At 43.7% G+C, this 60,948-nt stretch overlaps 2 protein-coding genes across 2 annotated transcripts; one reads left to right on the top strand and one right to left on the bottom strand.

Moving 5' to 3' along the window:
- Positions 1–342: 342 nt before the first annotated feature.
- Positions 343–11,705, bottom strand: DUSP5 (dual specificity phosphatase 5). The gene is made up of 4 exons (XM_083439517.1): positions 10,990–11,705; positions 5,116–5,258; positions 2,921–3,140; positions 343–1,209 (listed from the first exon to the last, which is right to left on the bottom strand). The coding sequence occupies exons 1-4, from the start codon at positions 11,420–11,422 to the stop codon at positions 782–784; spliced, it is 1,224 nt and encodes a 407-aa protein (XP_083295643.1). The 5' UTR covers positions 11,423–11,705; the 3' UTR covers positions 343–781.
- A 48,777-nt stretch (positions 11,706–60,482) lies between these two features.
- Positions 60,483–60,848, top strand: LOC310677861 (microtubule-associated protein 1 light chain 3 gamma-like; the record flags this gene model as incomplete). Its single annotated transcript, XM_083441043.1, has 1 exon — positions 60,483–60,848. The coding sequence occupies one exon, from the start codon at positions 60,483–60,485 to the stop codon at positions 60,846–60,848; it is 366 nt and encodes a 121-aa protein (XP_083297169.1).
- Between the last annotated feature and the right edge of the window lie 100 nt (positions 60,849–60,948).

Below are 60,948 nucleotides of genomic sequence, written 5' to 3'. Positions count from 1 at the left end.
AGTTGTACAGCAGTAAGCAATGGTCATTGGATGTGGGAAGAAAGAAGTCTTCTGCTTCTACCTTCTAACCCACGTGCAGCCTATGGTGTAGTACATATTAAAAACACACAAAACAGCAAAAAGCAAACATTCAAGTTTCTGCCATCACTGAAATGTCAGTGTTTGCTTCTTTTGTAAATTGTGCTTTTCATTACAGCTCTGCTTTCCTGACACAGCTGTTTATTGCTTACACTTTTAAAACAAGGCTATAATTAAAAGAGAGGGAGGGAGACAGCAACGGAGAAGCAATCAGACCAGACTGACTTTATGCGGCGTTCTCTCTACCCCAGCGTAGTCTGGAAGTATAGTAGTGGGTGCACAAACAGTCCAGAATTTATTCTTAAAAAACCCTTAAACAGTGCACAACTTTTCTTTTTTTTAAAAAAAACACTCCTTCTTTTGAAAGCCTGATCTAGCCAGTGTCCATACACTTATGTTCTCAGCCATAACGAAGGGCATCTACTTCTGGGAAGAGGAAGAATTATCTTCTAGTTCAAAGCACAAGCCTAGGACAATTTGAGCTACAGCAGGAGTTGGCTAGACTCAGCACAAGTTAACAACCTGAAATGGCATAGCTATCCCCCAAACTTAAATGCACTGAACAAAGACTCAATCTCAATGTAAAATGACTTTCCCCCCTTCCAGGTATAGACAGCCCCTCAAGTGTCCAGTTCCAGGTGAAATTCATGAGGTCCTCTGTATTGCATGTAGGTGAAATGTATCATTATACTCTCTACCAGGCTCATGGGACTGTATTGTCTCTTGTTCCCAGGAGGGTCCAGCAGGATGAAGACGCAGCAATATTTAGCTGGTGGACAGGTGAGTGAATGGGCACGGAATTCAAAACTGAGGTAGGAAAAGCAAAACAGGAGCCTTCGAAGCTTTTGCCCAAAGCCAGCTCTTCGGTGAAGAAAGACACAGCGTCCCTTTTGCAAGAGGCAACAGGAGGGCTGGGAGTCGAGGACAATATTTCTGACTCATACTGCAGCAGCTGGCCCATGAAGCCAAAGTTTGGTGAGATCAGACTCCTACGTTGCTTGATGTAATCAAAAGCCTCCTCCAGGCGGAACTTTCTCATTTTCATCAGATACGCCATACAGATAGTGGGAGAGCGGGAAATTCCAGCTTCACAATGCACCAAGATCTTACCCCCTGCCCGTCTGGTGCAATCTAAAGAAAAAGAAGAACAGAAGAGGGTGGTGATGATGCATTGAATATGTTAGCTGTCATATTCAAGTGGATGCCCACAATGGCAGCATAACATTCTGCAAACAGTAGTCCAAAGGAGGTAGTGGGCTGACAGAAGGTGTTCCACAAATGGAATTAATGTCAGAATGGCGGAAGAGAAAATTTCCACTTTATTCACTAACACTGGCTGAAGCATTTAACGCATTTGTTCAAATAACAAAACTCAATAGCTATACGGTAGATTAATCACATTTGGATAAAGTTAAGAGGTTTGCCTTCCCCTCATCTAGCCGAACTATGGCAACAGATGTGTAATAAGGCAAATACTACAATGCCACAAAAGAATTGAATTCACAGTTAGGTTCTTTTCGAAAGCAGCACAGACCAAAAGGTGTGGGCTTCCTGCATGTTCCCTCCCATCTGATGAGGAGATGTGCCTATTTTTCCATTGGGTAAGAGCATGAAATGTACTGCTTCTGTCCCCACCTTTTGTGGGCCTTTTTGGTAGACACTCAGCATGCATTTTGAGCAGGGATGTAAAGTCCCTGGGTTCCTGGGGTTTCTACCACAAAATGCACAATAAAGTAGCCTAACATCTCTAATTATAACCCTTGATAAGTGGCACTTGGATTTAAGTCAGGCTATAAATGGCTGAGGCAGAACCACCATTTTACGCAACGGGAGGCCCCCAAGTTACTCACACAATTCAATTATTGTTATAAGATTAAAAGGAAAATTCTGAAAATAAGCTCCTTGTGCAAAACGCGTTGATTAAAAATAGAACTTGCCCTGTTTGGCTGGCGTGAGAAATATATTACCCACATTTCATCTTACTGCATTCTGCCCTGGGTCACATCCTCAAAGGCATGCCGTAATAATTGAAGTATCCATCTATCTTAACATTTCTTGAATCCTCAAACTTCTCATCTTCAATATGGAGCTACTGTTTCATATATTTTAACATAATCATTATTTTAATGCTTGTTAATGCAATAATGTGTCCTAAACTGCTTCCTGCTACCAAGCTTAGGGTACAGTACCGCATTAACAGACATTAAAATAATAGTACTTGCACTAAATGCAAAGCACTTAACATTTTCAGTAATTCTCACAACAACACTATAAGGTAGGTCAGCTTTGTTAAACCCATACTGAAGTTGGGGTTCACCACCCGTCCCCGCTATGCAGCCTCACTTACAGTACACTTGCATGTTTGCCGGCTGAGAGATGCATCTAGCCCACAGAGGCCTATGCCACAGTAATTTTTCTGTAGTTTATACCTCACCTTTCCTCAGTTAGCTCAAGGCGGGTAGCAAAATGAGTTTAACACAGTGAAATCATTTTTTCCTTCTTCTTTTTTTAAAAGCCTCCCCCCTTATATATATGGGGCTACTGGTCAGGGATGATGGGAATTGTAGTCCAAAAACAGCTGGAGACCAAAGTTTCGGAAACCCTGCTCTACAGCCAGTTATCACGCAAAGCTTCCCTGTAATGAAAAATTTAAACCACCCTACTGAAGGGGCAGGAAGGAGATGCACCTCCTGGTAAGTGAGAGAGCTGCGAAGCCTTATCACAGGCTCTGGAAGGGCTTTTTCCTTAACCCCAACAAAATGTATTTCGGGACATGCGGTTTGGTCTCTGACGGCGGCCTCCATAGAGGTCAGTATTATCTTCAATAGAGAAATACACCTACCAATAAATTCTATTGCTTCCTGGAAGTGTGAGCTGATGTCTGCTGTGTGATTGTCCTCCACTGGAATCCATTTATAGCAGTATTGATCCGTAAAGGGCTCGGAGCTCTTCCTGGAGACGTTCAGGAGTGCTGTAATGTTCAGATTGGCTAGGGACTCGCACTTGGAAGCATGGTAGGCACTGCCAAGGTACAGGAAAGGAAGGATCTCCACTGGGCCACCCTGGAAGGCAAGGAACCGCATATAATTATAGGCTCTCGTTTGCTGTTTTTTCTTCCACACACACACAGAGACGCAGTAGAACACAGACAGCAGGGGCTGAGCTTTGGACAATTTTAGGGTGTTTTCCAGACATCACTGAGATCAGAGCTGTAGCACCCAGACAGGAAGTACTTTGCAAGAGGTGCAGTTCCTGCTGCGGGGGTAGAATTACTGTTGTGGTCTTGGCACAATGAGAGCTTTGCCAGTCCTGCTACTTCCGTACTGGCAGGAACTGCCCCTTATGACCTGTGGGTTGTGAGCAATGCAAAGACTCTGATAGGGAGTCCTGGTCAACCACTTATCCACCCATATAGGCTAACATGGTAGCTCACCAGCAAACCACTTTAATAGAAGACTCCTTACGAAAAATCACCCGATTTGGTTTTTCTCATTCACATTTGCCACGTGTGATATCACGAGCAATTTCACTCGTGGGTTTCCTGATGCCTCCCTCCCCCCATGAAGCACACACCGAAAGGATTTTTACTTGTCCCTTCCGTCACCATGCAGGGGCATGTTTTTTTCCACAGCATCATACTAAAAATGTAGACACAAAGCCTGTTCAGTGTCTCTTGACAGAGCCTGGTAGGCATGATGTACTTTAACCAGAAGCTTCAAAGGTATCTTGACAATGCTATGCACTGTGTGCATTTGTTTTAAAGTTCAGTTTGAAAGAAAAACATGAACACACAACTGGGCTTAGCATGACACTCTTTTCATGCGTGCCTAATTAATAATTGCAGGATGGCAGCTGGCATGTGCCTCCTCTGACTTCAAGCTGTCTTAGCCTCCCAAAGCAGAATCAGCATGGGGCCCTCAGCCCTGCCACGTCAGAAACACAACACTCTCCCCTGCTGCTCTCAGCCACTCAAGTCTTCTCCCCCTTTGTGAATAGAAGGCGATAAACAAGAAAAGAAGCTACATGCTAGAAAACGTCACAGCATTATGTTTAGTGCCCAGAAAACCAAGCCAAGGCACCATTCATATTTCATAAGGTGTCAGAAAACCTCTTTTTAATATATCACCTATGGGAATACAAAGTATGCCATGCGTAACAGATCCCATGTGGGCGAGTGGTTGCGCATGTCAAGGCTAGGACTGGGAAGTCCCGGGTTCATATCAACTCAGCCTTGAAGCTGACTGGAGGTGGCCATGTGTCTGCCACTCTCAGCTAAACAACCCCAAAGGGATGGTGTGGGAATAAAATGGGGAGAAAAACTGTTATAGGAGTTCCTAGGAATAAATGTGGGATAGAAATGTAAATACCACTATTAAGTTCTGCAGAATATAAATACTTAGGTAGAAATATTTTCCATTCCTAGTCTTTCTGAAGAAAATATTTTACCATTTAGAGATGAGAAGGGGAAGAACAGGCCCCAGCAACAGATGCAGGTGGTGGGAGGGAATACTAAGGGAGCACATTGTGTATGTGTGTGTATATATACTTCCAATAAATAGAAGAGCTGGCTTGCAATGGGAGGGAGAAGTAAGGTGATAAATCCCCACTCAGCTTGAAAGGTTGCTGGGTGAACCCTTGGCCATATGCAGTCTCTCAGGCTAAACTACCTTACAGGACTGTTGTGAGGGAGTGAAGCATGTATAGCTCCTTGAAGGAAAGGTGTGAACAGGAAGGTGTCACTATACAGTTCTTAAGAGTTACAAACTCTTTACATATTAGGGAAGAAGAGGAGGGGAAACAATAGGTGGCTTTGACGGCATCTATCTCTCTTAGTTTTAAGGCCACTTGTCTTCAAAAGTGCATCACACTCAGACTTCTTATTTGAAACACGACAAACATGCACGCCGAGTCCTTTTGTCACACTGCCAGACATGAATAAAAGAGTGAACTAGTCAGCTACGAACAGGATGATGACAGGAAGAGCCCCCGAGGAGCCAGAGCGTGGGTGGGATTAGTCATATCTTCCCCTCAACACACCTGATCGTATGCTGGTTTGTGGTGGATGCAGGGCTTCTCGTAGAGGCTGCTGGTGCTTCTCTCCGTTTCAGGTCTCTCTTGGGATATGGGTTTTACATCTATGCAAAACTCAGGATACTGCAAATAAAAGGTTTCGTAGCCACCTGAGGAGAAAGAAGCAAACAAAGAAATGTCAATTAATAGGGCTCAGAAGTGTGTGGGGGGGAATAGTTTAATTGTTCCTGATCGTCAATTAATTTGAGGCTGTGATAGTTCTCACTGCATGATGAACATTTTATGAAAAAGCGGGGAAGTTTTTCCTACCACAGCTAAACAGGGTTCAAAATTAGCAGGGCGCCAGGCGCTTTGTGCCTGAAGATTCTCCATTTGCGAGCATCTACAAAAGTCTGGGTGCCATTCTTTGCACTTGGCTGACCCTCAAGGATTACTGAAATGTATGTGCTTTGAAGGTTCAAACTTTATGTTAAGGAGTTTAGCAATAAAGATACAGTGTTTTGAAAACTGAGATGTGGTACCAATATTTTTATTGTAAATACCAAATTAAACATGTACTGTATTAATAATTTCTGCTAAAAATGTGATACAGTGGTACTTCAGGTTACATACGCTTTAGGTTACAGACTCCGCTAACTCAGAAATAGTGCTTCAGGTTAAGAACTTTGATTCAGGATGAGAACAGAAATCGGGCTCCCGCAGCGTGGCAGCATCGGGAGGCCCCATTAGCTAAAGTGGTGCTTCAGATTAAGAACAGTTTCAGGTTAAGTACGGACCTCTGGAACGAATTAAGTGCTTCACCTGAGGTACCACTTGGGATGTGAACGGGATCTGTTCCGGAGCCCTGTTTGCATCCCGAACAGAACGTAAGATGCGACAGCGCGTACCGCCGTTTCTGTGCATGAGGTCATTTTTACCATCTGCGCATGCGCAAGCGGCAAAACCTGGAAGTAATACGCTCAACCTGAAGCGTATTTATCTTGAGGTATGACTGTATTAACAATGTGTCACTTGCGTATTAATTCATGCTCATGAAAATAATAAATAAAAAGAGTTGCTGACATACACCCCCACTCATGGCGACTAGACAGTCTGTTTCGGCGCCCACAACCCAGATCCCAGGAGCCATTTGGCTCCTAGCTTTTCTATCCCATTTTCTAACACTGCAGCTAAATAGCCACAATCAAAAGAAAAACAGTATCGCAGTTAAAGGTTAGTGAAATCAGCTGACTCTGTTTCAAAGATCAAGATTAACACCAACAATTCTCCATTTACTTCTGAGACATTTATTATCATACAGCTTCATGTTTGTATCCATTTGAGGAAGGGCAAGTTCCGAGAGGCTGTTCTGTACTGATTAATAACTTCCATTCCGTTGTGTTATGGTAAATGAAATGGATCCATTAAGAGCCATAAAACTTAATTAAATCCTATGATGGGATCAGACAACAAAACAGCCCCAGATGAGTGCTCTTTTTTTTTTTTTAACAACTGTGAGATAAATTAGTTAAGTTCTCTGCACAATTGGTGAAAATGAGCGTATCTGTTAAGCTCAGACCTTGGATGAAATTGTGAAGCATGCAAATCAGCTACACCTTGAGCAAACCTGTGCTTTCAAACACAAGTTATACTACATGGATTTCTATGTCTTTTGTTCAGGTCTCTGAAAGGATATGTTTACTTGGGAAACAAAACCCATAACTTGTTTCAGCGAATAACTGTCATGAAAAGTGCTGTACTGCACTGCTACATCTTCTCAAAGATAAATTGCAGCAATGGATAAATTGACGTTCTGAAACTCTACCTAAGGAATCACACCTAGGATCTTACAAGCCTGCATTTTAAACCCTTCTCTCTTAAGATTTCTATTCTGCTACATATTCTATGCCATGTGTAGGCAAACTAAGGCCCAGGGGGATGGATCCGGCCCAATCGCCTTCTAAATCAGAATCATGAGTAGAATGTGTCCTCTTATTTAAAATTCATCTCTGGGTTATTTGTGGGGCCTGCCTGGTGTTTTTACATGAGTAGAATCTGTGATTTTATTTAAAATGCATCTCTGGGTTATTTGCAGGGCATAGGAATTCATTCCCCCCCCCCAATATAGTCTGGCCCCCCACAAGGTCTGAGGGACAGTGGACCGGCCCCCTGCTGAAAAAGTTTGCTGACCTCCTGTAATCTATGTCCTTGAGTAGCTGTATGCTGAAACATTCTTAGAGGGTATTGACAGTGAGGAAATACAGAACTAAGGAACCAGTCCAAAGTCAGTGGAAGTGTGGGCTTCAGTAGATTCCATAGAGCCTCTTTTACAGATTCATTTAATCCAGCCAGAATGCAGAAGCTTAATTATCCTGCATTTAAAATTCCAGTTTACCCTTATTAAAAGCTACTAGCTGAGCCTTAAAAAAAAAATAACAGAGAATGTGTCCCCTTATCAACTAAAGTTCTGAATATTGTTTTAAAAAAAGATTACATTGATCTATCACATATTTGCTGAAGGAGAAAAAAATTATCCTTATCACTCAGCAGAATGGGAGAAGACACAACTATTCTGGAGCAACAGCTCATTTCAGAGTACTGTGGTCACCTGTATGGGTTTTCAACAAGGCCGTGAAAACAGTTATTGTTAGAAGCCAGCTTTTCTCCTTGACCTTGTTCTGAAATATAATGCTATTTCATTCCACATCCTCTTTCTGTAACTCCTGACAGTTTATTTATAGTGATTTTATATGGTGAGCTTTCCTCAATTTTATGCCCATGGATTCACAAACCAAGGGAACCAGCCAAAGGATTTCTCTTGGGTGGCTGGTGCCTTTGCTCAGGAGGCTAATAGAAAACCAGGAGCCTTTGGGGATCAGGAGATTTGCAGGCAGTTCTTAAAGTGAGTCACCTTTTCAAGTCCTCCAGCTCTCTCTCTCACAAGCACAGGCACACACTTCTGCTCCCCCACTGGCTGAACTCTGTTGCTATTATTTCTGCTAATGCTACATTACTCATCTTGTGAGAGGGGTAGGCTTCATTTTCACCACCAATGATTAAAATCCTATGCATTAACAAAGTGGCAGAAGAATCCAGCATTACTTTTATTGACATTTACAGCTGCAGCCTCTCTCATGAAAAATGACTGCTTTATTTTATAGGTGGGGGAAAGAGCCCACACTAGACCCTTTGAGGATGCCCCCTGCCCAAGGCTGACAATTTAAACGATAAAGCCTATCACAAATTTAAACATTGCCACATATGAAATACAATGAATTAACAAGGGCTGGAAGTTTATATAAAAAGGGGGGGGGGGTGCTGAAAAGGATTGTGTCATTCCTCAGTAAAAACAATTCCCTGAAGAGCGAGGCTGCCTTTATGGCGGCTGACAAGAGTTCTGACTCACACCTTTATCTCACTAGGACTGCCTAAGTCCAACCCCAATTGGAAAACTTCGTTCCATTCAACCGTGAATTTTCTCTCTCATGTCACAGTTCAGACAAAACCCTTGGGATAAACCCCGGGACTCTTCTGTTACTTCATAGTGAACATTCAAACGGAACTAAAAATATAGCAAGAGTCTCAAGAGCTTGTGACTCACACAGAATTCGCCAATTTAGCCAGCTTCTGGAAGATGGAAACCTGTGGCAACAGCAGAGCGTTCTATTTAAGGATGTGCAACTTAAGATTGCATTCAGACTACAGGCTCGCTTTTCAAAAAGATAGTTTCCTACTGTGGCAGCACACTCTTAAATGCTCTTCATTTTCGTTTTATAAAATCACTTGCTATCGGCAGGCAGTTTTGGCTGCTTACATGCCATGCCTTTAAAGTATATTCAATGTGTGTTCTTGACTTCAGAATTCTGGGCACTGTAGTTCCCAGCAACCCTTTTAACCAGCTACTGTGCCCATAATTCTTTGGGGAGGGGGGGGAGAATATGCTTTAAAGTTATGGGGTCTACATAGATGGCCTAGAATAAAAGTGGGCTCTTTAAATGTGGATTGGAAGAATTAAAAGGAAATAGCCGCACAGAATTTGCCATACCAGCATGCCTAAGGACTGGATGGCAGGAAGTCTTTGCGGGGGACGGGACTTTGATATGATTGGCATCCAGAAGAATTTAATATTCTGCTGTAGGCAAAGCCACCGAATAACCCAAAGCTGCACCAAGTTGTGAACACTGTCTTAAAATAAAAAAGGTTTCTTATCTTGCAATATGTAGGGGAGGAGGGTGCAATAGAGAGCTGCAGCCAAGCTTCAGGGTGGCAATAAGGAGCTTTGGAAGGGAACGTATTAGCAGCTTCACCTCATGAAGTTTGTGGTGCAAAGGTCACTCCTTGAAAGAAAGCGGTACCACTACCACATTCCTCCACCCCACACCTGCTTAGCTCCATAGATAGGGGCCACAAGACTTCCACAATCTTTCTGTACATCTACGTTCTTTATATATAGGGGTAAGGGCAAATGTGAAGTCCACTTGAATTAGGCACACACTGTACGCAGAAAGTTTGCTTCATGCTCAGTGATAAAAATAGACACTGCCATTTTCACACAAGGAGGATCGAACCTGCAGGCAGTCTGCATAAAAACATGTAGCAACTTTAACAGGACCAGCTCCCATATTAACTCTCGGTCCTATTCTGCTACATACAAAGGGGCAATTGTTTACTTTTCCCACTCTTACAATTTAGGTGGAAAAGAGGTTGGCATCTATGACCGTTGGCATCTGCCTGTCTTGGGAGACACTGGAAGAGTGCGCCTCGGCATCTATATTTCTTTTTAATTTCGTAATTTACAGGAAACTGCCCTTTAGAGGGCACTGCTGAGTTTTTACACTGCTGAACTCCTTTTTATTAAAAGAGCAGGGGCATTATTATGTATTATAAACCTTGGTTTCTACCTCCAACCCATCCCATGTATTAGTATACAGCATTTCCGATAAATTTACTCAAAGATTATAGTATTACTGAGCAGGCCAGGAACACTTTAATAGTGTCCAGCATTTTGGAGTTTGGGATACTTGCCCGTGTCCACAGGGGTAATTTATTCTACAACTCTGAATCCCCCCAATCCCACATTTCTCTTTAGATGAACGTTTGATATTTTAACCCAGTGAGGAAGTCAGGATGCTGACCGCAATTAGTCACGCAAGTTTCCCTTCACTAGACAACTGAACATCATTTCAATGCACCTATTCAATTTTAAGTTGTTTTATTTTCACCACCGGCCGATTTATCTCTTGTCCGTTGATGGGGAAAACTTTGGGGAGACTATGGAAAGGGGGAAATACAAACCATTTCTCTGTCTATATCCACCCAGCAGCAGCAAGCCTCTAGTCATGATTCCCTACGCCGTGCGAGTGCATTCGCACTCTCCAAGACACACGTTGCTTTAGGCGAGGAACCCACTGCCTCCCTCGAGATCTGCAAAAGCTTTGCAGCCCGGCATTCCTTATCCAACATCAGCGTCTCCTCCTCAAACACTAACGGGCGGGGGAGGGGGTCTCCAGGTTCCTGGCATCGGATGCTGAGGGGACGGGCTAATTCGCGTGAAACTATTATTGCATTAAATTAAGTTAAGAAAACAGGCGAGGCGAGCCTAGCAGGACCAGACTTCGGTCGGCGGACGTCCTAACCAAAAGCGCGAGGAGGCAGAGCAACAGAAGGCGGTTGCACCTCTCTGGCTTCCCGATCGCTCCTCTCTTTCCTACCCCGAGATCTCGCCTTCTAGGGCAGGCAGGGGGGTCCGGCTCCTTAGCCGTCGTGCAGGCGAGGGAAATGACTCGCGGAACTCTTTGGCCGGGAGAAGAGGCTCCCGCCAAACTCCGCCACTAAAGCAACCCTCCAAAGCCCCCGCCGCGGCTCCCCGTCCTCGCCTCTCCCCCTCGGGCCGCCCCTCACCTCGCAGGAAGCAGACCCTCGCTCCGGTCTCCGGCAGGCTGGCCAGCAGCGTGTTCAGCACGATCTGCGCCGTGCTCTCCTTCTTCAGCTTCCGCCAGTGCCGGGTGTTTTGATCCAGGACGACCACGGCCGTCAGCAGCCGCCGGGAGGGCACCGCAGCGTCCCCTTCCCTTTCCTCCTCTTCCTCCTCCGGGCAAGCCCCAGGCAGGAGCAGCCGCCCTCGGGCCGCTTCGTCGGGCACCACGAAGTGCAAGGGCACGGGCCGCCCGTGGGCGCGGCGGATCACCACCGAGTTGAGGTTCACGTTCAGCGATCCGCGGAGGCAGGAGGCCGAGTAGGAGAGGTACGGTCTGCAATCCAAGACCAGGCAGCCGGCGGGCTCCTTCCGCAGGAGCTGCTTGAGCTGCCGGGAGTCAAGAGCGGTTACCTTCATCGTCGCCTTCGGCCCCCTATAGTTCCCTTCCCTCGGCGAGGCTCGGGAAAGTAGCGCAGCCAGGCAGCGATTAAACTAAGCGGGTCTGGAAACAGGCACCCCGCCTTTTTTTGCTTTTAAAACGGAGCCGGAGGGGCTGCCAACCCGCTTCCTTTTAATGCCCCTCCTGGCTGCGGCGCGCCCCTCCCAGCCTTTGCATTTCCCTTCGCGTAACTCCGGTCAGGGGATTCCGCTTACAAGAAGAGGCAATTTATCTGAATGAAACGCCGGAGCCGCGCAGCGCTGTCCATATAAGGCGACTGACGTCACAGAAACGTTCCTAAACTGGCACGCCTCTTCTTGCTAAGCCGTGCCCGCTCGCGGAGAGAAAGAGAGAGAGAGAGAGGAGATTCCCTCCCCCAGGAAGAGGGAACGCAGAGGCGATGCTCAGTAAAGCGTTAGTCAGACTTCTTGAAGCAAAGGAAGTTGAAGAACGCCTCAGAAATTCTCTAGTCATCAGAAAGCCCTCCTCACACTCACACTCACTCAATCATCACTTGCTTCCGTCGACTTACTAAGAGAGGGAAGGAAGTGCGATGGTGGCGGTGATGATGGTGGTAGCTGCGGGGAGCAGAGGTGGCTCACTGCTCAAGTTGCAGTGGGCAGGCCCTTAAGCTGCCCAGTGCAGGCCGCAGTTATTAAAATGGCTAAAAGTGGGGATGCAGACGGATGAACAACAGCCCGTGTTGAATTTCTGTCTGTCGCACAGCCGTTAAATGGACAGATGATATATAGGCATGTGCAAAGGGCTTAGCATAGGTTTTGGGGAGGGCTGGTTTTAGCACATCTCATCCCACACAAGACACCTTGGGATGCTACCATTTTAGCAGGGCAGGTTCCAGAGAAGAAGAAGAGCTTGGATTTGATATCCTGCTTTATCACTACCTGACGGAGTCTCAAAGCGGCTAACATTCTCCTTTCCCTTCCTCCCCCACAACAAACACTCTGTGAGGTGAGTGGGGCTGAGAGACTTCAGAGAAGTGTGACTGGCCCAAGGTCACCCAGCAGCTGCATGTGGAGGAGCGGAGACGCGAACCCGGTTCCCCAGATTACGAGACTACCGCTCTTAACCACTACACCACACTGGCTCTCAGAGGCAGCACAGTTTTCTTTGCTCCAGGAGTAGGGTAGATGTGTGGTGGTATGCCTTTCTTGACAGAAACTACATTATTATTATTAGAAAGTATCTGTTTGAAAACGGGAGTAAGCTCACATAAAGTCCTATGTAGAGAAACATTTTATGCGAAAAGGGAAGAAGCAAACTCTCTTAATCACTGTAGTACACAGTTTAGCAATGACTTGAGGATGGTTTTATTACGTACATGTTGTTTACACATTGCTTCATCCAGGCTTGTAAAGAATGTACCATTTTGATTTCATGCAAACCATACGGGCAACTGCTGCTTTGTCATGCACTGATCTCAACTAGTCTTTAGGGCAGACTACCGGAGTTAGGAGACCAGGATGACCATGTTAGGTGGAAAGCACCTGTGTATTTTAAAATCCTTTGATTATCCCTTGGCAGTCTTCTCCCACTTCTCTTAATGTGGATTACCACCATTCACAAGTTCTGCCTTCCTCAACTGAAAAGTCACCATGTACCTTTCCAATTAGTACAGGAAAACATATTCCCTCACTGGCCTGCCTATTCCTGCTGCAGGCCTGCCAGCAGACTCAGATGTAATACAGAGCGTAGCCATACTTCTCTGAATTACCGTACCTGCCCACCCATCCTTGTCTCTGAGGCAAAAATTTAGTCAATTTCACTTCTGCAAGTCAAACTCACTGTCATTTCCCCAGCTCTGTCTCCAACAGTATTTTTGTGAGAAAGAGAAGCCTTTAAGCATCTGTAACGATGACATCTATGGACAGCTTCATGAGAAGGAAGAGTCTAGGGGTAAGTTTCCTGACATTCCTCAGGCATCCTGTGTGTGTGGGTTTTCCATATGTGTTTGGTTGGCCACTAGTTGATGAGAACAAGAGGCTAGATCTGACAGACCTTTGGTCTGATCCAGCAGGGCTGTTCCTATGTTCTTTTGAAAAAATCAAAACTGTACTGTTCATTCCAGTGTATGGCTTTTTAAACAAAACACCTTAGAAAGGTGAGACAGCTAAGGGATAGGTTTCCAGTTTCACGGACATGGTAATAGAACAACCTATCTCACAAGATTGTTGTGAGAATAAAACAAGGAGGAAAAGAACCATGTACTTTACCTTGAGCTCTTTGGAGGGAAAGGTGGAATATAAACAGTGTGTGTGTGTGTGTGTGTGTGTGTGTGTGTGTGTGTGTAAAGAATAAGCATACATCTCAGATGTATTTTCTTTTATTAGAGCAGCATGGGTGTAATATCATTGGGTAAGAAAACCCACTGCCCAGGATGTGGGTTCAGTCATTTTTGTTGATGAGTGTGCTGCATTTATAGTTCATAAAAATATATGAGGAGAGATCCCAATGCATTACAAGGCATTGGGAAGAAGAGTCAGAACTTGAGAAAGACACTCACTCCCTGTACAAATACATTTGAATGCAGAAAGCAAGGAGATTAAAAAATAAAATGATGCTTTCTGACCCCTTTGACTCCTGTCCTTCATAAGTGATCAGCCTCCAGCACTTAAGGAAAAACCTGAACTGTGCATCCCCTCTGTGAGGCCAGCAAGTGCTTCTGCTCCTAGCTCAGCACTTCCGTAGTGGGAGGAGAAGTTAAAAGGTGAAAATATACTCTATCCAAATAGGGATAACAACTCTATGGTGGTGGTAGCGGAGGACTAAGAATGAACTTGAGACAGAAAGCATGTGCTCACAAGTGACACACAAATGCACAAAGACTGAAATATGGTTATAAAACCACCTTCCCCTAGGTCAGTGGAGCTGAATTTTCTCTCCATAGACCACTTGAAAACTGCAGAAGGTCTTGGCAGACCAATTAATGGTTGTTCTGCCTGTTGTAGCAATCGTACTTCCATAGAATTCAAATTGTAATGCAATAAAATACAATAAAAATCAATGAGGAACATTCAATCAGAAATCCACAGACATGCCATGGACCACCTGAATGAAGCTCGTGGACCACTGGTGGCCCATGGACCACAGTTTGGGAACTTCTATCTGTCTTTCACAGGACACAGGCTCAAACGTGCTTTTTAAGTGGCATGTGTGGCTTTGGCCATAGTTTATAAAGAAGAATGTTGGGCAAAGCCCTCTAAAAGAAAGTACCTCCCTTCCCCACTTCTTTTCCTTTCCTTGTTCTTTCGCTTTTCCCATTTCCTGTATGGCAGCCCAGGGAGGTCTTATGTGGATGTCAGCCTGAGTGAGCCCTGACACACAGGATGCCTGAGGAATGTCAGGAAACTTACCCCCAGACTCCTCCTTCTCATGAAGCTGTCCGTAAATGTCATTGTTGCAGATGCTTAAAAGCTTCTCTTTCTCACAAAAATACTGTTGGGGACAGAGCTGGGAAAATTACAGCGAGTTTGACTTTTGTTAAAGATTCCCCCCTTATCATATATCAACAGTCCCTGGAGTAATATGTGAAACAGAGGGAGGAAAGCCAAGGGGAAATCACTCTCCTGATTCAATTTTAGGCAGCCTTTGCTGGTTGCTTTAGCAAGGAAGGGAATACATTTAAGATGGCAACAGGGCCACCATTTACCATCTTCTCCTTTCACATAGAGAAATCCAGGTTTTCTCAGAAGTATGGGCCTATGGCTTTCCTAAATTTGCTTTCCTATATATTTTATTTAGGATATATAGTGTAAAGAGCTTTTTCTACACAGAGTCAGATCAAGGATACACCCAGCCCAGTAGGTCTCACACAAAAAAGTGTCTCTCGGCCCTCTTATCCAAGATCCTATTAACTGGAAATGCCAAGGTTTGCATCTGGGACCTTACAGCACCAACACTGGGCAACAACATTCGCCTAATATTTGTTGTGTCTAGTTAAAGCGTCAAGTTCAGCCTGATCATTTGCTAAAGTTCTCTGTGAGCCACATCCTGGTCTTTTACTCTTCAGCCCAGGGGTGGGGAACGTGTAGCCTTCTGGGTGCTGCTGGACTCCAGCTCTCATCAGCCCCAGCTAGTATGGCTGGAGTTGGGAGGGCAACATCTGGAGGGCAGTTGGTTCCCCAGCCCTGATTTAGCCAGTGCTTTAATGAAACCCGTAACACTATTCCATTATTACCAATGTGCATTTTCCTCCTTAAAGATCTATCTTCTGAAGTCACAAGGTTCTTACAAGTATATATACAATATTAGTCTCCCTTCAAGTGAGGTAACCTTTCTAAGAAACTATGGCAGAAATAACAAACATGGTGCCCTTCAGATGTTTTGGACTTTAACTCACACCATTCCTGATCATTGGCCATGGTGGCTGGGGCTGATGGGAGTTGTTTTCCATAATCTTCAGAGGGATCTATGTTGGCTATTCTTGTACTGTGGACTATTCATACACTATGGGCTGTGTAACAGCTTCAATCCACGTAACTGCTTGGTGACCTGCCCCTATTTCATCAGGGGCAGAGCTCACAGCTACCTCAGAGAGCCACTAGAATGGCTTTTAATAGATGATCATAAGATGAGGAATCATTCTGTCATTAGAGAAGGATGCTTTGGGACTGAGCCCATCAGCTCCCATCTGAAAACCTAGTATCAATATCTAACCTTTGCTACTGTAAAACCCAGTTCCTATGGGCGCCTACACCAGCAGGGTAAACAACAAAAACACCCTGTTCTCATGAAAGCGATTTATTACGTTTTCTAGAAAGCCTGGGGTTAAGCCAACGCATAGGGGCATTAAGGAATGAGGGTCATAACAGATGCTTCCCCTTTGGCGTGACTCATCTGTGCTTGTGTTTCACTTCTAGCAGGTTGCTAAACTGAGAAGTGAAAAAGGAGGTGCTTTTTTTATTATTAAGGGAAAGGCTGTGTAAGAAAAATACCCCAGCTTAGGTAGGAAATTCCCCTTCTTTCTCCTGTCAAACAATATCTCCTCCTTCTTCCCCATTTTGCTGCCGTGGGATTTCTCCCCATGACCGGGCTCCTGGTGATTTTGACACCTGTAAATGGAGAAGAATGTCAGTACCTCTGGCTTTTCCAGTCCTGGGGCTATGACAGAAGGAGAAGGGGCCCCTGTAAAATTATCACAAACAGCTGAACCTTGTCCCACAATGAATCAAGTCATTCAGCCGAGATGTATGTGGGCTTTGGTCACTTGCATGGGCTGCTGGATGACTATGTGTAAATACAATTTATACTCAACAAACAAGCTTAATCCTGAGCATAACTCTTTAAAGCAAGTCTTGTCCAGACTCTTAACACCTGCAAAGAAGGCTTCCTACATATTCCCTAATATCAACCATATTGAGCCCTATGTGTCATGATAGGCCAGGAGTCAGCTTCACCTGCTGAACAGCTGCCTGAAGGTGTGGAAGGTTGACTCCACCTGAAGCTGATCAGCCTTCAAGAACACAGAGGAAAAGGTTCTGATGAGAACCAGCTGGCTTCAGCCTTCCTAAGCACAGCTTCCAGCAACAGTCAGATGCTGATAACAACTCTTGTAGTTCTTTGCCCTATCTTGCTGCTTCCTGCTTGTCTTGACCCTATGATCATTGGTTTCTCTGACCCCTGGACTGTCGGACCACATGGATTGCTGTTCGCTTGACCCTAGGACTGAACCTGACATTGGATGCTGACTCTATGTCCAGGTAAGTACACCTCAGAGACTATTCTGGTTGGCTGGCCTCCTACTCCACTGAGCTCTGCACATAGCTGCTCAGCAATGAAACTACGATACTATGATTGTTAAGGGAGGACCTGGTGGTGCTGGCTGCCTGGCGTTGATATGTGATGGGGCCTTCTTGGTGGTGGTTCCCCATTTGTTGAAATACCTTCCCCTTTGATGTGATCCTGTCTCCACAATATTGTTGTTCAGGGGAGAGTTTTAAAACTTTCTTGTTTACCTAGGCATTTGATGGCTGAAAAGTAGGTTTTCTGGTTATCTAGATAATTATTTGCTACAAGGGATGTGACTGCTTGTGTGTGTGTGCGTGTGTGTGTGTGTGTGTGTGTGTATACACTGTGTATATATATAGTTGCATTATTTTAACTTCTATTATGCCTACTGCCCTGAGCTCCATTGAGACAAAGCGTGGGGTATATATTTAAATTATAATAGTAGTAGTAATGATCTACACAGTAAAGGTTTTCTGTTGCAGGACAAAGAACGCTAATAATAATAATGAAAATTTTATTTATATCCCGCCCTCCCCAGCCGAAGCCGGGCTCAGGGCGGCTAACAACAATAAAACAGTACAAAAGTACAACACAACAACACTCTAAAATCATTCATTATAAAATTAATTCAAATCAAGCCACTGGCAACCATTGGGCCAGAGCTCTGCGAAGATTGCCGAGGGAGGGAGTCAGGCTGTGCCCTGGCCAAAGGCACGTTGCCTTTCCATGTTCTTGCTGCCCTGATTTGGTGTGCATATACATTAGTCAAGAGGGCATTCTTGGTAAACTTAAAATATGCCATCTATGCAAGTGGTTTGTTAACACCAGGGTTATCTTGCAGGTCTTATCACCCAGTGCCTTGAGGGTCATGTATGTGTATAAGATCTACCTTCATCCACAGACTTAATAATACAGGCAACCTTTGTTTTGCATGGGGGTTATGTTCTGGACTCTGTGTGGGTTAGTGAAATGTGTGTAAGTCCACTGCCCCTGGCCCTTTTCATTGTCTTTATGATGTTTTGGTGCTGCTTCTGGGTTCGGCACTGTGTGTGTGTGTGTGTGTGTGTGTGTGTGTGCGCAATTGCATGTCATTCGGACGCACCTAAGTCGGTCTTTGCCTGTATAATATTCTAAAGCAACATCACATATTCATCCAAAACATGCAAATCTCCTAAATGCAACACACATCTTAAGAGCAGAAGGAGGTATGTCATCTGAGCAGTGCCAGAACATTACCTTCTTTTGGATGCTCACCCTCTCTCTCCAGCAAACCTTGACACACAGCATAGAAAATTGGAATTGCTAGCTCTGCCCTGGAGCCCCTTCAGAGAAAGAAAACCCACACACTTATTTCTACATTCAGGCAAGCATTAATCCAATGCCAGGAGGACAATATCCCAAGTACCGTACTGGAAAGGGCAGTAGTCTTGCTGAGGGGAAGTGAAGGGGAGAGATGTGAGTCAGTTCTAGAGGAGTTCAAAGGTCTGCAAGATCAGAGCACATTGCTGTGTCAGATGAGTGAATGCGCTTTATTTCGTGGGACTGCATGACTTTTTCTGTGCCTGGCTGTATGCTTCTTCTGTTCTTGCCAGAAGGAAGAAATAGAATAGACTGCAGTGCAATCAATTCACCTATGTAAGGGAAAGGACAAAATTCACAAGAATGGTGTTGAGTATGAATTGGGATGGGAAACTGTATCCCTCTACACATAGACCCTTTATGGCTGCAGATACCAGGGAAAAGGTTTAGTTAGTTCCACTTTAGTGATGCCCCTTATGTTTGCCCCTTTTGCTTTTGCCTACAGCAGCAAATTGATTTTATGGGAATGGCAGAACACTACGTACGCTGAAGGGTACGGGAGAAAGAGACCTAGAGGAATATGGGAAGAGGGAGGTTGCAGGAGGAACAGAGTCAGAGGCAACACCAGATGGGCATGGTCCAGAAAAGCACCAGAGGCATATTTTTATGAAATGTGGGACTGGAATGACACACCACATGAACAGATAAGGGGTCACCCCAACCTTCCTTCCCACCAGTGAAATCTCATGGGCTTCTCACTCGTATCTAATAATGGCACAGACACTATCCAATAGCTATGCTTGTCTCACAGGAAATGAAGAACAACAGTAGGCTCCTTCGTGACTAATGATCACCCACTAGGCCCTAAAGTAGTAGAGGGATTCCATTGCAGTGCATACAAGAGCCAGGATCTTCAACCAGATTTCCTGGCCCAGTAACTCTCTTTTTCAAAACAATAGTTTTCAAAAGCAGAATTACTAGCTTCATGCACATAGGCCAGAGAATGTTAACTTTTTGGTGATGAAGGAAGGTGCAGTAAACCTTAGAGTCAGTTCTCACAGGAAACTCCAATATAAGTTTCAGAAGAACCCTCTTGGGTGAGCTCAAAGGCCTATCTAATCCAACATCCTGTTTCCCATGGTGACCAGCTAGATGTTGAAGTGAAGCCTATGAGCAGGGCCTGAGGGAAAGAGCCCTCTCCCACTGCTGTTTCCTCTAAAGACTGACATTAAGTGGCATGTCCCCTCTGTTCTTTACAGCCTTCATGACTAGTAGCCTTTGATAGCCTTTATCTTCTGCAGTGAATGCATCTATTCCACCTTTGAAGCCATCTCAGTTGGTGGCTGCCACATCAAGGAGCAGCAATTCTCATATCTTAACAGCTATGCACTGTTTGAATACATACTTCCTTTTTGTCTTCCCCTGATATCGGGCATTGTCAGATGACAACAGATTCTCTAGCGTTATGAGAGATAGAGGGAGGGGAAGGACCCTTATCTGTACCCAGCCCTATTCAGATTCACTTTGTCCAGAGTCCTATTCAGGGATGAAAAGAATGCCCCAGGGGAACAGACGGTGCAGCAGGTGTGGGTGACCACACCCCACCAAGTCACCACCACACACCCTGCCTCGCCTGCTCCGATCTCCCTGCCCTGAATGGGAAGGTCCCACTGCAGGGTGAATTCTAAGCACACCCATCTAAGCGGACTTGGAATCTCTTTTCCAATCTTGCTGGTCAGTGTGGGAAGTGCAGGAATGTAAGGGTGCCACACACAGGGACATTAGGGCTGTGGCTAGGGTGTGGCTCTATATCCTCTTTCCAGTTTGTGTCCTCATGTGTTCTTTTCATTACCTGAATAGGGCTTGAATTGACGGATTGGCAAACTGTTCACTGCAGAGAGACCGTGGGATGCAAGATAAAGCTGACTAGTTCAGGATGTACAAGTTGGCCACTGCTATATTTTACAATAGTAAGCCTACAACATTATGTTGTTTGGGCAGCAGAGAAATGTATTCTTCCTGTTAAGGAAGGAATTGCTATTCCCAAGGTTTTAGGGGGAAATAGAGCCAATATCATAAGGGTGATTCATGGGTGAAGAAGAAAGGCGCGGGGGGGGGGGTATTTCCAGGAGGATGTGAGGATAGGAGGACTTGAATGAAGAAGGGTGCGGTGCCACTAAAGACAGGTGTGAAGTGGACTTAAATATCTTGCGCAGTGGCACTTCTGGAAGGATCTGCCAAAAAAGCAGGGGAATTGAATGATAATACTAAGATAAGAATAGAATTTGGCAAGCAAACGCCTTGTTCATAATAATTCACAAAGTACAAGCTATCAAAACCCGATAAATTCCTCAAAATGAATGTAGCTGTATAACTCATTGCCAAAAACCTCAGAATTTATAGGCCTTGCCCAATACAGTGCCAAAAGCATACTTTGCATTCCAATACAATAGCTCACTTTGTTTAATTGCCCCACACAGGTATGAATCACAGAGAAACCAACCCTCTTAAAAAAAAGAAAAGAATTAATAAAGTACTTGCTGACCTGAAGATCACCTCTTAAGCACAAATTTTTGATAAGACAGGTTTATGGATTTTGCCATAATGTGTTGAGAGTTTGTACTGAATTTACAAGTACAAAGATCTGCTGTTGAGAGGGTTTACGAATCCCACCCATTATAAAATCAGGAGATGCCAAAAGGGAAGGGGGTGTTGGAGTATTTGACCAATATCTCATAACTATATGATAGGTAATAAGAGGCAAGTCCTGGGTCGCTGCAGCTCATCACTCTCAAGGCTATGATGGGCTGATGCTGGATCACATTATGGTTATTAGAAAATTTGTCCTATCATTTAAAAACATCACTCATACATTGGGGATCTTCTACAAATTAAAAAATGGTTTGAAATTTTAAAACCAGTTGATTTTCAGATTACACAAACATTCAGGTTTTGTGAAAAGAAACAAAACCCTGAAAGACTGTTTACATATTAATTAACCTCTTTTCTTTCTTTAGCTACCTATTAACCTTATTTTAAAATCAAGCTTTAAGCTTTAACCCAAGGAAAGTGTACTGCAATTTAGTAAACTGTTCCTCAGTTATTTCAAGGCAAATACCGAAAGCTCTTCCATAGATCAGCCGGTAGCCGGAGATTGCTTTCGTATTTTGAATATTTTTGATGTTGCCCATTAAAGTTTGTAAAGCACAAATTGTAATGTTTCTCCCTGTAGCTACAGCTTGCTGTAAACATCTTTATCAGCAGGAATTCAGTGTCATTTTGGAAGCTTGTAGTGTTTTTCATGGTGATTTTATTTGCACTTTATTGCTACCTCTTTCACTCTTTAGCTAAAGGATGTGGAAATGAGGCATTTTAGAAGTGAGAACGTTCCCAGAGTGAGAACATTTGCTCAATGACAATTATTCTTAAACTGTGGTCTTCAGTGCAATTTCAATTCATTCCCAAGACCACCACGAAAATAATATATGGGCATGTTTTTGGAGCAAATGTTGATGAACAGTGCTCTAAAACTCAGCTCCGTCTGTTCTGTGAGGCGACATCAGTGGATAGGTGCTGCCAGGTTTCCACATTTTCTCTGCCACTGATATGCTTGTCTGAAGAGAAATATAATTGGTCTTTTTTGTGGAAGGTTCAGTTGGCCCTGAAAAGTAGTGTATGTGCAAATCCTAACATGGGTAGGCAAACTAAGGCCCGGGGGCTGGATCCAGCCCAATCACCTTCTAAATCCGGCACGTGGACAGTCCGGGAATTGGCATGTTTTTACATGAGTAGAATGTGTGCTCTTATTTAAAATGCATCTCTGGGTTATTTGTGGGACATAGGAATTCGTTCTCCTTTTTTTTCATAATATAATCCGGTCCCCCACAAGGTCTGAGGGACAGTGGACCGCCCCCCTGCTGAGAAAGTTTGCTGACCCCTGGAGCACTGAACCACATTACCTAACAGAGCTCTTTACCCTTTCACCCAGCATTAGGGATTACCAACTTGCCCTCCCTTTGTTGTTGTTGTTTAGTCATTTAGTCGTGTCCGACTCTTCATGTAAAGGTAAAGGGACCCCTGACTGTTGGGTCCAGTCATGGACGACTCTGGGGTTGTGGTGCTCATCTCACTTTACTGGCCGAGGGAGCCAGCGTACAGCTTCTGGGTCATGTGGCCAGCATGACTAAGCTGCTTCTGGAGAACCAGAGCAGCAGGAGCAGGGACCAAGCAACAGGACCTCACCCTGTCAGTGGGATTCGAACCGCTTGTCTGATTGACAAGCCCTAGGCTCAGTGGTTTAACCCACAACACCACGCACGTCCTCATTACTCTTCTCATCCTCATCCAGCTCTTCATGACCTCCTGGCAAATAGAAGGGAAAGAAATGGAGGCAGTGAGAGATTTTACTTTCTTGGGCTCCATGATCACTGCAGATGGTGACAGCCCTCCCTTAAGGAGTACCAATTACCACTCTCCCATAGCCAGCATATGGCATAAGTCTCGTAGGGAGTTACAAAGTCACTCTCTGGTAACACAGGGATGGTAATGAGGCCTAGCTTGTCTGCTTCTATCCCCTCCTCACAGTGACTCACTTGTAAAACTCACTAGCACCACTACTGGAGTGCAGAATGAATTGAGTTTCAATTCAAATGCCCTTTTTCCATGGCAGCCCAAAGAAGAAAATATGGTAGTTCCAAAAGGCGCTGGTTCTTAAAAAAATAAAAAAGTGATTGTGAGATGAATGTTTGGTATGGGAGTCTATTAAATAAATTGAACAAAAAAGAAGTTAATGAAAATAAAACAGTTTGCAGGGGGGGGGGGGCGTTAAAAATTGCAGTATTCTAAGCAGCAGAGAAGCTGCTTAGAAAAGCTGGCGCTGACTGTGGATAGAGATGTAACTCTTCATCCACCAGTTAAAATGTCATCCTTCTCAACTGACTCTCTCAGCATCATGGAAAGCAATTAATAATTTGGATTGCCATGTATCATTGAAAAAAGCCCTTATATCATGCTACCAAAGCAGTTCAAGTTATCAAGGTGGCTGGTGGGTGCAAGAAATACAGTGTGGGATGGAGATGTGAAGAAATTTTCCATGGCAAATGTTAAATCCTCTGTTCTCACATCCCTGCTGATTTGTGAGCTGCAAGTGTGCAGATTTCCTTTCCAGCAGCCCACGACTTTCTCTCGGAAACCAGCCCAAGAATATGCCTGGATACTAGGAATGTTGTGTTCCCATGTAGACCTACAGACCTGGTATGGAGCAAATATCAACACCCTCTCTTTTCTAGTAAGAGCCTACGTAAGGAAATAGAAGATTACAATGGAGGGGTGAGAGAATTAGGGAATGGAAACTTTGTTGTCAAGAAGCATGATCTCCCCTGAAACAGCTCTTGTTTGGCATAAATGTCACTCTGACATTCCGGGGTGCTGAGGAAACACACAAGCAATTTTTTATTTCATTTTAACAAGTTGCACAAACCATTTTAAGCCAACGTCCTTTGTAGCCCTTCAAAGCTGAAGCCAGAATGGTTGTGTCATCCTTTATCACAGGGTACAATGTTATCTACCAGTCTAGTTCCCAGGGAGAGCTTATTCGGATGTGGCCCTCCCAGTCTGAGACTGATGCAGAGTGTGTTTAGCTCAAGGAATTATTCGCAGAGGAAGTGTCAGATAGGTTTGATCTAGCAGACTCAATTAGCCAATGCTTTGCTCAGGAGTGCGTATGTAAAATCCTCCCAGGGGAAATCTTTCTTTCTTTAACATATTAATAGGACTTCCCCAGAGTTAAGAGCGCTAATGACAGCCTGGAGCTCATCTACATTAGATTGCTTGAAAAAACATTATGTGGGAGGAGGATTCTGTAGGGGTGAGAGTTCAGAAAATAGTAGGAGTGGTGGAAAATGTTCTTAAATGTTTTCTTCAGAGGGAGGAATTGGTTGGTTGCAGGAACCTTCCATTCAGATTTCCCAGGATTTAGACAAAAATGAATAGCAGGAAACAAGCTGTATAAAAAGAATACATACATTCCTTTGAATTGTATGAAGAACATACAGCACAGGCATACATCCGACGGGGGAGCTGCTTGTTCCATTCAAGATAATCTTTCACTGCTGGCAGCCATGATGACTAATAGCTTGATCAAGAGCTACATCAGCACAATAAGTAACTCCTGGATCCAGATCTAAATCCTGCATCTGGCAAGCAAGGCCAACAGCTATCCAGCTCTACCTTGCTTGTCAGACGGACTGATTAGTGCTGTATGAAGGAAATGGACAGTTCTAAGGCTCAAACAGCTTTTAGTATGCCATGTAATGAACTGTCAACTGTGTCCCATTTATCCACCACTGACTGCCACTCAGTCATCTCTTATGCAATACTGTGGTAGCCCAGAGACCTAGCCCTGACTTTACAACTTCCCACCTTGTTATGTTGGAAATACATCCTGGTTTCTTCTGAAGGGAGTACCTACCAGCTTTGTTCTCAGAGGAGAGGTAGTGGTTTTACATCTAGTCTACCTGCAGAGCACACTAGCATAGACTATGGCTGTTAAGGGCAGTGGCTTCAGGTACAATTCATTTCTACCAAAATGACTTCGCCATTCTGTTTCCGATGTTGAGGCTGTATATGCCATTTCTTAGGTAAGCAAAATGCATCACCCACAAACCAGTGGGAAATATCAGCAGGCTTGGGAAGCACCCTAAGGTCGGCAGAAGTCAAAAAGTTGTTAGGGTGATCCCCCCTCCCCCCTAAAAGACCCTCACAGTCCAGTGAGACCTGTTCATGTTCAGTGGCCTGGTTGACTGTTGGGGGAGATGGGGGGGCAGGGCAGGGATGAGGCGGAGTGGCTAGATTTCTGATTAGCAACACTTCACACTGTAACATTTTGTTACAGGTCCCACTTGTATCCAGTATAAGAATAGTGTGCTACTGTAGCCTTTAAAAAAAAAAATTAGAGTATATCTTATAGAAAGCTTAGAATGATTGACATAGGGACTCCCAGGAGTTTTCAATCTAATTGACACCTACTTAATTTCTACAATGCCATAATCACTGGTGATCCTGGCCTTATGATATGTATAGCCCAGTTCTGTGTGTGTTTACATGGAAGTAAATTTCTCTGTATTCAGTGGGGCTTACTCCTAAGTAAGAGTACCTAGAATTCCAGTTTGTTTTCTTTCAACCATGCGGGATAGACCTGCATAGGCTTTTTCCTGAAATTTGGTGCTAACACGGCTCTTGAATATGCAGAAGAATTTTTACAGCATTTGATTCAATCATCTTCAGATGCATGGAATAAGAAATCCAAACACTGGTAACTCAGTCTGGCCCTGGAGTCACCATTGATTGTTAGGTGTCCCTAGATCAAAGGCCTGGAAACGACGCCTTATGAGGAACGGCTAAGGGAGCTGGGCATGTTTAGCCTGGAGAAGAGGAGGTTAAGGGGTGATATGATAGCCATGTTCAAATATATAAAAGGATGTCATATAGAGGAGGGAGAAAGGTTGTTTTCTGCTGCTCCAGAGAAGCGGACACAGAGCAATGGATCCAAACTACAAGAAAGACGATTCCACCTAAACATTAGGAAGAACTTCCTGACAGTAAGAGCTGTTCGACAGTGGAATTTGCTTCCAAGGAGTGTGGTGGAGTCTCCTTCTTTGGAGGTCTTTAAGCAGAGGCTTGACAACCATATGTCAGGAGTGCTCTGATGGTGTTTCCTGCTTGGCAGGGGGTTGGACTCGATGGCCCTTGTGGTCTCTTCCAACTCTATGATTCTAGTTTTGGGTCCCAATTTCCTGTTGCTTGCTTGCTCGAGAATATCACAGCCTCATAGAATGAAATTAATAAAATCTATGTCAAACCACTGCAGTTAACCACTCTGAAAGGCTCAGAACAGGCACTGTATTACTTCGGCATTTGCCCTTCTTTTTCTTCTTCTTCTTCTTCTTCTTCTTCTTCTTCTTCTTCTTCTTCTTCTTCTTCTTCTTCTTCTGATTAGGCAACACTACCATCAGCTAAGAATCATTTCTTGCAGCCAGCATCTTGTCAAGTTTAGGCTACTTAGTGCTGCACCTTTAAGCAGGAAACTACCGTAAATCTCACCCTGCAGAATAAAGCAAAGCACATTTCACCAAGTGTGAGAAAATAATCAAGAGGGAGTAGCCAAACTGGATGTTTGAAAATGAAGCATTACTTGAAATCCCAGTTCTTGGCTGTCCTGACTGTGTTGCTTAATATCTACACACTTTTTTAAAAAGAGACGATCCTCTTCAGGTTTCGTTCTATTCTTTTCTTTTCAGGTTTATATCCTGCCTCTCAGTGCAAAACTTTCTAGGGGCCTAACATAACAAATATGTAAAACAACACATTAAAAATCCAGACAATTAAACAGCAGTGAGACTCTGGTAAAGCGATCAGCTTGGATTCCCTCCAGATTTGAAATGTAGATATTTATCAGTGTTTATTGATAAGCTTTTATCTTTGGTTGCATGTCACCTATTATCATTGTTTGCCCATAAACTACAAAAGCATTCTGAACAAACTGGATTCCAACATCACATATGTGACATATTGTTTTTCTTTGTGCCACACCGGGGCCTGCAGGATATTGCACGATATGCTACGCTGAGAGCCTTGGAAAGGAAGTAGGTAATACAGCATGCCATAATAACTGAGTCTGACCGATGGTGCATCAAGATCAGCTTCCTGTCTCCTGCAGCAGCTAGAATCAGATTATTACAGGAAACGTAGAAGGAGCCACAGGGCAAATGTGGGATAAATGGTTTACTCTGAGATTCCAACAAGCTGTGGCTAAGGGCAGCTTATTCAGTACACTATAGATGTGTGCAATTCTCTGTCAAAAATGTGGTGATGGCTAATACTGCAGATGGTAGCAATACAAATGACTATTAACAAGGGTGATGAAGGCATACATCCTCCTCGAGATGCTTTTTAGCCTAAGGATGCTGGAAGCTTTCAATTAAAACTGGGAGATGACTTGCTCCATTATTGCCCCGTGCTCTTGTACCATTCTGAAGCATCAAGTACCATCAGAAACAATATTCTGGGCCTCAGCCTGACTGAGGAAGGCTACTCCTATGAGCACTGAATGTCTTCTATAGTAGCCATATTTTAGAATTAGACTTGGACGGTGTGGGGACTTGTCCAGGTTTTTCTCATCATGAAAAGGTATCAATAATAATAATAAAAATAAATTTTATTTATATCCCGCCCTCCCCAGCCGAAGCCGGGCTCAGGGCGGCTAACAACACTAAAATAGTGCAACATTATAAAAACATTATAAAAATTAATTAAAATCAAAATTGATGGCAACCATAAACTAAAGTTTTGTAAAGATTGCCAAAGGAGGGAGTCAGGCTGCACCCTGACCAAAGGCCTGGTGGAACAGCTCTGTCTTGCAGGCCCTGCGGAAATATGTCAAGTCCTGCAGGGCCCTTGTCTCTTGTGACAGAGCATTCCACCAGGTTGGAGCTGCAGCCGAAAAAGCCCTGGCTCTAGTTGAGGCCAGCCTAACCTCTCTGTGGCCTGGGACCTTCAAGATGTTTTTATTTGAAGTCCGTAAGTTCCTCTGTGGGGCACTACTGGGGCTACTGTCACATTTGAGTCTAGTATGATTGCCATTTCTAACAGATGAACCTCATTAGCTCTGGTTTCCAAGAAGCTCTGGATTTGGAAGATTGGCATAAGGTTCGTCCACTTGTACGAGCTGCTACACTGCTCTGACAAGAAACCCAATTCTTGCTGCAGATGAATGCCTGTCACTTATGAACATAAGAACTGTCTTGCTGGATCAGCTCAAGGTCTGTCAGTGGAAGCCAGACATGGAGACCTAATGCTGCTTTCATAGTTGATAACCATTGATAGCCTTGGATAAATTCATGGAAGTCTATCTAAGTTAATGGTTATCATCCCATCATCCTGGGCAAGCAGGCAGGTGTCACCCACAGTCTCATGAGTCACTTCAATCATTATTTTCATACACAGATAGCATAACACCCATACAGAATAAAGGAGGCAAACCACACAGAGATTATCGAATGTGACAACAGCACCATTGTCTATTACACTGGATGCAGACATGGTGACAGCACAACCAAACACAGCTTCTCATTGTGTTTTCACATAGTGAAATAGATATTTGTGCAATCACGATGGAACATTTCAATCTTCCAGGAAGCTTTTCTGTTGACCTTAAGGTGTCTATTCTGAAAAGGGAGACTGCAATGTGAAGCTACTGACATAGTTTATTGAGAGGCTCCCTGTGGCCTGAATCCAGACAATGGTTTTTGTTTTAAATCACACTACATTTGTTAATTACCAGTGCCAGGATGTTTCTGTTATCGCCAACCCTGTATTGTGAATGGTCACTGTTAATTCATTTCCCTCCAATGCTACTGTTTACATTTCACCACATACACCCTTTTATATATAATATACCAGCAACTCAGAGGGAGGAATTCAGTGTAGCACTAAGGAAGTTGCTCCATCAGCACAAGTATCTCTGCTTGCCTGGTGAAAAATATCCTGTCTCCTTCCCCCACATGCTGCTTTTGGGATGGAGGGGAAAGGGGGAAGCCTTGATGTGCTAGCGGAAGCCATTGTGTGGCCTTCAGCTATCTTTTATTCAATCATCCCACTGGTTCTGCTAGCTAGGGATGGTGGGAGTTGTAGTCCAACAACAGCTGGGGACCCAAGTTTGAGAAACACTGCTCACACCTGGCCCAGAACAACCCTTGATGCATCTAATGGCGGGTCCAAGGTTGAGGAACCTGTGGCCTTCTAGGTATTGCCAAAGTACAATCCCCACCATCCCTGACCATGGGTCATGCTGGGGTGGATTGGAGTTATAGGGCAACATCTGGAGAGCCACAGCTTCATCACTCCTGACTAATCCACAAAAGCTTATTTCCCCCCTGTAGTTTTTCATTCTTTCTGGGTTTTGAGTTTTAATGCTGTTTTATTATCTGCATTGTGTCTTAGGAAGTCTCAGAATGTAGAGTGGTTTATGGATCCCTACGTACGTAAATAAATAAATGGCAGAATAAATTTGTTGTTCTTAAAGGCGTTACAAGTCTCTCCTGATGTAATTCTCTACCTATGCCTGCTTCAAGGGCTAACTTTGTAGGAAATATATCCTATTTAAAGTGGCACAAACTGGATGATGAATTTATTTGGCCACTTCATAAATCCTGTTCCAAACAGTGAAATCTCAGAGAAAGATCTGCCAGCTACTTTTAGTACAGACATGAGGGATTCTGAGATGCAATTAGTTGCGGCAGAGACACTTATCAGGATCACAGTTAAGTGACCACAGAAGATCAATGGGATAGGAAGCCCATTAGCAAACCAAGATTATGCACAGATATTTATTTGCTGCTAAGTGCAAGCTGCTCTGCCATGGCTCATCTAGCAGCATTAACATGCGAAGTAGCACCAGCAACACAAATTCTCATGTGGGAAGTGTTTGTTTCTATTCTCTTAGTCATGGCAGAAGTGAAGGGGGAAATGGCAGAGCATTCAAATGACTTGCTTATTTGTGAGTAATGCTGCTGTTGAAGTCAAGAAGAAACTCTTTGGGGCACGTCCACACTGACACTCGGGGCCTGCAAAGTTCCCACTTCCACCTTAGCGGAGCAGGAACATGGGATGCTCTTCTTGGCAAGAAGACTCAATGTCACTGCACTGTCAGGCAAGAATGTCCAGTGTGAGGAATTAACCCTTTATTTTTATTTTAAATATATCTTTATTAAAGATTTCTTCTAAAATCTTGTAAAAATACGTGTGTTGTCTCTTTTTTCAAGTTGTGTTTTCTACAGATCAGTTTCATTTGCTGTGAGACATACAGTGTTAGGGGGGAAAGAAGGGGAGGGGGAATGGTGAGTTGGGTGGTTATGTTTCTATTCTCCTATTCAGTGTATGTGTGGGGTTTTGTGTCAGCATTACTTGTATGGGTTCTCTTACTGTTAGCTTGTTGTATTTCCTTGGTGGTGAGAGAGGTTGAGGGTGGCTTAGGGTGTGGTTGGTTGGCTGTACAGTCATACCTCATGTTACATTTGCTTCATGTTACATTTTTTCAGGTTGCGTCCCGTGGCGACCTGGAAGTACCGGAAAGGGTTACTTCCGGGTTTCACTGCTCGTGCATGCGCAGAAGTGCAAAATAACCTTACACACATGCTCAGAAGTGGGGAATCGCAACCCACGCGTGCGCAGATGTGCCGCTGCGGGTTGCGTTCCTTTCATGTTGTGAACGGGCCTCCGGAATGGATTCCATTCGCAACCAGAGGTATCACCATAGTGAGATTTGCTTTTGTGGGTGAGTGGTGTGTGTGTGTGTTTTAATTAGGTTAGCCAGATTGATTTGTATGTTGTTGGCGGATTCTTGTTGGTGTCTTGTTGGGCTATGTATGTGATAAAGTGGAGCCATACTGGGATGAAGGCGTCTTCTTCTTCTATTTGTCAGTTTGTCATGTTGCCCATGTCAGTTGTAGTTTATTGGTTTGTTTTTCTAATAGGGCCGTTTCCCATACTATTTGATACTATTGGTCCATGCTTACTCCTGACAGACCTCTCCAGTGTCTGGCTGTGATGCTTCTGGCTGCTGAGAGTAGGAGGAACTGACTCTTTATTGCCAAAAGTACACTTACAAGTTAGGGGGAGTCATGTCCATCAGTCCTAAGTCTCTCAGTTACTCCTAGCTGTACACCTGATAAGGCAGTCATTGCAACAGAGAGGTCCCTCCCCACCTCGGCTTATGTATCTCCCCCATCCAAGGTGCAGGCAGAGTCTTCATCTGCGTGCAACCTTCTGCTCCTTCCGCTTCAATCCTCTTCTGGTCCTGGGAGATGGTGGTGCAGCAGAGGTGGGGGCAGGAGGAGGAGGAGGTGTTGAAGCCTTTGACAAGGCCTTGGAGTGCATAGAATGCACTTTAGAATGTCCCAAGTGTGTGCCCTGAATCTTAGTCTTGGTTTGCGTGGATATGCATTTGCCCTTATGCTCACAGTCAGTGTAGCACAGTGCACCTGAATTTAACACAAAGGAAGCAAGCTGATCCATAAAAGTAGAGCGGGGAGCCAGCATCCTGACATGTTGCTTTCAGGCCACTGCTGCTCTTAATTGTGAAACTGAGCAGATGCCAAACAAGATTCTTCATTATGTGAGCATTAATAAACTGCTTAAATAAATTGTTTAAAATGGATCTGTTCTGCTGATCTGACTACATAGAGCCTTCTCTCTTGACTCTTGAGTTATACAGTGGTACCTCAGGTTAAGTACTTAATTCATTCCAGAGGTCCGTACTTAACCTGAAACTGTTCTTAACCTGAGGTACCACTTTAGCTAATGGGGCTTCCTGCTGCCGCCACGCTGCTGCTGCACGATTTCTGTTCTCATCCTGAAGCAAAGTTCTTAACCTGAGGTAATATTTCTGGGTTAGCGGAGTCTGTAACCTGAAGTGTCTGTAACCTGAAGCGTATGTAACCCGAGGTACCACTGTATAAGGTTCTGGCAGGAAATGGGTGTGCTGTAGTGGACAGATTCAGGGTCTACCTTGGCTGCTATAAGCTTCCATTTTTCTGTTTTAGACTTTACTCATGTTGCTAGGCAAGTCTCTGAAATGATTTCTATCTAACTTCAACCTCTGACTCTAAGATTTCAAACTTTGGTCCCAGAGAGCTGCAACCCCATCCCCAAACACTGGGCCTGCTGTTACTATATTTAGAGCAAAATCCTATTCATGTCTACTCAAAAATAAGTCCCACAGGTTCAATTCAACTTGTTCCCAGGAAAGCATGTTAAGGATTGCATACTTGCATATTCACAAAGCACAAATGTGACCTGCTGCATGACATTGGGAAACTGAGTCACAGGATGCAGAGGTGCGGCTCATATCTGAATAGTCTGAGCACTGCTGCTGGCTCATCACACAGCCAAATATTCCCTGGTGTATTTAAAAATTTTTTTGGGGGGAAAAGTTTATTATAAGAAACAAATGATATTCCAAAATAAACACATACACATCTAAACAGTATACAGTGGTACCTCGGGTTAAGTACTTAATTCGTTCCGGAGGTCTGTTCTTAACCTGAAACTGTTCTTAACCTGAAGCACCACTTTAGTTAATGGGGCCTCCTGCTGCCACCGCGCCACCGGAGCCCGATTTCTGTTCTTATCCTGAAGCAAAGTTCTTAACCCGAAGCACTGTTTCTGGGTTAGCGGAGTGTGTAACTTGAAGCGTATGTAACCTGAAGCATATGTAACCCAAGGTACCACTGTAACCTTCTATAGCAAGACATGATACTATAAAGTCCCAGGTGCAGGTGAGAAGATTTCTGTTATATTTGTGCATATCTCTGACAGGCTATCTTGGGCACTATCCATAACATTAGCATCTTCTAACTCTGGACTGCTGTTACAAATTTGAATGAACCTTTTATGAGTCCCATATCTGCACATGCCTGGCTGGGATTTGTGTCATACTGCCTGATTTTAAAGCATATTTTTTTAAGCCATTGTCTGGTATATTAGAGCCACAGGTGATGCAGATCCTTTTCTCAGTCAATCATTTTATTTGTATGCCGCCCTTCCAAAGTTAAAACCATGACCAAGGCCGCTTACAACATACTTTAAAATATACACAATCACTAATTTACTGATATTTTATTTCTTATGCAGCCTATAGCAACATACATACCACAAGGGGTACAGTCAAACCTTGGTTCCTGAACGCCTTCGTTTTGGAACATTTCGGCTCCCGAATGCCAAAAACCTGGAAGTAATTGCTCTGATTTTCAAACATTTTTTGGAAGCTGGACATCCGACGTGGCTTCCGCTTAAGTGCAGGAAGGTCATGCAGCCAATTGGAAGCTGTGCCTCGGTTGTCAAACATTTCAGAAGCCAAATGGGCTTCTGGAATGGATTACGTTCGACAACCGAGGTTTGACTGTAAAGGGATATTTTAAAGTGGAATTTTACTTGCCAGCTCTATGGCGCTCTGAGATCCGCTGACACATGCCTCTCTTTCAGCATATCATTAGGTGCCTTGGGGTCCAGCTTTACACAATTTTCACAACTCACAAATTGCATCAATGAACAGTGCCAATACCCATTCATAAATTCAGACTGTCTTCACAGTTCTAGTTATTCTGGCTCCACTGAACTCCCACTACTGTACACATGACATTACCCATGATCAGTGGTGTAGCGTGGGTTGTCAGCACCCGGGGCAAGGCAAGTAATTTGCGCCCCCTAACCCGTGGATTTGCGCACCCTAACCCTAACCCCCAGATGTTGCGCCCGGTGCGGCCGGCCCCCCCGCACCCCCCACGCTACGCCACTGCCCATGATGCAGAGCTATCCTGCAGTTTATTGAGAAATATGGCTGTTTGAAGCTGATTTGAGGGAAAATGCATCAACCCGAAAGGAAAACTTAAGTCACATTTGCTTTGCAGTTAAGCAAGACAGCCATTGCATATGCACAGATGACAGTTTCACGCTCAAGAGTTGAGGGGAGGTTGTAGGGTGGAAACAAAATCTTTGTACCCATGGAGATGCTCAATGTGAAATATTTTACAGGATCCAAACTGGGTCATTGAGTATGGGAGAGACATTTTTGTCTGGAAGCCTTGATGATGACCCCTCGACATCCTTGGGATATTGATTTATTAAAGCATCATTTCCTCATCTAAAGTTTATGCCATACTTACAAATGTAGGCTGGCTGCTGTTTTCATATGCTATGCCCAGTCATGGCTGCTATTATGAGAGCTGTGGATGTGGGAGTTCATGCTGAAGGCTCCCCATGTTTTGAATTTCTTTTTCTCATCCCAAGTCTAGAGACTTTCAAAACAAGCAGTGATGCATGTTGTATTAAATGTAGCCGATTCTCTCTCTTTTTTCCTTTTTAGTCAGGCAGCTGGAGGTGTGGGAAAAGGAAATTAGTCAGCAGAGGTAAAGATAGCTGGGCTTGAGGCCAGTGGCTGACAGCGCACTCTTTTAAAATTAATGATGTGCCCGGATATCAAGATGATGGAGCTATGATTTCATTTTGTATACAGACAGACACATAATGATGCTTGCGCACACTTACACACATATACACATACATATCCATGGACATGGTTTTCCACAACCAGATGCATTCATATCCTGTTGCACCTGCAGAACAAGGAATGCTAATTCAACTGGCCTGGAGGATGTGTACAATAAGTGTTGATCTTTCATTTGAGTCTGTTAAGATCTGTTGAACACTTATGATGACTGTAGGATCTCAAGGACTTAAAAGGTCCTTTTATGGACTCAGTGGTGTAGCGTGGGTTTTCAGCACCCGGGGCAAGGCAAGTAATTTGCGCCCTCTAGAGTGAGTGAGCCAGGTAGGGGCAGAGAGCTGCGAGTGCGAGCGCGCCCCCCCAGATGTTGCGCCCGGTGCGGCCGGCCCCCCCTGCACCTCCCACGCTACGCCACTGTATGGACTATCAATGAGAGAGGGGTGGGGAAAACCTGCCAGTTATTACCACCAACAATGCAGCCCATCTTGCTGGGTTCCAAGTAGGAAGAAATCAATTTTTGTGCCTGGCCAACTGCTCTGCTGTCCTTTCAAAAGCTTTGCAAGGTTTAGCATTATTGTCCAACCCTGATAGTGCCTCAAAAATACCATATGGTTGTGTCTTTATACTATGGTTATTCAGCTGCACTGAAGCATAGCTTTATGGGTATGGTCATGTGCAGTGCTTTTTTTCTTTTAAAAAAAAATGTTTAGGGGTACTCTATGACTCACCATTTTATAGTTCAAACCGGGGGAAATAAATACAGTAAATGGACAAAAGTACAAAGATTCACAACATTTTTAGGGGTGTGCATATCCCTGCATACCCCCAGAAGAAAAGCACTGCTCATGTGTATGCGTGCTGGAGTTATGTCACTGGGGCAAAAGTGTAAAACATCACACTGGCAAAGTGAATATTACATCAGCCTAATCATGGAACGTTGTTCTGACTATAATAAAGACCTCGGCAACAGACCTAAGGCTGCAGCTTATGCAGTAGAAATAGATGCTTAGAGTGTATGGGATTCCTACTCCCTTTCATGCTCCAGGCATAACAACCATGGACAATTACTGGGGCCACGGCTCGCGCACGTAATGTGGGCTTGTCCAGCCATCGTCATATTTTGAGCTGAAATCTGAAGCAGTATGACCCTGATTCTCAATTCCTCCATCATATATTTAAGGGGGTCCGTGCCATATTTCATGTATGCATGCATATAGAATTATGGAATATAGTTAGGCAACATTCTTATTGAGGATACTCCTTGTTGCTAAACATGTGATTCTCAGGAAAATGTAAGTCCCTGCCAGATCATGAGAGATGGGTTAGGAAATACTAACTCAATCAGTCTTGGAGCAAGTGACATTCATGAGGTGAGGAAATCTGGAAAAAAGAGAGAGGGAGCATGTGGGGTGGGTTTTTGGAGCCATATAAGACTTATGTTGCATACACACTGTACCTTTAAAACACATTCAAAGGACGTTTGTCTCCTCAAAGAATTCTAGGCAATGTAGTTTACTTCTTGCAGACTTGCAATTCCCAACAACCCTTAAATTACAGTACCCAAAATTCTTTGTGCTTCAAATGTGCTTTAAAGATATAAGACCTACACAGCCCTGGATGCCACTTGGACCATGCTAGAGCGGGAGACCAACTGTGTGAAAGTAAACAGATGAGGGAACAGAGGAAAGTGGTCATGATGAAAATTTGTATGTGTATGGATTTTTTTAAAAAAAATCTTCTAGGACATGTTAATAAACAAACAAAAACATTGCTAACAGAGGAGGAAAAATGGGGCTTCATGTATGGCCATGGGAGTGGGGGGTAAATTTATAGGAACTAAAAAAAAAAGTAAGAGAGAATAAAAAATTATTTAAAAGAATGATCTTTTTAAGTCATATGTTTTGGTGAAAAGTAAGGTGCCATGTGTTTTGTTAAAATAGTTTATCAGTATAGTACTACCTCGGGTTACAGATGCTTCAGGTTACAGACACTTCAGGTTACAGACTCCGCTAACCCAGAAATAGTACCTTGGGTTAAGAACTTTGCTTCAGGATAAGAACAGAAATCGTGCAGTGGTGGCACTGCGGCAGCAGGAGGCCCCATTAGCTAAAGTGGTGCTTCAGGTTAAGAACAGTTTCAGGTTAAGAACAGACCTCTGGAATGAATTAAGTTCTCAACCCAAGGTACCACTATATTTACTAGCTATTGCTAAATAATTATTAGTTGTTTTACTCTGAAGAAACTCTTTAAACTAATGGCTTGAAATGCTTCTGTGTCAGGGCAGTGTGACATACAAGGAAGACAATTCTGTATTTGGGCAAAAAACTAGGCTGATCTTTTCATGTTTGCATTTAAATACAGCAGCAGCTGCTGTGCAGCAAGTGGGGAGAGTGTAACCCTTTCTTTTCCTGCTGTGGTCCAAATGATTATTGCTCCTCTGAAACTGCTGTTTGCAATTGGCACCAGTGGGGGAATTCCTCAGTCCCTTAAACACTGAGAAGTTCAGATCAAGACTTCTCTCTCACCTGTTGACAATCACCACTAGATACAATTCCTATTTTAAGCTGGAAATATAGGAGGAGCTATACATTTGTGGAGGGGGAACTTTGGGGAAATGTGTGTGTCTATGTGTAAGTCTGCCCTTTGGCGGCATTCATATGTTAAGAAAGCTTGCACATGCGTAGCTGTGGTCTGGGAGGGGGGCAAAATAAAGCAAATTCAGCACACCTGGGCTTTAAAAACCATGCTGATATTAGCAGGATGCTGTTTCCAGATGGAGATGGTGCTTCTTCTGTGGTTTTTAATAACTGTGCAACAATATGAAGCACAGGGACAGCTCCCTCCCCCTGCTGAGGAAGTGCCCTGTGGTGGGCTGCTCCTGCTTTTCTGATGTGCATACCTGCTGTACTGCAATCTGCACCATGACCTGTGAGCATTGCTCAGGGGCACTGTGAGCAATTAAAACAGCAGGCAGCTCCCAGACCCAGGTGTTATGGCCTCTTGCAGCTGCCTAAGGTGCTGGCACAGGCACTGACAAAGCACCATAAATGAACTCTAGCGTTCCCCTTTGCTCCTTCCCACCTGTGCTAGCATGCATCACCCACACTACAGCATATTTCTAAACTCTATTTAACTTCAGCATCAGTCTGGCCTGCTTTTAATAGTACAGTTTTGCCCCCTTGCAAGTCAGACAAATCAGAAAGCAAACAATTAATAGAGAAAGTGTTAAAGCTTAGTTAATACTGAGGAAGTGTAACATTTATTCATTAACAAAAAAATTAAGTCCAGCAATTTTTCGTTTGTCGTCTGCAGTACTGACCCTGGGACCCGTGCCTCACCTGAGTGGGCTAAGCATCTTTTCACTTTTGCAATTTAAATTAGCTTATTTGTCCGCAGGATCCGCTCGTTGGATTTAGAGGCTGAATGTTCATCCAGCTACCACAGGTGCGCAAAGCCTAGGATTATGGTTTTAATATAATAGTTATCTAATAATAATAATATCACGCAGGCATGCATTCACACCTTGTCAGGCAGCTCTAGGGCACCGAGGAGGATAATAGGGGTGCCAGATCCCCCCACACCCTCCATCCGCAGCATTTATTGTCACCAGCTATTTGTCTTTTGCAGATCTTAATGTAGGTGCTAGTAGGCTCAGAACATTATATTTTGTTTCATCTGTCTGAGGTTCAAATCTAGGGAAGAGGTGAGAATCGCAGCCATGGCAACTAGGCTGGGAAACTCTAATTATTTCCCTTGTTGAAACAAGAGTCTGGAATTCTATTTCGGTATCTTGAACCTCAAATCTGCATGTTGCAGCTACGTGAACTAGGTGAAGCTTTTCTTAGTCTAGCTTGCCAAGTAGAACAGCAAAAGAAGCACAACAGGATTTTTTTCTTTTTAATTGTTTAAAAAAGCACTGGCAAGGTTGCTCCATCCCAATCGCTTTCCTTGGGCAAATGTCATAGATGACAGAAGGGGATCAAAGTGTGCTTTCTTTAATCCTGCAGTTCGTTATCCCGAAGTCGCTGGAACACCTTGCGTATGAGCAGAGCATGCAGGGTTTATCTGTTCCACAAGCGCACATATGTTGTATGCTGCCATATCGCAGTTCTTTTTATTTTATTCCCCCCACTGTTGAGATGGCAAGACCCTGGATGTAACCTTCTTTGAACCAGCTTGGCTTGCCAGGCTGTTTGCTTTGCCCAGATTTGCTTCTTGCTCCCACCCTCCGCAAAATGTTACAGTAAGCAAACAGGGCTTAGTCAGAAGCACACGTGATGGTCTTAGGTGCTCAGTATAATCTGGGTGACATCAGAGGTGTAGGAGGAAGCTCTCTGCAGTGTGTTTACCTACTTGGCTCAGGGATACTCCAAGCTGCCAGGGGAACAAACAGATGCTTCAAACATTTGCCACTCTACATCAAAGGCACAGAGGAAGGAAACAGCTTGATGGGATTTTCCTGTGGTCAACAGGAAACTTTACCTTTGAGCTGCTTCTTTCATATAGATTAATCTTGTCTTCATCTTGTCTTCCCTTCTTCCCAGCTTTGTTCCTTCCAGTGACTCCAACAGAAGCACCATCTTCTCATGATTAGTCTCAAAGGTTTCAGAATTGTTAAACACTGAAATCAAAAGAAGACATTTCAGGGTGCGGGGTGGGGGTTGAGCAACTGCAGAGTGTTTTCATTTTGGTTAATTATTCTGTAATAGTTTTCTGCTTGCTGTGGGCGTAACTGTTTTATTTAATTCATTCATTTCAGAGCTATCAGCTCCAGGGCAATTGTGCTACGTGGCCTGACCATGTTCCTTTCCTCATCCCACTCCCTGGCAAAGCTATTGAATATCTGTTTGAAGCCACTAGGTGCAGGGAGTTTGGGCTTAGTGTTATCAGTATGCAAACAGCTCACAGCTCTATATCTCCATTCCATCTGGACCACATGTAGCTGTGTTTGCATGTTGAAATGATGCATGGAAGCAGCAAGGGCTTCTGTCCTGTCCTCTATTACTCACCCCCCCAAAAAAAAAAAACTAAAAAGCCCAAAACACAGTAACCTTTCCTCCTAGGACAAAAGAATTGGCATCAGTGCAAACTCAATTTAACAAGCTGTCAAAAGCTGCCTGCGACAGCAGAGTCTTCACAATACAGCGAAAAGCAGGAGTGATAGAGCCAAATGACCTTCTCAGGGAATGGAGTTCCCAAGCCGGGACGCAATTACTGAAAAGGCCATGTCCCACACAGCTACCTGCTTTTACTTCTGATGGTGACGCAACGCAGAGCCTCAGAAGAAGAAAGACATGAGAGAAGGGGTAGTTTTGTATTGGAGGAGAAGGGCCTTAAAGGTATCTTCCAGTATCTTAAGCACCAGCTGTTTGAATGTGTGGAGCAGGAAACAGAATGGAAGCCAACGAAGTTGTAATATTGAAGCACTTGCTTGAGCTCCATCTGATGAATCCTAGTGGAGACTCTCACAGCTGCATTTTTGGACCATTTTCCAGTCCCATGGAGGACAGCAGCCCCATGTTTGGACAGCAGCCCCATGTTCAGCATGTTACAGCAATCTAGGTTGGATGGTCCAAGGACATACTCAGCTGTGACCAGATCAGTTCATTTTATTTTACTTTTTGAAAATGAAAAGTCCCATTAGCTTCAGTGGGCAGTGGGAAAGGGTGAGCAATGGTATGGAAGGGGTGTAGAGGATGATGCATCAGTCTGCCTTTGCAGCGGTACTATTGAGGATAAAGGTGGGTTCTGAGGTTACAAGGAGGTGGATGTGCGTCCACCTCAGCTGCACACACGTAAGCCTACTTCTGCACACGAATCTCCTTTGCTGGATTAGGTTGACAGTGTTTGTTGAGAGTGGCTTAGTGAGTCACACAGAAGTAGGAAGAGAGGGCATGGCTTTCTCTCTTGGCACTTCCTGTGTATAATGTCTAAGGTGAGTCTTGACATACATCTTCTCCCAAGGACGTTTTGCAGGAAACACCATCGTAAGTGCTTCCTCTCCTCTCCTGTTTGTGATGAGCAAAGCTTACAATGGCTTGCAGAAATTCCAGTAAATTAATTAAGACCTAATAAATACAGATTGCATGCAATGACATTCCAGTAACCACGTAAGCTTTGCCAAAGACAAAATTCCATGTTGTGACTTGCAGGCTTCTGCGGAAAACCGCATCACTTTTTTAGCAACAAGCCAAGTTGTATCGCTACTCATTTAAGTTTAGCCTTGCCTAGTTCTAATGCAGATTGCACCTATGTGTCAGGCCTGTTTTGAATCAGCATAGCAGAGAGAGAGAAGGGGGAGCTTCCCAGTCAAAGAGGAGCAGCTAAAGGACATACCAGCAAAGTAAACTAACCAGCAAAGCCAGGCTTAACTCCCTCCTACATGACTTATCTAGTTATGGCTTGGTTATGTGACACCTTGAAAGCCTTTGCTTTGGAGATGAACTCTCTGAGGGATGTGCTTATCTCACATATCAACCACATCTGAAGGACCAGACAGGAAGTGCAGATAACACATTTCACTGAGATTGCATACTGGAAAGAGGGCAAGAGAATATTAGATCAAAGCTTTATTATCAATCTTGAATGCCCGGCTCTAGTTAGTGAACTGGTACCTGATTTCCCACTACATCTAGGATGATCTTGGCTTCACTTACTTTCTTCTTGTAGTGATGAGATTAGTCTAGTAAAGAAGACAGGGGTGGAGGAACACTCAGCTAATTGGGAAGTAATGAATAAATGGGAAATGGTCAGATTGTGTGGGATGCTGTTCTATTTTGGGAGCTAAGAATATCTACGCTTGGAGACTACTTAGATGAGAGACGGGTCTGGCAGTCCCATGTGCCCTGTTCCGTGCTTCTTAGAGAAGTAGAAATGTTACAGATTTTAAATACAGTGTACAGCTGCATTTCAGGTCCATGCATGCTGTGGAGAAAGTCTCTCCCCTCTCAGTATAATACCAAAACTCAGGATGATACAGTGAAGCTCAATGGTGGAAAATTCAGGACAGGCAAGAGACATTTCTGCTTCCCAGAATGCATTGTTAAACTGTGTCCTGTGGGCTGGAAGGAGTTCCCCACCTCTGCCTTAAAGTCAAGCCTCAGTGGCACCACTGGGCTTTTATCCTCGTGTTCTGTTTGTTGGCTTTCCATAGGCATCTGATCAGAGGCTGTGGGAAAGATTATTGGAGTAGATAGGTCTTTGGTCTGATTTAGCAGTGCTCTTCTGATGTTCCCTTCATCCCAGTCTGTCCATCTGCTAATTCTTTTCTTCCATTTAGGACCCTCAGAATTATTTGCTCATAGCCTGAGGCTCCTTAGCCAGTGAATTAATGGCTGATATAAGAACATAAGAAGAGGGATAGCTCTGCTGGATCAGACCAATGGATCAGACCAATGGCCCATCTAGTCCAGCATCCTGTTCTCACAGTGGCCAACCAGATGCCTCAGCAGGACTTGGGCACAAGAGTACTTTCCTCTCTGGCAGTTTCCAGCAATTGGTATTCAGAAGCATTATTGCCTCTGGCTGTTGAAGCAGAGCATAGGCATTGTGGCTAATAGCCATTGGAATCCTTGCCTTCAATGAATTTGTCTAATCTTCTTTTGAAGCCATGCAAGTTGGTGGCCTCGTGTGGGAGCAAATTCTATAGTTCAGCTATGTGCATGAAGAAGTATGTTTCATGCCAAGGGGTAGCATTTTGCTTCAGTTGTTGGTGATAATAATAATAGCAGCATCCAAGCAAGTGCTCACTTGAACCCAAACAATTGCATAGCATCTTCACTAGGGACATTCAAACTCGGATGGTCAGTGGCATCAGTTCATGAATTACTCTTGAGAAATCCTGCTGAGATCCGTCGGCAAAGCTAACTCAGAGTCCTCCTCCTAAGTGTGTGTGTGTGTGTGTGTGTGTGTGTGTGTTTTTAAACGCTTGACTGGTCACCTGCATTTGGCTGATCTGATTCCAGCCGCCTTCTAAGACATGGCATGCCTATTTATCATAATCAGCTTACCAGGGAAAGGCAGTGTTAACTAGGAGCCACTGGATTAAAGTCTGCCAGCTAATTCCTAGCACCTAACCAAGTCATACAAATGGGCTGATTTTATTTGCTAGTTTCAGTATATTTTATCTGACATTAAAAGGCGGAGAAACAAGGTGCAGGGGACTTTCTTAGGAAAAGATCCTAATGCTGCAATTTTCGCAGTTCGTTAAAAGCAATTGCACAGTAAAATGGCTCAGGAAGTAAAATGGTTTTATGTGCGTCAGAGGCATTAACGCAGCAGTCTCCTCAAAGCCCTAAGTGCAAAAGATCTTCCTCTATCAGCACACACTCTTTTGAAAACTTTGGTCTAGTTCTAAAGGATGGAAGGACACTTTATTTTTTATTTTAATTTTATTGCTCCACCTATACAACACCCTCCCGCCACCTTCTCAGGCCTTCCTCCTTTCGAAAACTTGCTTTTGATAAATCTCTTCCTTTCTCAGGAAGGGCACTTTATGAATAGTTATGTAGTACTTTCTGGGGAGGCTGAAATTTAGAGTAGAAAGCCGTTAAGGGTTGGTGGAGACAGACCTTCTTAACAGTTTTCTCTTGTGGCATTTCACTACTGAAAATTGCTCCCCCCCCCCAATATATCCAGATGGTGGGGACAGGGAAGATGTAAGTATGGTATATGCAGTTTTTTTTCCTGGGGGTACGCATACCCCTAAATATTTTGTGAATCTTTGACTTTTGTCCATTTACTGTATTTATTTTTCCTGATTTGAACTATAAAGCGGTGATTTTCTTGAGTCAAAATGAGAGTATCACTAAACATTTTTAAAGAAAAAAAAACTGAGTATATGTATCAATTCCCCAGCAAGGCTAAAAGCAACTGGGGAGCGTTTGTTTATTGAAAAATGCCTTGAGGGAAGGTCTGGCTCCTTCCATGCCTGTCTTCTGTTTCAAATTAAACCACGTTTTAAAAATTGTTCCTAAAGGATCACAGAAATACATGCATGTGCCATTTGGATGATCCTCCGTACAAAATGGGGAAAATCCTTGCAGATAGAAAACTAGATGCCAAGGAAAAGTGTGGCACCCTAGTTTTCTCCCTGACATGTTAGATTTCTATCTGCAAAGATTTTCACCCACATTAATGCCATCCTCTTGGGAACTCACCTGCCAGCTAAAGTGGTGCAGTCCAAGCCTGGTGCTACACTTCATTGAGAACTCTCCCTATGCAACCACAAAAATTAAGTACAGTATGGAAATACAGTACCTCACTAATTAGCTGTACGGCTGATGCCTACCAAATGTTTCGGTCATGGGCACATTTGTTGTGTTTTGTTTCCCAGTGCTCACATTTTTTCATTCTCAAGGAGCTGCCCTGTTCGTTGACTGCACCCTTATGCTGTTCAGGGCGGCGGCGGGGGGGGGGGGGGGTAGAGAAGCAGCAGGGAGTCCAAGAACAATGGCACAGCCAGGAAACATTATTGTTGTCCCATTGCTGCCAGACCAGGATGGTCTCTTGGAGAAGGTGCTCCCAGGAACTGCCTCATGGCTAATGAAGGACTCTGCCTCTCAGGAAGGAAAGCATGCCTGCCTCCATTACTGCTACTAAATGTCTGGAAAGCAAAACATTTGGGCGTATTTTTTAGAAGATCCTCATTGAATGGACTGGTTTCCAGTTTCCATTCTATCTTGCCTGCCTGCGATGTGAATTAGTATGCGAAACAAGTGAAAGAAAAGGTGGGGCAGTTTAATCAAGGGGGAAAACTTAAGCAGTGCATCTTTCCTCTCGCTCGCTTGAGTGTTCATTCCTTGAAGAAATAGATATGCGAACTGTAAGGCATCTCCCAGAGTCCCCCATCTAGGACTTCCCTATCGCTGTCTTGAGGAAAAACTCTCCATAGGTAGAAAAGGTTGGTGGATCGTAACTACTGCATATAATTCTGGACCGTTTTTGCCTCCTTTGTCCTTTTCCACTTCCTTAGCATCTGTTGTATACATAGTAATTGTATACATTATTGTATACAATACTACATTGTATACGTAGTAAATCTTGAATAGCAATGTATCAAATGGCACCATGCCCTTGATTCCAAAATCGGGTGACAAGGCTTTCACACTGCAAAGGTGGAAGCAAATGCTTAGCCTTTGAGCCCCAGCCCAGATATGCTCCCAAGATGTAATTCCTATTAGCTAGCCTTATAAAATACTCCTCCTTTTCTCACCATTGTAACTGGAGTAACATACACTTTACTGGGCTGTGTCTTCCCAAGTGTAGTAATGCAGGAATTGCTGTGTTGCAAAGGTTAAACAGGTGGCCCAAAGTAAGAAGCATGAGCTGCACATCATTTCTCCCCTTTTCAAATGTCATTGGTGTCCCCCATTCAAATCCTATCTTGTGGAACGGAACAGGAAGTGGATGAGGTCTGGATTCATATCCTGCTGGGAACCCAGCAGGATGGAAGGTCTTCCTTTCTAGCAGCTGTAATCTCTGATTAATTTAAGAATGTTCCCCACCTAGCACAGTTTTAATTGATCATGGTTTGCATTTTAACCCGGGGAAGAACAGAAATGGGAATGTGGTGGAAATGTATGGCAGACATGCCTACAGAGGCTTAACATCAGCAGGTAGAAGGGACAATCTCTGGGTGGTTTGTGGAACTACTTAATGACAGAATGACTGTGGTGACTGTATGTGCCCTATATAGGATCAATATGGCATTTTTAAAAATCTCACTTTCACGTTAACAGGTCAAAAAAGTGACCTGTTCCTTTGGAACTGACACAAACTAGTTTCACCGTTAGGTAAAGGCCACCCTGACCTCACCCCTCCCCTCCCCTCCCTCCTGTGCTGTGTGGGTTGAACGTGGATGGCATAAGACCTCAGCTGAATCAGTAGAAGCCACAGCTTGTATTTGGCACCAGAAAGGTTCAAGGGCAAAGGAATTAATACTGGATTACAGGGCCAGTTATGTGCACCAAAGGCATTCAAGGCAATAGCCTTCACTTAAACCTTTGTCGGTAATCCAGGGAACACCGTTTCTGCCCAATGAGCATAAAGCAGCGGCTGTTCTTTATTGTCATGAATGGGCAGAGCAGATAAGCTGGCTGGAGTCGACTTTTTTTTTCAATGAAGAAGACAGGAGACAGGCATCTGAGCCAGGGCTAAGGAAAGCATTTCCGCCTCATTGCCTAAGCAGTGACAGATGCACGGCTACGTCAAGCGGACCAGATCTGAAGATTTGCACTAGGTGCCAGCCCGGTGACGTCTTCTCCAAGTGTGCTAGCGCAGCAGCCCAGGGTTCTCCTGTAGCAAACGTCCGCTTCGCGCTGCAAGATATTTCAGCCGGTAGACAACAACGTGACTTCACCTAAAAATAAAGCAGACTCGAAAGCTCCTGTTTGGTTTGCAATGCAGCCACTGGTTGGAGAGCGGCTGTGGTATGCTGGAGCACAAAAAATAAAGGTTGGGGGTGGGGGGGGGAGAGGGAGAGAGAGAGAGAGAGAGAGAGAGAGAACAAACAGACAAACAATTACAAAGAGAAGCACAGAATCTTTATTTTTGCTTCTTTGCAAAATTCCCCTCTGACAAAGGACCTTGCTGCCGCCTGCCTCTGATCACGAAGTGCTCTGCTTTCCCAGTGTTTGCTGAAAGTGTATTTTATAGGCCTGGAGTTCATTTTGTGCTCGGATATTAGCAATTGAGAGCTGAGGAAGAAAGAACAGCAGGCAGGCGGTAATTAAGATTAGGAAGCCACACAAATGAGGACAGTGGAGGTTGCAGAGGAAGGAGGAGGAGGAGCAGGTGTTGGTGTCAGGGTTGCTGAATGGGCATTTCTATAATAGCTGGGCTGGGTGATAGTCTGGCCATGATTACAGCTGTGCAGTTTGTTTTCAGGTGAAGAATGGATCCGCTTCTAGAAAGGGGAATGGCAGAGTGTGCCTGCCCTGTTTGGAGAAATAGTGAACTGATCATCATTCCCCTCAAATCCCTTTCCTCTTTAAAAGAAAGGAACACACTGGAATTAGTCACACAGATCTGGAATTGGGAGTAATCCAGCCTATTTTCATCCACAGGGTATATGTGTTGGGGGGAAGGTAGTGCAGATTGGAAATATGCCATCAGCTGTGGAGAACAGAAAAACAAAAATGATTGTGTGGAAACATCATTCAGGCAATGTACCCAAGAGATCCTCAGAATTTGGACCCCGCTGGGTGTGCATACAAAAACCCAGAGCCTCCAAGTGTCCCAGATTTACAGAAGTCATCCCAGTTTCTGAATTCATTCTAGAATGTCCCACTTTTCCTTAGACTTAGACCCACTTTTCCCTATTTTCATCAGAGAAATGTTGGAGGGTATGGAGTTATGCAACCCCTGAGCCCCAGGAGTTAAGTAACTATACAACCTTTAGAAGACACCTGAAGGCAGCCCTTTGTAGGGATGTTTTATTAATGTTTAATGTGTTTATATATGTTGGTAAAATAATAATAATAATAATAATAATAATAATGTTGTTGTTTAGTCGTTCAGTCGTGTCCGACTCTTCGTGACCCCATGGACCAGAGCACGCCAGGCACTTCTGTCTTCCACTGCCACCCGCAGTTTGGTCAGATTCATGTTTGTTAATTATTAATTATAATATTAATTATAATAATAATAAAATAAATAAATATGCCACCCATCTGACTGGGTTGCCTAAGCCACTCTAGGAGGCTCACAACAAATTTTACATTTCAAAACCATTGAAGAGTTACAGTGCCTGCTGTGCCTGTAGAGACCAATAAGTTTCCTCTTTCTGTGCTCCTCCCAGCAGTCATTCTGACTATTAAACAAACTCTGTAGTTAGAATATTCTAATCATGTTGTTTCTGACCCAGTGAGGGACTGACCCCCAGTTAGGGTTGTGTTGGGGGATGACCTTGGCTTGGAACTGGGCATGGGGACTGCATCCTAGATGCTTGTGCTGGACCTCTCAGTGGCTTCTGTTGGTACTAATGGCATCAAATGATGCCCTGCTAGAACAGGAATGATGGATATTGTGTCCTGGAGGACAGCTATCCAGAAGAAGGCATTGGAGGATTACTGCAGCACTCCGAGACCATTGGTCTGCACCGCAGTGTTCTGCTGTAATGTTTTTCCCATATGGAGAAACAAAATTGTGTAGACCAGGTGTGGGGAACTTTGGACTACCCCCTTTCTGGGGCTGATGGGAGTTGTAGTTCAGGAACTTCTGGAGCACCAAAGGTTCTCCACTCCTGGTATAGACTGTCATTTATGACGCAAGATTTATTTACTTGGCAATGGCTTCATGACAATATGCACTTCGGTAAACACTTGCCACTGCACACAATTTTCTTAAGACTGAATGTCAAACTAGATGTGACATGAGAGGCCCATGATTTGATTTCCTGATGTCTTTTCCTTTGATTAAAAGTAGCAGCTGAGGATGGGGGGAATAGGGCAATGAGAGGATAGATTTTAAAAAACCCTTTTCTTAGGCCATCTGCTCAATCAAACTCCATCCTCTCCAAGCAACTATGAGCTTCAGAGGGCATAAAATATAAATATGACATGGGTAGATCTCTCTCTTTCTCATCCGGCCCCAATACAGTGGTATCTCGGGTTAAGAACTTAATTCATTCCGGAGGTCCATTCTTAACCTGAAACTGTTCTTAACCTGAGGTACCACTTTAGCTAATGGGGCCTCCCACTGCTGCTGTGTCGCCACCACACGATTTCTGTTCTCATCCTGAAGCAAAGTTCTTAACCTGAGGTACTATTTCTGGGTTAGTGGAGTCTGTAACCTGAAGCGTCTGTAACCCGAGATACCACTGTATATAGCTAATAGCAGCTTGCGTGTCTGATGGCTTAAGATGAGGAAATGGTCCTCCAGTGCCACAGCTCCAGTACAAACTGGTGCCCCTGTGACTAGTTTTAAGGGAGAAAAAGATGTCTGGCAATGCTAGAACTTGGACAGGAGCAGGCAGAGGAAATGGGATGGTTTTGTATCCAATCAGGTCAGACTTGGGGCTTATCCACACTTACCTGTCCTCCATGCTTTCCAGGCGTGGTCTGTGCTTTAAAGCTCTGTGTGCAAGCACTCTATTTTTTGCTCTGAGTCTGGAGCTTTCCCTGAGAAAATTTTACCACTGAATTGGAGCAAATGGCAATCCGTGGAAAAATCTGAACTGCTGCTTGTTGCGCTTCAGCTTTAAAGAGCGGGTTTTTGTGGGGAAAGCTTCGGGGGGGGGGGGATGAGCCCTTGGACATGGAGCTTTAAAGTGAAGGCCTGTGCCTGGAAAATGTGAGGCAAAAGGTAAGTGTGGAAAAAGGCCTCAGTTACTTCTCTTGAAAAGACATGGCATAGCTTTCGGGAGAGTGATATAGTATATTCTCACATAAAGCCTTGAGGTCAGGGGAGCCAGTCACAAATCTCCCATGGTTTGGCTCTGATATTATCTCTGTGTAGGAAAATGTCATTTGTGGTCCTAAACAAAGACACACCTATTTGGAGGCAAAAAGGAATAACATTCATGTCTGGGAGCTTTTGTTTATGGAATGTCTTGTCTCCAGGTAATGCTTTCCTCTTCCTTCTAGTTCCACCCCTCTGCTTTTTCCTGGAAGGCTTTCCATTTTTGGACCCACACCTAGCAGCAATCTGGACAATAGCTTTATGGTTCATTGCATCGGAATTTTAATATCTGTGAAGGGGTAGCGAAGACTTTATCTTGATGGGTTTATTTTCATTTGATTTTCTTTGTTTGGGAGTGCACTGTAGGTGCCTTGGAAAATGAAACCTCTTAAAAATAACCTGGAATCAAGTTGTTGTTTTTTTATTCCAGTCTGTCTCGCCCATAAAACTAGAGTAGGTTCTCCTGTGTGTTGGAGGGGATGGAATGCAGTGCAATGGAACCTATTGGCACATGTGGTGGTCTTGTAAACATGTGTACAAATTTTGGGAAGGGACAGTGAAGGAAATTTCTGAAATAATAGTGCCTTTAGACCACAAATAATGTCTTTTATCAATTTTTCATACTTGGTTTAATTCATGTTTATCCTTATTTCTGAAAAATTGACTCATAAATTAGCAGTATCTCAGAGTGCAGCTAAACCTATGGATTTTGCCTCTATTTGGCAGCTGCTTGTTATTCATATGAAAAGTCTGTCACGGAGATAGCAAGTCCCAATGAAATATGGCTTTATTTGGTATTTATTTGTTTTGTATTCTCTTTGGATCAGGTCATTTATTGTTTTGTGACATCTAACTTATTGTGAGTTGCTTGATAATGTTCTTTGAAGCTGGGTTATTTTAGAAAAGTTTTTATTTTATTTTTTACTGGACTGTTATTTTAATCTTAGAATAAAGTTTTTTTTTTTTAATGAATTGAGCATAGTGGCATGTTAAATGAGCACTTCTTTGACACTAGCTACAGTGGCAATTTAACTAGTCTTGCTGGTGTCACTGGGAACAGAGGATGACTAGCTCAATCCTCTTTTGAAAACAATACTCACGATTACTTAATTAGTTTTAAGTGGCAGATTTATGATACCAGATCATCTCAAACTGTGACATAACCTAATCCAGTAACCTACATATTAGACCCAGCCAGGATATATTGAAACGGCAATCAAATTAGGCTCTTAAAGGGTGTTTCCTGCATACAGACATTATATAATTGCTGTGGCTAGTCTTACTGGCTGCTTTGGTCTTGTAATTTAATAGAGTAGTTGCAGGCTGAAAATTAAAGCAAAAGTAACAGGAAGTTTTAAAATAGCTTCCAAATAGGGCAGTAACCAGTGGCGTAGCCAAGCAGGGAGGGTCAGGGTCAAAGCACTGGCACTTATTATTACACAGCAGGGAAGATGATGTCACCTCCTGGGGTGGTGCTGTCTTCTGCATACCAAATTAATGCTCTTTTTTCAGATAGAAACCCACCAAATAAGCTAAGCAAAGAAAGAGATAGGTTACACTAAGGGTTAAACTGCCACTTCTATTTTGAACCTGCCCCCAGCACTTAGTTAAAAAGGGTAAGGGGGACCCCTGACCATTACGTCCAGTCGCAGACGACACTGGGGTTACGGCGCTGATCTTGCTTTACAGGCTGAGGGAGCCGGTGTTTGTCCACAAACAGTTTTTCTGGGTCATGTGGCCAGCATGACTAAGCCGCTTCTGGCGAAACCAGAGCAGCGCACGGAAACACCGTTTACCTTCCCACCGGAGCGGTACCTATTTATCTACTTGCACTTTGACGTGCTTTCAAACTGCTAGGTTGGCAGGAGCAGGGACGGAGCAACGGGAGCTCACCCCGTCGCGGGGATTTGAACCGCCGACCTTCTGATTGGCAAGTCCTAGGCTCTGTGGTTTAACCAACAGCGCCACCCATGTCCCTCTTTTAAATATTTACTATCCCACAAAAGACACCTTTCTCAACTACATATAACTATCCACATGAATATTAAACTATCCGCTTAACTATTTCCTACATACATCACTGTATTCTGACTCCCAATTGCCTCACCATCATGGCTGACCCCTCACAGAATTTCAAATATGAGGACAAGCCTTCAGGGGGAAGCAATGCCGGAATTACATATAAGCTAAACAAGCTATAGTTTAGGGCTCCACTCTCTTGCCCCCCCCCCCAAAAAAAATGAAAGGGAAAAAAAACCTGGATGTACAGTTCCAAAATATAAGATAAAAAGAAAAAAATAAAACCTATATACACCAACAGTGTTTTGTGTTGTGTAGGCGCCTATGATGCAGGTAATGGGCCCCACCTGCTAGCCTGCTCCCTAAAATATCACTGGTTTGCTCATTTCTATATATAGGGTGCCTACATTATGCTATTTATAATTATTAGTAGTTTGCAGCATATCTTTTCACCTATTATTATTTCACGTAATAGCAAGTTTCTAAAGACTAGATTATGAGTCTTTGTCAATTATGTTTCTAAAGGAACTTTTGCTATTGCCAAATGCCAATGTGTTTGCATTATTAAGTTTGTTATGAATAAAAAATCATTTTAAGTTAGAGCTTAATAATTATTTCACTATTAATACACTTCTTCTTAATTGTATTTCAGTTCAACAATTACTTTGATAAAATACATATTTTGTTATGTGCAAATGGCTTTACAGTGTAGATACTTACTAGGTCCATAAACTACCATATAGCATATATTCAACACAAAAAAGCGACAATTTGTGGTTGACAAAGGACAGCTGGACATATAAAGGACCCCATTATCTTCAGTAGCTTAGGGCCTCATCAAACCTAAATCCAGCTTGGGGGGGGGAGGGGGGTATAAAAATGCTACAAACAATTTGAAATTTCAAGCAGGAGTGGTAATCTGCAGGGAATCTGGAATAGAGAAATGGTGGATGGGGAAAGGGTAAAGTACCTTTTCCCTCCCCAGCTACCTCTCTTTTCTTTCTTTCCAAAGCAGTTCTGCTTAAAAAACGGTATTAGGGCACTACTACATACATTAGTGTGCCACGTGTAGAGATGCCTTTCACTACTCTACTATGGATACAGATACTAAACTGATTAATCACTTGAACATTCTACAATGGTACTAAGAAAAAAGAGTGAGATGATCACATTTCACAGATTTTAATCTCTCTTCTGATAGCCAGTTTACACGAAGGAATTTGGAGAACAAAAGGCAACCTTCTTGCTTGCTGCCTAGAAGGTTACTCTGTTGTTGTGATGAATGTTACATCCTGTTGCAGGAAGGCGGAAAAATAACAGGAAATTTTTCAAGGAGAAGAGGGAAGATGCAGAAGAGGAGAGGTCAGGTGGGGTGGGGGATGCCCAATCTGAGACGGGATTGGCTGTGTGAAGAGGATGCACAGTCTCAATTTCTTTTCATCCTGTGCAGGGAGAGAATAGAATAAAATGTTTCAGTCCTATGTTACTTGAGGTATAGTGTTGTGCTACATACAATAATTGCTGCATGCAAGTTTTTTGTTTGTTTCATCATCCTCATTATCAACATGGGGGAAAGCAGGTCTAATTATGCAATGTACTGTACAGGGCAACAGACACTCATGCCTTTAGATAAGAAGTAAACAAAACAAGCCTTTCCTTTAAAAAAAATCTTCTTATCTTACAAGATCTTTTGTTTTCATGGCTGCTCCTCTACTGGTTCTTGATCCCAGTATTGATGTGTCTGGCCCTGGCTGCTTCTTCAAAGCCATCTTATCTGCCCCTAGGCAGGGATTGTATTAATACTTGTGCTTTGTGCAGTAACCAGGCCAACATGCCTTATATTGGGTACATTTAGTAGCTGAAGTAGTCATAGTTAAAGTGCATTAGGGTGATGACAGATGTAGCATTACATGAGCACTCTTAGTGGGTTCTTCACCCACTGAATAAACTCAGCTTCAACACTCGTGTCAAAGATCGAGGTATCATCCTTTAGCTTTATGCCTGAACCAGACCACTTTGTGTTGTGGCCGTAAGATGAGATTTATCTGTTCTGTCAAATACAAGTGTGGCTCCCGATTTCAGCTGTGTTGGATGAGAAATGCAAAAGCATCCCTTTCATGAAAACACAATGAATCCAGAATGCGGCTGCCAGAGTGGTGGCTGGGAGTGGTTGCTGGGACCCAATGATCTGCAATGGCTCCAAGTGCGTTTCTGAGCACAATTTATAGGTGATGGGCGGGAGTGACAGAAGATACTCCACCAGATCTTTAAATTGTGAAAAATTATGTTCAGAACACATTTATTCCATTGCTGCCTACAGTGCTGTTTTTCTAGAAAAAGAGGTACCGGAACTCACCATGCAAACCTCCCTTGTTCTCTCATAATGGCAATGGCGCCCACCTGAAAAGTGCCAGAACTGAGTTCTGGTGAAAAAAGCCCTGCCTACTCAGGACTCTTTACTCAGCAGAACATTGGCTTAAAAGACAGAAAACTTCCAAACCAACTGATAATAAAAGTCCTGATGTTATGGCTAATGCCTGGCCATGTGTGTATGTAGGAAAAGGAAGGCTCCTCTCAACATGTAACTTTCAGCAGAACCTGAAGTTTCAGAAAAGAAGTAAGAATCAAACCCTTGGTCAACATACTAGCATGAATCCTGTTTTCTTGAGCATATGGACTTGGAATCTTTTCAGGTTTGTAAGGTAAAGGTACCCCTGCCCGTACGGGCCAGTCTTGACAGACTCTAGGGTTGTGCGCCCATCTCACTCAAGAGGCCGGGGGCCAGCGCTGTCCGAAGACACTTCCGGGTCACGTGGCCAGCGTGACATCGCTGCTCTGGCGAGCCAGAGCCGCACACGGAAACGCCGTTTACCTTCCCGCTAGTAAGCGGTCCCTATTTATCTACTTGCACCCGAGAGTGCTTTCGAACTGCTAGGTTGGCAGGCGCTGGGACCGAACGACGGGAGCGCACCCCGCCGCGGGGATTCGAACCGCTGACCTTTCGATCGGCAAGTCCTAGGCGCTGAGGCTTTTACCCACAGCGCCGTAGCACCTGCTTAATACTGTATTGTAAATATGGGAGAGAATGGGAAAGAAAAGACTGAGAGAGGGAGGGAGAGGAAGAGATCTCTTTACTTCAGGTAAACAGTCTAATCCTTGTACATCTCCTTGGATAAAGAAAGTAATTAGAGACAAAAGAGCTGAATGCCTAACAGTTATCACTTTCATCAGTCAGTTATTATGGGCTAGCCAAGTTGGTGCTTCTTCCCCATTATATAAGAGAAAGTGGGCTTGTAGCAGATAATTAACATGCAGCCTTGAAGAGGCTAATTATTTCTACAGTTCTTAGGGGAGAAGTGCCACATTAATTCAAGACAGAAGATGCAGCTTTTTAATTACATCCTATTTAGCCATGTCTATTATCAGCTCCTGAAATATGACAATCAAAATGTTCCCAGGAGTTACAAACGGTGCAGATACACGCTGCTCTTCTGCGCTCTCTTTCTGAATAGCAATTCCCATCTGGAGTCTCAAATAGCCAACAAATTCACTTTCTAGTTGGGGGGAATGGATTAAAAGGGATTAGAAATGAAAAGGGGGTGATGACATCAAGAAAGCCCAGGATATATTTCGCTATGTTCCCTGAAGGGATAGTGTCAATGTCTAGCTGGATTTTGAAAAGGAAAGAATAAACAGAACACCCTCCATAGACATGGCAATCTATTTATGATATATTTATCCCATCCTTTAGAGCAGCTGACACACTTCTGCCATCTCATTTCATAACAGCCTTTGGAATTGTAGAAGAAATCTCAGAATGGTTTACAAATAAGATAAAACAATAAAATTATCACTAAGAAAATTACAAGCATAATTTAAAGCATACAAAAAGGTAAAATCTCAATAGAGTAGACTAAAATTAATTAAAACTTATACTAGCTTTCTAAATATATGGGTAGGCATTTCTGTCCTTACACATTTTCCTTTGCTATAAAATCTAGCAGTGAAATTAAATGGTTTTGCCTCACGAATCCTTACAGCAGCCTTAGGGCACAAACCAATGTTCTTATTGCCATTTTTTGGGAGACCTGAGACTGTATTCATTTGGGGGGGGGGGTGTTCTGCTTTCCACCAAAGAACTCAGGGTGTAATACATGGTTCACCCCCTTATCTTCACAACTGTCATATAATGTTGGTTGGTTGAAAGAGAGAGGTATCTGGGCCCAACATTACCAACTAACTTTTGTGGAAGAGCAGGGAAGAATTCGGGACTCACCATCTTAATTCCAACACTCTACTCAAGACAGCACACTGATAAGAGAGTCGGTTTCTTAAAGCCACCCAATCAATCATGGCTACACTAAGATCTGAACCAAAGATTTCTTAGTTCATACCTTATCTGCTGTTTGTTGCTCAACAATGCCATTTAACCCTTCATGGTTGTGTTGCACATTACATAAATGAACAATGAAAGCAGGTTAAATGGTCCTATTGTGGGGTTAGGCAGAGTTGGTTGCATCAATCTGCTTTCCCACCACTATTCATTGTTGACTTGGTACAAATGTGGCTTGATATGCAGGAATATAGCGAGTGTAGTTTTGCTGGATTTTTTAAAAAAATTGTCTTTTCGTAAAGCTTTTTAGGAAAGATCTCTCTTCCTCTCTTCCTTGTCTTAAAGCAATAGTCACATCTACAGCAGATGGTGCTTTTAGATTAATAATTGATTCTGGGCCACAGCTCAGCATCAAGGCATCTGCGTTACACGCTGAATGTCCTAGGTTCAGCCCCCAGTATCTTCAGGTAGGGCTGGGAGAGATTCCTGCCTGAAATCCTGGAGAGACAGTCAGTGTCACCAATGCTGAGCTAGATGGACCAATGGTCCGAGTTCATACCGGGAAGCTTCTTGTGTTCCTTTTATAGTCAGCAGGTTATGACCATGTGTGAACAATCATGTAAAATTGTTCCACAAGGCAAAGCTTGTGGTCCATTCAAATTCAAATGCCCGCATTACCATTGAGGTTGCACTTGTCCTCTGAAACCACTGCCCAAATTAAGAGAGATTGACTCTAAGTCCCATTTCCTTTTATCCCTAATATTGTTAGATAAATCACAAAAGCTGAACAGAGGATTCTACCCCAAAGGCCGAAAACATTAGAAAATAAAAGGCGAGTTACAAGGAAATACAGGCTTCCAGGCCTGATGTTGAAAATCTGCCATGCTTTTATCAAATATTTTGTCACATGAGGCAATCCAGATTTCTTGTGAAGCTGAGGAAAGCTCTTGAAATTATATGCTGTGATAGGAAACGGAATTCTTCCCCGTTCAACCCCACTATAGCACCATTTTACCTGCTTTCATTGTTCATAATGTGCCAAAACTCATAGACACCTGCACCAGCCGTGTATTTTTATCCATTTAGGTTTCTTAAACCTATGTTTAAATTTATAAACTTGAGATACTTTTTATTAACTGTAGTTCCCTTGCCTGCTCTATGCTGTTTAAAAGTTCTGTTTTTAATTAATTCACCTCCCAGCTTTTGCAAAGCTAATCTAAATGAATTTGCTGAATTTGCTCTTAAAAACTTATCCAGTTTGATCTACCATCTCAGCCCTTCCATGTTTATTGTGCTTATCCAAATTCCCCAAAAATCCAGACTTCAGTGAGGCACATGCACTATGTAGCCTTTTGTCTTGAATTGCCAAGTGGATGGAAATATATCAGATGGTAATAGCCTAGGCTGCCCTAAAAAGTGATAGCGTTGGAAGGTCTGTACTTCGTTTCCTCCTTTGAAGGTTCAGCTAAAAGAATGGCTTTGCTCTTCATTTGGCCCCCTTGAGAGGCTAGGTCTGCCAAGTCTCCTTTCTGGCCTGCAGACTTGTCCCATGTCAGTTTACCTCTTGTCATTCCCTAACACAGGGAGCCAGACTAGAGAAAACAAACTAGAGAGCAGCCCTGTGCTGCTTCATTTATCAGCAGTAAGAAGGAGCCTCTCCAAGCAGCACTAAAAGAAGCAGCAGGGCACTCTATAGGAAATGACTTTAATTAAGCTCCACTAAGCCACAGATCCCTTTAAAAGACTTTTGTTTTTGTTTTTAAGCCTAAATGACAGGAAATCACTCACAAGTCCTCAGGAAAGGTTTGCCCAGAGTTCCCAAGTCTAAAACCTCATTGGTAAGAGTTGTGTCCCCAGGGCATCTGTGTGAAGGGTGAGGAACAGGGATCATGAAAGGATAGAAGATGACATTTTAAAGCCGATACCAGCAGGAGGCCAAGCTGGTACATTTCCCGCTCTTCGCCAGCAGGTTCCAGAGCACCTTAAACAATTTAAAATTGAGAAATAGAAATGACAAAAACAAATTATAATTACAGGAACATGGTGGATATTGAAAGCACATACAACTTGGAAGCCAAAGGTCAGGGGGAAAGTTGTGCATTTTCAGCGAAGCTGTGAAGATATCAGATGCACCTTTGTGGGGTAGGAATTCCACAACTTTGAGAACGTGATTTCCTGGGCCAGTCCCTCAAACTTATGAGGGAGGTGGAACTTCCAAGAGGGCTGCCTCTCCTGATCTTAAAACCTGGGTTTGTAGCGACCTTGCCTTGTATGTTCCAAGGCCTCAGCTCCTTGCTTCATTGGAAGCCAGATGGGCTGGAGATGTTGCCAGAATGTGGTAATCCAATCATGTTTACTGCTCAGTGGATCTCAAATATTTATTTCCAACAATCCTGTAAAGCAGTCCAGTGTTAATACCACATATTACAAATGGTAACCAAACGCTGAGAGAGTGTGGTTTCCATGTGAGTTCTTGGCATTTTTGATAATGAAACTGTTGCTTCCAGGTCATGTTCCTCCACCCCACCCCAGTAGACTAGTGAAAATTATTTCATATTAGTGTACATTCATTTCTTCATTGATGTTCCTCTCCTTAAAAAGAACCCCTCTTTATTCTCTTTGCCTGGAAAGGTGACGCTGTAACTTCACGCAGAGAGACATTTCTAAAATCCTGTTGCTAAATCTCCAGCAATCGCTGAGCCCAGACAAAGAGCATCCTGCAGGCAATCCCTTTGTGGGGACTTCCAAACCAATGGCTGCAATTTCCACCAGCCCAGGGTGTGCATGAGACAAGACTTTGCATTTCAAGCAGCAACCTGTGTGTTTTTCTCATGTGCTAGTGCCATTGCCATTGCCATGACAACATCTGTGCTTTGTAGATGCTGTGATGTTGTCACATGCTTAGCCCAACAAAAGTAATTGGGTAACTGGATGGTGGGGAGAGAAAGGTGAAAAGAAGAAAGGATGCATAACTCATGTACCTTGAGTAGTCTTTGTTAATGCAGCCCAACAACTGTTGAATTAAATGCTTTTCTGTTATGACTAGGCACAGACTACTCACTTAATCCTGGAACAACCTTTCCGGCTCCTCTTGATTCCAGGCTTTGAATGGCTTGGGGGCAGAATGGAAAGTGAATCAGAAGGACAAGGTGGAATGGGTTTCTATAAACATGCCTGGTCCCCTTGCTTGTACAGGGCTTGATAAATTCACAGCAGTGGATAAGTAATTCATGAACGTTCATTTAACAGCCTGCCTCCTTTGCACACGTCCGCTTAGGGATGGGAGAGCAAATGATTTAACAGCAAAGAGTGCTTGCTGCATATGTAAAGCCACCTCTCTCTGAGGCCTTAGGCAATGGTCTTACCCCATCAGGCTACCAGAGAGGTCCCAGATTGTCCTTGAGGCTTTTACATCCAAAGCATAGGCTCTATATCCCTTTCCAAAGGGCTGCTCTGTAATGCCTTAAATTACATCTGCTGTGTCTTACATTTGTGTACGTAAAATTCCATGTGGCCTGGGGCTAGTGCGTCCAAGCGAATATCCCTCCCTGCATGAGCCTTCCTATCGCTTAAAGAAAAACTTTGAAAGTGGTTTCATTCAGAAGGTGAAATCAGCATCTCTGTGTGTGCATACTTCTACTGTGGGGCTTTTCCCCCCAGTAGTGGCATTTGCTGTGACAATATAATTAGAGGGTGCCTACCATGCAAGAAGTGCATGAAGCTGCATTGTTATTTCCAGCATGGCCAACACCCGTATGTGTTCATCTCTGCATGTGGCAATACCAGGGGCTTCTAGATTGTGCTCTCAGTTCCCACAGAGATAATTTGCCACAGTGCTCTTGATTTGAAAAAGGATAGTCCAATTTCATTTCTGCAGACCCACAGGCTTGAATAATGCTGATGTGCAGCTCCAACTGAAAAATGTGTTGGACTCCTCCAGTATAACCCAACTTGACAGAAGATAAAGAGAGAAGGGGATCCATTGGTGAGAGTGGTGCGACTTGTGGCTGATTGAGCAAGGCTGAAGGTAGCATAGGGAAGTTTAGTTAGTACTGGGGGGTGGGGAGTGGGGAGGATAATGATCAAGAAAGAGAATCTATTCAGAAAAAAGGTGGGTCTAAGTTGCCACTCAAACAGAAGACAAAGTATGAAATGTGCACCCACACTCCAGCCACACAAACACACACACAAGTTTCTTCTCCAGATTGGTCTCTATGCATTGGTAGTTTTGCTCTGAAGATTTCAATTTAATCCCTCACATTGTTTGGTATACTTCCTGCATCACAGTACGTATACAAAAGTTGGTTTATTTTTAGCTGTCGGAAACAACATGAATAAGTAATTGATAGCAGACGCTTTTCACAGAGCAATTTCAGATCGCTCAAAATCACATGCCCCTACATAGAGGCAGCTCATGCTATGAGCAGAGACAAGAGACACAGGGCATGGATCCCTTTCAAATCTAGGCTTTTTGTTGGGACTGAGTATAGTCATATAGTTTAGGGTTCTGCTTAAAATCTCATTATGCTGGGTTCCAAATTCTGCAGCTTGGCCTGCCTATTGAAAAGAAAAAGGCCTAGGTTAACTCAAAAGTGATGATTGTATTATAAATGATGGTGCAATCTCGCTGCTAAACTCTGGATTCCCTCTTGATCTGCTTCTTCCCCAACCCACAAATGCAATCTCAGAAGAACCGCTTAATTTTCAATATTTTACTTTTCTTACAAGAAATTTGAAGGACATTTTAAAAAGCACTTTACTATGAAGTTCTGTATTTATGTATGAGATTCTTTTTTTCTTTTTTTTAAGAAGAGGAGTTTGGATTTGATATCCCGCCTTTCACTCCCTTTAAGGAGTCTCAAAGCGGCTAACATTCTCCTTTCCATTCCTCCCCCACAACAAACACTCTGTGAGGTGAGTGGGGCTGAGAGACTTCAAAGAAGTGTGACTGGCCCAAGGTCACCCAGCAGCTGCATGTGGAGGAGCGGAGACATGAACCCGGTTCCCTAGATTACGAGACCACCGCTCTTAACCACTACACCACACTGGCTCTCTTATGTATGAGATTCTGTGCCACGGAAAACATGCACAGAGAGAGATATGCCTGGAGTTAATGCTGTAGAGTGGAAGTGGAAAGGGCCGGTGAGGGGGAGAAAAGGGTCTTTTGTGTTTTTAAAGAAAGATGTTGAGGTTCCAGAGTGACGACCGTCCATTCAAGCAGAGGAAAAGTTTAGCCTCTCAGATGCAGGAAACAACTGATATCAGGTCAAAGCATCCAAGCAAGATTCCGGTGGTGCTTGAGCGTTACCAGAAGGAGAAGACACTCCCTCAGTTGAGGCGGGATCTATCTATGTCTCAGTTTGTCTACAGTCTGAGGGCCCGCCTGTCCCTGACAGCCACTCAAGCCTTCTACCTGCTGGTGGACAACAAGAGCCTGCCTTGCCTGAGCCTGACTGTTTCAGAGGTCCATGCAGCCAACAAAGATGATGACAGCTTCCTCTACATTACCTACGCATCTCAAGATACGTTTGGTGATGTTGGCCCTTGAGCCCATTCCAAGGCCTCTGCAGTCTCTCTCTCCTCCCTTTCTCTCTGAGGCATAGTTGTCACAACATGGATTTCTAAACTGCTTTTGTGGAAGAGTGGCA

This window comes from Podarcis tiliguerta (assembly GCF_965153285.1).
Source record: "Podarcis tiliguerta genome assembly, chromosome: 5".
Taxonomy (NCBI): Eukaryota; Metazoa; Chordata; class Lepidosauria; order Squamata; family Lacertidae; genus Podarcis; species Podarcis tiliguerta.
This window is presented reverse-complemented; position numbering and strand designations above follow the sequence as displayed.

Bases quoted from the DNA above. Each gene is read 5' to 3' on its own strand.
- DUSP5 (XM_083439517.1), bottom strand. From the start codon at position 11,422: ATGAAGGTAACCGCTCTTGACTCCCGGCAGCTCAAGCAGCTCCTGCGG. The intron at 3,141-5,115 runs GTGTGTTGAGGG...CTTGCCTTCCAG, and splicing joins ACAAACCAGCATACGATCAG to GGTGGCCCAGTGGAGATCCT. The intron at 1,210-2,920 runs GTAGGTGTATTT...CTTTTTCTTTAG, and splicing joins GGAAGCAATAGAATTTATTG to ATTGCACCAGACGGGCAGGG.